This window comes from Chelmon rostratus, chromosome 9, assembly GCF_017976325.1.
Source record: "Chelmon rostratus isolate fCheRos1 chromosome 9, fCheRos1.pri, whole genome shotgun sequence".
Taxonomy (NCBI): Eukaryota; Metazoa; Chordata; class Actinopteri; order Chaetodontiformes; family Chaetodontidae; genus Chelmon; species Chelmon rostratus.
The window spans coordinates 4,619,599-4,691,307 of record NC_055666.1 but is presented as its reverse complement, the minus strand read 5'-3'; the positions used below and the strand labels follow the sequence as shown (position 1 = coordinate 4,691,307).

The 71,709-nt window shown below is 42.2% G+C and overlaps 19 non-coding genes across 19 annotated transcripts; all 19 read left to right on the top strand.

Annotated features, from left to right (window-relative positions):
- The first annotated feature begins 25,940 nt into the window (after nucleotides 1–25,940).
- trnal-aag lies at nucleotides 25,941–26,022 on the top strand. Its single transcript has one exon. It is a non-coding gene; the product is annotated as a tRNA-Leu (tRNA).
- A 1,573-nt stretch (nucleotides 26,023–27,595) lies between these two features.
- trnal-aag lies at nucleotides 27,596–27,677 on the top strand. The gene has a single exon. It is a non-coding gene; the product is annotated as a tRNA-Leu (tRNA).
- A 1,569-nt stretch (nucleotides 27,678–29,246) lies between these two features.
- Nucleotides 29,247–29,328, top strand: trnal-aag. The gene has a single exon. It is a non-coding gene; the product is annotated as a tRNA-Leu (tRNA).
- A 480-nt stretch (nucleotides 29,329–29,808) lies between these two features.
- On the top strand, nucleotides 29,809–29,880 carry trnam-cau. Its single transcript has one exon. It is a non-coding gene; the product is annotated as a tRNA-Met (tRNA).
- A 655-nt stretch (nucleotides 29,881–30,535) lies between these two features.
- Nucleotides 30,536–30,607, top strand: trnam-cau. Its single transcript has one exon. It is a non-coding gene; the product is annotated as a tRNA-Met (tRNA).
- An 825-nt stretch (nucleotides 30,608–31,432) lies between these two features.
- On the top strand, nucleotides 31,433–31,514 carry trnal-aag. Its single transcript has one exon. It is a non-coding gene; the product is annotated as a tRNA-Leu (tRNA).
- Nucleotides 31,515–31,802: 288 nt separating this feature from the next.
- On the top strand, nucleotides 31,803–31,874 carry trnam-cau. The gene has a single exon. It is a non-coding gene; the product is annotated as a tRNA-Met (tRNA).
- Nucleotides 31,875–32,584: 710 nt separating this feature from the next.
- Nucleotides 32,585–32,666, top strand: trnal-aag. The gene has a single exon. It is a non-coding gene; the product is annotated as a tRNA-Leu (tRNA).
- A 486-nt stretch (nucleotides 32,667–33,152) lies between these two features.
- Nucleotides 33,153–33,224, top strand: trnam-cau. Its single transcript has one exon. It is a non-coding gene; the product is annotated as a tRNA-Met (tRNA).
- A 706-nt stretch (nucleotides 33,225–33,930) lies between these two features.
- Nucleotides 33,931–34,012, top strand: trnal-uag. The gene has a single exon. It is a non-coding gene; the product is annotated as a tRNA-Leu (tRNA).
- A 478-nt stretch (nucleotides 34,013–34,490) lies between these two features.
- Nucleotides 34,491–34,562, top strand: trnam-cau. The gene has a single exon. It is a non-coding gene; the product is annotated as a tRNA-Met (tRNA).
- Nucleotides 34,563–35,399: 837 nt separating this feature from the next.
- Nucleotides 35,400–35,481, top strand: trnal-aag. The gene has a single exon. It is a non-coding gene; the product is annotated as a tRNA-Leu (tRNA).
- Nucleotides 35,482–35,967: 486 nt separating this feature from the next.
- On the top strand, nucleotides 35,968–36,039 carry trnam-cau. The gene has a single exon. It is a non-coding gene; the product is annotated as a tRNA-Met (tRNA).
- A 951-nt stretch (nucleotides 36,040–36,990) lies between these two features.
- trnal-aag lies at nucleotides 36,991–37,072 on the top strand. Its single transcript has one exon. It is a non-coding gene; the product is annotated as a tRNA-Leu (tRNA).
- Nucleotides 37,073–38,598: 1,526 nt separating this feature from the next.
- Nucleotides 38,599–38,680, top strand: trnal-aag. The gene has a single exon. It is a non-coding gene; the product is annotated as a tRNA-Leu (tRNA).
- A 479-nt stretch (nucleotides 38,681–39,159) lies between these two features.
- On the top strand, nucleotides 39,160–39,231 carry trnam-cau. The gene has a single exon. It is a non-coding gene; the product is annotated as a tRNA-Met (tRNA).
- Nucleotides 39,232–39,941: 710 nt separating this feature from the next.
- Nucleotides 39,942–40,023, top strand: trnal-aag. The gene has a single exon. It is a non-coding gene; the product is annotated as a tRNA-Leu (tRNA).
- A 117-nt stretch (nucleotides 40,024–40,140) lies between these two features.
- On the top strand, nucleotides 40,141–40,222 carry trnal-uag. The gene has a single exon. It is a non-coding gene; the product is annotated as a tRNA-Leu (tRNA).
- A 1,387-nt stretch (nucleotides 40,223–41,609) lies between these two features.
- Nucleotides 41,610–41,691, top strand: trnal-uag. The gene has a single exon. It is a non-coding gene; the product is annotated as a tRNA-Leu (tRNA).
- Nucleotides 41,692–71,709: the final 30,018 nt, after the last annotated feature.

Sequence of the window (71,709 nt, the reverse complement as noted above, 5' to 3'; positions counted from 1 at the left end):
ACTGAACTTTAATCACAGAAGTTTAAAGCTGTTTGAGGTTGCAGGTTTAGTCAGTAAATGTGTCTGCCTGGTCGGTCAATCATAATGTAACCTGTACATCACTTCAGTGAGGTTATTAAATAACTCCCCCACGCTGTGCCCATTACAGGCTGTGGCTCTTCTCAGAGACGTTGCTTCAGGAGTGCATGACAGATGGTGGTACACCCAAAACTCATGAATTAGCCACGTCCTAGAAAATGTTAAAAGCTGATTAGCCTCTACGGTCATCATTTATCTTTCATTGAACCATTGCAGCTTTACTTAACAACTTAAGATATAATCTCAAAATAGTTGCCCAATTTGGTAGCTTTTTTTTTTTTTTTTGACTGTTGTAGCTGTTTTTTTTAAACAGTTTTTTTTAACAGTATTCATTCAACATAGTGGGCGAGCATTCATTTTGTGGGCACTTGTCTCTATGCTGGGTGGGTTTATTTCATGAGACATCCATGTTATAAACTGTTAAAAAAGGTGTATTAAAATCTTTAAACTATTAAAGGAACAGTCAGCAACATGGTTTGGTGTTCATTCAAACACCATCATCAGTTGGAAAGTGACAGGAAGTAACAGGAGAAGAAATACACACCAAGTAATCACATGATCATCACATGACCTGAGATGTAGAATTTGCATGGTTGCTGTAATGTCACTGAAGTGTGCTTGACAGAGGAGATGGTATTTCCAGCAGCTTATGTTAGTGCCCCTCCTGCCTCTTGTGAGGTGGGGCAAGCTGGTTCATTCATCTTTCAGCCTGAACTTGTCCTAGCTGTGTCAGCTCCATGTATCTTTTTAAACCAATCCCGTCGCTTTGACGTCCCTTGCCATCTGACGTATGGACTTCCCATTCTGTACCTGTCCAAATCTTTAAGCCCTGCCTGCCTTCCATTTATAGAAGAGTGGCATGATGTTTTATGATCTAAATTTCAAAGATGTCACTTCATTTCAAAAATGTGCGGTCAGATGGCTGATTTTGTACACGGTTCCCCAAAAACAAGTGGTAGCTCAGCTTCCCCACAGGCTCAAATCACCCTGCTCTGCCCTAATCCTTTCAATCAGTTTCCAAGCAGAACATGACAAATTTGCAAGTTTTAGACTGTTAGTCTATGAAAATAAAAATATTAAGACATTCCCTTGAACTCTGGGAAGTTGCAATGTACATTTTTTCACTCATTTTTGATAGACTAACGATTAATCTATTAATCAATCACTAAAAATGAAAATATTTGCTTGTTGCATCTCTAGTCTGCATAGATACTAAAGTTTTCTTTGTTCTTCGACACATACTAGTTTACCACAGAGAATTAAGAGGTTGTGTAAGGTCTTAATCCACACAATAATCTGCCAGACGGCAACAATATCAACATCACGTCAGCACCGAGAGAGCACACGCCTTGAGTCAGACTTTATCAATGAACATAAGATTTTACTCTGCAGCAACGAAATACCGTCCTCACTGTCAACGGTTGAACTGCAGCATGAATAGAAGCAGCAGCGCTGCCAGTTTATCCCTGACACTGAGATTAGCACAACGGTTTGCAGCCACAAATCCCCACTAAGTTTCTCTGTTACTGTCACTCCCGCAAACACAGAAAAACACACATCAGTGTTTTTACTTAGCCAACTTTGTGTTTGTCCATGATGCCTGCTTCAACTTTAAGACCATCACTTCTTCAGGTAACTCATACATACAAGTTAATGTCGAGCTGTAGATGTCCATCCTTCTGTTTCATACAAACCCACCAACAGACTTGTCAGCCCTCCCATATTTCCCAGGATTCTCCTGTATATTTAACGTTGACAGGAAGTCAGCACTCAAAACGACACCTGCCAATGGAAGAAGAAGAAGAAGAAAAGATAGATGAATGTGAGAGGGATGGAGTATCCTTCCTGCAAAAAACACTAAAAGTTTGTTCAAGTGTCTCACCAAGTGGGAGGAGGCTTACTTAATGACGAGCAACGGTCGGTCAAAGTCGTGCTGTTTGTAAAATATGAAACACTGGTTTTAGTTTATCACACAAAGCGAACAGTGATGCGAGCCAGCATGGCAAATCTGCCAAGCACCAGTGTTCATCATGCTCCACCAATGAGTGCAGGGGTGTTCACAGCATCTCGCTTTCAACCAGGAAAGTGATCCTGACCACCTGACTGCGGGCACTTATTGTAGGAACTAGTGATTCAAACATTCACTGTGTGTCTAAATGGAAGAGAAATTTCACTCATATCGAAATCCAAATGTTGACAAGTGTGTCTGCCAGTGACTCTGAAAGAAAGGAGAAGAACAAACTGCTGGTGATTCAGTCAGGCTGGGACTGTTTGTTCGTTATAGATTACATGAATGAATGAACTCACGCTTTTTCTCCTGATGTTTTCTTCTGCTCCGCCTCCACCCCGACAACAGCCCCTGCTGTAGTTACTTGTTTGCACAAAACAATATAACTTTGTGTTTTTACTCGATATAAAATGCTGACAGTTTTACTTTTGCAAATCTTCAGTGAACATGCTTCATTTTTCTCTCTTACTTCGACAGTGATGTTGATGGCTTCTTCGTGGAAATCTGGAAACAGATGCAGCTTGTTTGGTAGTTGTTGAGCTCTGTGGAAAATGGAAAGCGATACCAACAGTAAGACAACATGGAAACATCGTCTGTTTCTACGCTAACATGTCTGTCCAGTGCTTTTTGGTTTCTGCAGTTTTGTCCTCTGAGACTGTTGCACAGTGGAGCCAGCTGTCACTGACAGAGACTAAAAAACCCTGCCAGTGCTAATTCACAGAGGGAGACAGATCTACATCAAATATATTTATTTAGACCTGTATCAGGAACCAATACATACGCCTTGTTTTGAAAGTATTTAGCTAGCTGCTTCCCTGATATCTGCAGCAGTTTATTCCAGAGCTTTAGGCCTCAGTGCACAAAGACTGCATCCCCAATTTTCTTTCGACTGTTGCTAGAAACCTCCAGTATGTCACAATACGGTGAGGTCTGTCTCGTCATGGGGTTTTTTGTCTTGTCATTTCCTGTTTTATTTTGAAGGTCTAACTCTCCTCTCGTTTCAGAGCACTTCCCCTTCCTCATGTGCCCCGATCACCTGGTGTCTCCACCTGTTCCTGATTACCCTCCACGTGTTAAATAATCTGCGTCTCCCTTGTCTTGTGCCAGTGTGTCTTTGTCCGTCGGCAATTCACCCAAGCCTGTCTACTCCCTTGACCGTGTCACAGCCACAGTTATTGTCCGTAAGTTCTTGTTTCCTCTTCGTGAGTGTTTTTGTTTGTAATTTTGATAATATAGTTCTTTGTTTTATTTTCACTGTTTAGATCATAGCCGAATTGTTTTCCTCATTATAGAGTGATTTTCTGTTGTATTGGTTTTGTTACTTTGTTTCTAGTTCCTCCATTATTTAGGAGTGTATTTTGATTTTATAGTTTTCCTTACCTAGTCTTGTTTAGTCATTTCCGTTTTCATAGCCTTTGAGTTTTCCTCCTTCGGGAGCGCCTTTTGTTTCTGTTTTCATAGCCACAGAGATTCTTAGTTTTTCCTCCGAGTGAGCATTTTCTGTTCTTTGTTGTTTTTCTTATTATAGATATTATTATTGATATAGCCTTTTGCCTAGAATAATTTCTTAGCCTGTTTGTTTAACACTCTGCGAACTGGTTCTTGGGTGTTTTCAATAAACAACTGTGTGAACTGATCTCTGCGACACAGTAGACCAGCACCAGATCAGTTTTCCTGAAAGCAAATAACTAAAGAGGGAGTTCGAGATGAAGCTTGGTCCTGGTCCATTCAGGGCTTTGTATACAAGGAGGAGGACCTTGAAATCAGTTCTGAATGTTACAGGAAGCCAGTGGGCTAAAACTGGACTAACATGCTCTCTCCTCTTGGTTCTGGTTAATAGACGAGCTGCAGAGTTTTCAATGAGCTCAGAGGGTTTTTTTTTTTTTTTTTTTTTAGGAGGCCTGTAAATAATGCATTACAGTAATCAAGTCGGCTTGAAATAAAGGCATGAATTAGTTTTTCAGCTTTTTTTTTTTTTTTTAAAGAAGTGGGTCGTGCTTTAGCTGTCTCTCTGAGGTGGAAAAATGAAACGTTCATCACTTTTCCACATCGTCACTTCTTAAAGGGTTAAAAAATGCCTTGGACCCCTGTTGTTTTCTACCAACATGGCACCGGTCAGTCCACCATACGGTTTGTCAGGCAGGTTAAATCCATCGCCCCTGGAGGACCAAAAAGTATTTAACTAACAATATGACCCCGCTCTGTTGGCCATAAGGTTTTCAAAGCAGCTAGGGTTGTCGCCTGTCAGGGGACGGTGCACCCGCTACGCCAGCATCTGTCCCTCTGACACACACACACACGCTGCACACACTCTCTCCAACATGGCCATAGATTGCCATTGCTGCTTTGCAGAAATATATGTTTAATGTATAGTCCGGCTTTCCTCATTATGCTGCGGTTCCTAAAGGAGAATCTTGAATTGCAGAATGGAAGGATGATACTGCTGTCAGTTTAAGTTATGAGTTCAAGGCAGGGTGACACAAATCCCTGAAGGGCAGGAAAGAACTTCTTTCATGTGGGTTAATCCATGATGGAAAAACAACTCACACCTCTCTGAGAGGTGCTATATTCATTGTGTCAGTGTCTGTGTGTTTTTTGTTTCCAGGGGTCAATATACCAAGATGATGTTTGAGATAGAGCCATGAAAACTAAATAATGGCCAATGGATTCCAGAGCAAATGATATTCACAGTGTGTCTATGACCTTGATGAGCCTTGGGATTGTCTTTGATGACCTTTGTGCTTTGTCTTAGTACTTTTTAGTGCCTGAGATCCACCTTCATACATAATTCAATAGACTTTAAGGCCTAAAATGTAATGGAGTCTTTATGTGAAGCATTTTTTTGTAGAGCTTTATATGCTTCAGTCTCATTTTCATGCTTGGCTACCTTTCCATCATTATAATCGGTGAGCAATACAAGCAGTCACGTGATACAAAGGAAACAAAGTGAATATTGGACAAAAACACAACTCCAAATGAATGCTAATGCTGCTTCATTTGCAAGATGTGTCAATATGTGTTACAGTGTTAATAAGGTAGAACGGTGAGAGGTGATTCTACGTAAATAAAACTCGAACAATAAATGATGAAATTAAATAATTGTTCTTTGATAGCATTAAACAGGTCAGTGCAGTAATCGCCATCCCAGAATGAGTAGACACTGTCTGATATAACAAAGGCAGAGAGCGCGTTTATGTGATGTTACCAGTGGTTGATAATTCGTTTTATTCTCCATCAACTACTCTCCCTCTCTCTCTCTCTCACACACACACACTAACACACACTCACACACAAACACATTCACTCACACACACACTCACACAACCTCCCCAGCTGCCATTCAGCAGATGCCTGCTGCCTCCGTTTGATGTGAGAGACTGCAGCCGACTGTCTCTACATCCTCTTGAGTTGACACTGAAGTCATTGTCACATTATCATGCTTCTTATATGGAGCGTGTGTGCGTGCACGTGCATGAGCGTGCACTCGTGTGTGGGCCGCAGCACCTGCCGCACACGGCACTGTTTTTGCCCGTGCTTTTAACTGTCACTTAGCGTGGAGTGCTGTTGAAGCGAGCGCAGCCCGGCTCCCGGCTCTGATAAAGTGGCTGCGATCAGCCGCAGCTCATCTGCGCCCACAGAAGGAAAACGAAATGAAGAAAGCACACTGACTCGTTTACTGTCTGCTTGATTCTGACGTGCGGCAAGCTAATGTCTCAGTACTCAATATTATTGTCTAACCTTGCTCACTTAACTAATCTCTTTGATTATTTTCAAAGGCAAAGCACAACTTAAAATACCACTCCATTATATGATTAAGATGACCTTCGACAGCTCGATAAATAACTGAGGGGAAAAAGAAAGTCTGAAGCCTGAAACCAGAGCAGTGCGTTAAACTTTTGAAACAGCCTGCGGTGGAAAACAACAGGGTGCTACTCGATGATGTACGTTCATTGAATTGAATCAATATATCGGTTCAGGCTGCATTTGTTAAGTGAATCAATATCAGCCGTGCATGAACGCAACCTGCGCTGTAACCTCACTTGCCCATATGGGCTCTTTAAACCACAGCTTGCCCTTCGTGGGGTCAAAGGTCAGTTTAACCAGTAGAGAACGCCATTTGTTCATTCTTTAAAGTAAGGTTGTGCTGCAGGAGTCGGACTTCACGGCAAAGATGTGATATTACGGGATCATAGCGACGAGCCTTCGGTAAAGAAAGGATGAGTTCACATTTACTAACACAGCTTTGAAAGCTTTAGCTCATGTATGTATGAAGTACTTGGCTCTCCAGTTTCTCAGCCTGCACTTTGATTAATAAAGAAAATTCAGTTCTGAGCTAAGTTCAGCTTGTTTCCCACAAGTCCCGTATGCAGGATTCTTTCCTTTGAGTTTATTAAAGAGCTGTAGCTGTTACACAGCAGCAGGAAAGATATGATCCAAATATAAGCTGTACTGTGCCGGCATAATTAAAAAGTACAGAAAATACAAACATTTACAATTCTAGTTGTAGTTTTTGAGCCACTTTTCAGTGGCTCGTTTTAACAACACATTTCCAGGACACAGTAACATACAGCAAACCACAGCATACTACAAATACAAGGGCAGGTATAACAAGTAGCATTTTAATGAAATACAGATATTAACAGCGCATGATTTTTTGTTTTTATGTATGTGAAGACCTGACGTAGTTTAGCTTGAATGAGCGGCAGGTTGGCGTGCTCTCCGCGTGCCTCGGAGTGGCTGTGCAGGAAAATCACACTAACATAAATTCTTAAAATGACTGATGTTATTAATGGCAGAAAAATGCTAAATAGGCAAGCCGTGCTGTCCTCTTTATTCATGGAATGTGATTTGTAGGATTCTGCATGCATATGCAAGTGGAGCGTGCGCTGAGTGCATCGTTGTTTTTTTTAAATAATGGAAGACCTGCCAAGGAATTTAGGCACACGCGCGCGCACACACACACACATACTGTATATGCACAGTTTTATAAATACATGACATAACCACCCACTGCTATAAAAGTGAGAGAAAAGTCTCATCCCCTGCATTATGACTGCACTTTTCATAATTTTGACACTTCAGTGAGTTTTAGTGTTCACAGAAGCTACAAGAATAAGACAGCTGTCACATCCATACTCTATAGCCCTTTTGTCATGATAATGTAAGGAACAACACACAGTTTTATGACCCCAGAACTCTTTGAAGCCTAATGGAACCTCACTAAACGCTACACATGCACCGCTCTAAAGATAAGACATTTTTATTCTTCAGAAGTTTGGGAAATAAGAGGGGCTTTTTTTGTTTTTGTGAGACAGCACCTCTGCTATTCAAACACTTTCAGTTTTCATTTCTAACAGGTTTAGTCACGATGGATTGGACAGCCGTATATCAAATATAATCGTCTTAGTGCAGTTTTTTTCTTCTTGTGGAGTACAGAATAGTCAGACTTGATATGAAGAAAATACACCTGAAAGCGTCCCTTAAATAACTGAGTGAAGTGAATGAGGCATTTAAAGCCTTTTCAAAGCAGCTTATTGCTTTCATACAGTATGGCAACGACTCAGGCGGGATTTGCTCTTAAACTATAGAAATCTTTTACAGTGGACTGCTAAATGACTTTGGCGAGGCAGAAGTGAGGAGAAGCAGCGGCAGCAGGGTCTTCACGGGAGCCACGGTGAGCTGATGCGTCAGTCAGGAGTGTTAATGATTGTTAAAAGCTTCTTCATGTTTTGTGCAGTGAATTATAATTATTCTGTCAAAGATAGGTGTGACTTTTTTTTTTTTTTTTTATTCCTTCACAACTATTTTCACTTTTCAAACTTTGGGGGAAGTGTCAAGACTCCATTTAACAGCTTCATCCATGTGAGAAAAATCCACTAAAGCTTGTGGCTGCTCTCATGCATAGAAATATACATAAATATAAAAGTTGCATTTTTTTTGTGAATACCTTAATGTATTGCTAAATTTAACCTTTTTAGTCATCGGCCAAAATTGTTCAAAAAGTTGTTTAACCAGTTAACCAGTTAATCAGGCAGCAGACCCCCATCTATGTTTTCATTTGAAAACCTGGGATAACTTTCTAATTTTTTAGTTTTATCATTCAGTGGATGGAATAACTTCAATCCGGATGTGTTGAAGAGTCTTTGGATATTGTGGTAATATCTTCATAACAGTGGTAAGTGTGTTTAAATGACCTTCTGGATTTGGAAGTAGATGCCAATATATTGACAACTTTAGAAAGTGGAAACTTTGACCAGCTCGTGGCACTGAAGAAAAAACTTGTTTCAGTCTGGAAAAAACCGATGGACGGACTGACAGACACAGAGTTACTGCCATCCATAAAACCAAGAATTGGATAGACTGTGCAATTATTTTTACGACATTTTTTTTTCACAAACAGCAGTGGGGTCTGTGGGACCCCAGAAAATGAAGACGCAGACCGTGTGAACAAAACACAGTTAAACAGAGTGGCAGCAGACATGAAGTTAAATCTTTATAATGAGACTGAAGCTGACCAACCGACATGGGCATTCTTAGAGGCATGCTGGTAGCATGGTTAAAAATTACTGATTTTATTCAATTTTCCAGCCAATCCATGTCAATAAATGTCAAGTGTCAACACCTACAATATGAATCCTTTGCACCATGACCTATGAATAACATAGGCAACGTAATTCCACAAGCAACAGTAAACTTTGTGATTCTTCTCCCACTTAAAGTGAGTGGGACAAACCATAGTTGGCACATACATGTCACCTGGATCACCATAAAACACTGGCTAATTTTACTCATGAGGAACAGGACGACACTGATAAAGTGGGACACACACATGCCTTTCTTAAACGTGGTGGAATGCTGCCATTCCCGTGGGCCAATATAAGATGATCAACCTGAACGTGTATCTCACCCCAAGCGTTTCATTATTAGTGGCATCATATAAACTTAACCCTTTGCTCCTCTTACTGTAAAAAATCCAGCCCCTGCCCAAGATAACAAGCCCCTTCAGGAGCGGCGTTAATATTAAAGGTGCAGCAGGATAGCTGTCTTCATTTGCATCTATTTTCCATTTGTAGCTCAGCAGCCAGCACCAAGTGATGCCCAAATTAACCCCGAGGCCGACGAAGCACGCTTGCTATGATATGAGGAAATTGGCTGCTCCAAACATATTCATTGATTTGGAGCAATCACACAAACATATTCTGCAGCTGGGAGAGCTCTCCATCTCAACTGTCACACTAGAGTAATCAGTTTTCATTGCTTTCTGATTATGTTTGCTGAGAATGTGTAACCCAGCAAAGGTACATGAAGCTGTAAATCAGGAAAAAGAAAACATGAAAACATTTCCAGCCACTTTTAGCGCTGCACAGAGAGATTTGCACACCAGCTCCTGGCAAAGAAGACACTTTATTTCCAACGATGAACAGAGAAACATAAACAGCGGCAGCCACTCTTAAAATATGAAAATATTTTAAGAGTGTGCCCAACATTGCTTGTTACAATTCAAAGTTGTACACAGGACACATATATCCAAATCAAAATTATCTCGTTATTACCCAGATGTAGATCCCTGCTGCGACAAATGTAAGCGAGAGGAAGCTTCACTCATTCACATGTTTTGGAGTTGTCCTAGCTTGGAGAAATACTGGAGGGAAGTCTTCCAAACGTTATCTGTAATTATCAGCTTGGACTTGGAACCCAACCCTCTGATTGCTCTTTTTGGCACTACAAATGATATAGATGCACTCCTGACCCCAGCGAAACGCCAAATGCTGTCCTTTGCCTCTCTCTTGGCCAGACGTGCAATATTGCTGAGGTGGAAGGATGCTGCCCCGCCCACACACGCTCAGTGGTTGAGAGATGTTATGTCTTGCTTAAACCTTGAAAAAATACATTACTCACTTTGTAACTCCAAAGAAAAGTTTCAAAATGTGTGGGGACCTTTTCTGAAAAACTTTCATAACCGTCAAATTAGCTAGGGATCTGATCCCTCTCTAACACTCTGTTCCCTGTTTTTACATCAGCAATCCAAGTGTATAAATTGGTCCTCTCTTTGATGCCTCCTTTTGGTCAATGTGTGGGTTCATAATTTATACATATATCTATCTTTTTACTTTATTTTATTTATTTATTATTATCATTTTACTTGTTTCTTACCTTCCTAGATTGGAACCCGACATCCAGCGGTCACATGTGTCTCTCCAGGAATTAAATACAATTGATCTACTTGTTTTGTTGATTGTTTTATATATAATCTGGCTTGGAAATGATGGGTGGGTTGGGTGGGTTAGATAAGGTCTTTTGTTTTGTGTTTTTACTCTTTCCCTACTGTGCATGGACAGGATTATTTTCTTTTTGTTCTGCTTGACTGAGTATATTACAAGCTGCCTGTCACTACTTTATACCTGTACCATATATTTGTGAAAAAATTCAATAAAAACATCTTTGAGAAAAAAAAAAAAAATTGACAAATACCATGTTTCAGATATTTTATTTTAACATTACATTACTTAACTAAGTTGGGGGGAAGCTTGTGGTCGGAAGATTGCCGGTTCCCCCACCGGACCGGCAGAAAAATGTGGGTGTGGTGGAGTATTCCCTTCCCCTCCATTAGCCGGCTGATGTGCCCTTGAGCAAGGCACTTAACCCCCCCAATATGCTCCCTGTGCGCTTGATTGCAGCTTAAACTTAAAACTTAAACTTGCCTTGACAACAGTATCAGCTTCTTAAAGGACGTTAGTTTTCCCCCTCTGAGCAAAGCCTCTGGATTCATTTCAGAAGTTAGGAGGAGCAAACAGTGGGTGAAACTACATCTGATGTCAAGAAATTAACAACCACCTCACTAAGGGTTCAAACTATAAACCAGCACAGAAATCACAATAAAGCAGCTTGTTCAAAAAGTACCACTTGCATTTAGGAACATAACACAGCAAACTGTATTAGGCTTGATAACCTACATTCCAAACAGGTGCTGCTCTCTGCTCCACCTAAGTTGCAAAATATAGAGATATATATGTATTCACTTCCGCTTTTGGGGGTGCATCAACCTCGTGTTCACCTTCATATTGATGAAAATATAGACTTGAAGTGTAAATATTCAGCCTTCAGGTCGTGGTTACGCCCATGAGATGCAGCTGAGACACGAGCTGGCATGGAGCTGAGACAGCTGCACAGATCAAAATGAGAGCGTGCCTGTAACAGAAACATGTCTGATACGCTTGTGGTGTAGACACAGAATGGAATGAATGAAGCACCTTCGTACAGTGAGTGAAACAATATGAGAGCATTTCAGGGATACAGGGATTGCCATCATTTAAAAAGAATGTGGGACAGGGGCCTAAAGCGGGGGATGGGGGACCTCCTACTTCTGGTGCAGAAATGTGTGATCCGCTTGAAACCACTTGATATCAAACAGAATGAATACTTGTCCCTCCAATATGATTCAACTAATGAATGTTTTTGTGTTTGGACATTTACATGACTTATTCCCCATGGGATTATTAAACAGCATGCCAAAACTCTGATGCGTTTATCTACCAACATTTTACACCACAGTATGCTGGATTCATGCAAATGAAAACATATACAGGCAGCCTGCAGTACATATAAATAGTAAATATATAGCATAGCACACACAGCCTCACACAAACACATGTTAATATATGCATAAACAAAACAAAGGCAACACATAGGCACCAATTCATGTCAGTTAAACAATTAGAGACCTACTTCATTTCATAAACAAACAACATCTAGCTGATAATCCACAGTATAAGTATAATAAGTCTGCATCCCACAGCTTTATTTCACAAAACAGTCAAATCATGAAGTTTGAAATAACACACAGGCTTTTCTGTGGAAATCAGAGGTTTTTCCTATTAGTGGCATTGTGGATCCCACAGTGATCAGTGCAACAGTGCTCTACAGCTTTTGAATTCCTCTTCAGGAGGAAAAAGTAGAGCAAATGAAGTAATTTAGTAATAGTAGTCTATGTCAACTGGAATCCACTATTTAAAAATATAATTCCATGAACTGAACCTTCATACGTACGTCAGCGAAGATGATCGTGAAATAATTTTCTTTGATCTTCTTGAGGAGACAAACTGAAATGATGAAATGATACTGACTTCTCAAGCCAACACACTGGGGACGGACAGCAAGCTTTCAAGACATGCTGATCAGTTAGTAATCTTTATGATCATCTGCGAGTCTGTGAGGTTTCCTGAATAACAGCTGCACCACTGAGCCATGGAGTGTGGCACTGATGCACTGGGGAGCTCTTACTCTTCAGCACAGTACAGGCAGACAAAGAAAGTACCTGGCATTTGATAGAAATGTTCAGATTTCAGTTTAGACTTCATTTTTACTATATATCAGATACATGACACTAATATTGATCGGTGATCCATATGTAAAACAAATACAGTGATTTTCAAAATTAAATCAGCACTTTTCAATGAATTCTTCAACTTCAAATAGAAAATGCAGTAACAGAGAGTTAATTTGTCCACTGCGGTATTTAAAATATCGCGAGCTAAAATAAGCTATAAGTTCAATCTAAGTTCAGGTCATGGACAGCCAAAAGCCTAAAGCATGGGATACATAATTTTCAAAGTTTCCATGTCTGAAATGTATTTAATTTAATAAGAGCAGCAGAATGGAATTTATTCGGAGGGCATAGCTTATGCATGCAATTAAAATCAGTTCTAGTGGGAATTACACAGCACGCTGTACTTCCTATTTAAGTCTCATGTTTTACGTCAGATTTGGGAGAGAGAAAAGCAGATTAATAAAATGTGCGTGCGACTTCTGCTATTCATAACTCAGATGTGACTCAATATTTAAATCCTAAATTTCACAGAAATACTAAAATAAGACTTGGGGCCACATTAAAAAACAGGATTGCATGCAAACTTGTGTAGTCTGGCCTCTTGTGTAATCCTCACATGGCCTTTGGCAACTTGTGGCCAGCTCCCTCCCTCCACCGCAGACTATATATTACCTCTTTGAACAATCTCCCTGCAGAAACTAGCAACTAAACTGATCGCAGCAGAAAGTTAGTGAAAGTTTTTGACATGAAACTGTGAGGCTATAGACGCTACTGCAATGTAATTTATTCATACTAGCATACATGCCTGGGAAGAGCTTTCTGAGCTTTAAAGGTTATTTTCAGGCATGCATGCTAGTTTCACAGCTCTGCTTCTGGAATGAGACTGTGGCTCCAGTGCCTACAACAGTGACTGATTCCTTGCTGTGGTTGACATCTGGTTTGTTGCACTGTCTGAGCTCGATAATGTATTCTGCCAGACAACAATCCTACACCAGTATATGCTGAAGTCAAACTGTGGATGAGTATTAACCACCGACCATCAGAACACTCCCCAGGACATTTATGTGAAGCTCGGGACAAAGCAGACTCATAAAAGTCCACGCAGGATAAACTTTGTACATAATTAGAGAAATGAATACCCAGTGTTACCGTCAGATTTATAATACCCAGCATGCTCATTATTCCATGTTAGGGATCTTAGTCAGCATGAAATTGCGCGCTTGTGCACGAGCCAAATGCTCACTCACTCAATTAGCCGTAAATGGATGTCAGCACAGCTCTGTTTAATCTGCTTCCAACACAAATGTCAAACATCGGCAACAGGTTCGTGAAACCTGTTTCCTAACGGGCCCAATGCAACTGCTCACTAAAACAACACCCGGGACACAAAAACACGACTCGCAGGCTATTCACTGTGATGATGAGGCAAGCACAGGTTGGCAGCAGGCAAACGAGTCCAAAAGGGGGCAGAAAATAGGCAAAAAGTTGGCGCAACAGCCCATCTGGCAGGGAGCAAGTGGACATGAGCAGGTTTGAATAGAACGTATACACTGGGAAATAAGGAGCCGGTGCGTTGGTGGGTGTGGGGATATAGTGCAGGTATGTAACACACTGAGGGTGACTGGTGGTGAGACCGGGAATATCAAAGATCTGGAGGGACAGACAGGGTCGTGATTTTCAGGCAAAAATGGACAGAAAAAAATTACGTTAAGACCAAGCTGACGCCATGACAGCCAAGGCAGTGGAATCAATGTTATGCTCAGCCCAGTAGCAGCTAGAAATAGCAGAATGGCTGAGGTGTGCCCTAATTTCTCTTTTATTCAACCATGAAAAAACAAGTCTTTTAAGATTAGAAGTTTTACTAAATGCAAATATTTCATAGCAGTTATGCCCAGACTGATCTGACAGCACAAACTTCATATCTGTTGAGAACTTATTTTGTAACAATGCAGAAACTGGACAGAGTGCATAATACAACACAGCTTAGCAGGCCGCTTTAGGTCTGAACAAAGTGCTTCATTAACACAAACTCCAAAACTGCAAATGTCAAGCAGAGGCAGCTTTGTTAAGTCATGTAGCAGCTTGTTAAACAAATGAACGAACACAGTCAATGGCCAATGACCTACAGCGCAGAAAGGCCTTTGATTGCAAATGATCTTGCCTTATCAATCAGTGATTGCAAGGCAGAGTTTTGAGAGTCCTCCTCTTGTTCTCTCTCTTTGGACCATGGGAAGGTTGTGGACTGTTTTGTCTTTACACATGTTGGCTGGCTTCACCATCATTGGTTTTCTTCTTTAATTTGACGTCATTCTGTCACTGCCTGCTGGCTGCGAGCGTCCTCTGCTGGCGCCTACTGAGCTAATGCTTTAAATACGTTTGATTAATTTGCTTCTTTTGAATAGCTGCCACTCAGTCCCACATAGCCCCACCCGTCCCTAAACACATTTGCACCAACCGTGTGCTGTGAACCACCACAGCCTTTAAGATGACCACAACAGAAAGTTTAGTGTGAGATGTTTCATGTTGATATGAAAAGCCCTGCATACTTTTAAAGCGCTAGCACGTTTGGATCAAAATCAAGGTCTAGGAGCTGTGGACGGAACTATTTATGTCATGTAATCACTACAGAAATTCACAGCACATCGTTAATGATCTGACTGTCCCAAGCGTGAAAGCTGTGCTATACTCAGAGTCATTGACACTTTTACAGTGAACTCCTCCAGTCATCCTCTCTTCCACCGATTGATTCCTGCCTGTTTTGGAAAAGCAATAAAATGAATTGCAGTTACACAGAAACCTGTCCAAACACCTTTCCCCTCTCTCAAGCAGACTTTCGAGCATGGAACAAAGTCAGTTCTACTTTATCCCCTTACACACACACACACACACACACAGAAATCCATACCTCCTCTCCATCTCCCGAGCTCGCTGCTGTAATCTCTCCTAACATAAAATATGTCCTGTCTCCATGTGTGGCAGGCAATCACATGTATCTGGTCCTGCGGTAGCGTGACACTGTGTGTCCTTGTTTTGTCCGTCAGAGGCTGCCACACAGACAGTGTGTGAAGCACAAGAACTGTATGTAGCAAAGCTTTACAGAGCTCTCTTACTATCATCGCCACTGTTCAGGTATGATTAAACATGTCTAAAACAGATGATCATAAGTGAGTCTGACCCTTCCCGGCCTCCGATTCTCTGTAAGCCTCTGCTGTTGCAATCCATCACAACAGAAAATGAGTTCTGTCTCCATTTGTGAGAAGCAATCAGGTCTGGCCAGCCTTATCCACACATTGCATCATGTCTTTGTTGTGGTCTGACATGCCTGTAGCTGGCGGCCAGCAACGGCTAGACTGTATTAATTTACGATTATGAAGGGTGGGAGTAGAGTGTGTTTTGCAACCGCTCATGACTCTCTGGACCTTTGCTGTGCTAAACTTCCTTCAAATAAAGTCTGACATTCCCAACACGTTTTTAAAAGTTTAATGCTCTCTATATCAGTTTACTGTTAATCATGTTTGTGTCCAAATTCTTTATTTATAGACCCAATTAAGATATTCTAAATGCACTTTTCATATAATCAGAAAATCCCTGTTTTCATCACTGTGTAAAAGCATGGAGGGTATACTTCCCAGTATTTCCCTTGCACTGTGGAATTATATATAAGGGTTAGGTCCAGGTTAGGCCAGGATGGAAATATATTTACCCCAGCTACCACTGTATTACTAATATAGAATGGACACAACATAGTGGAGCCTCCACCATTAGGGCAGAAAGGACCCAAAACAAGGACATGCTGTCAACATGCTGCAGTGGGTAAACAACACAAATACAGCTAGTGTGTCTCAGCCATAGGCCATCAGAATACCCATACATAGTGATTTTACTGCTACAAACAATACAAGGCTCAAACTCATATGAAATAATTGTAAAACACCATAAAAGGCGAAAAAAGGCTAAAAACACAGGAATGTTTCTTAATGACAGTTAAAAGATAACTTTGGTTTTTTACAACCTTCACCTTATTTGTAGCATTAAATACGACCATTTACTCACCCAGACAACTTTGGTGGCATTTGGAGTCGTTTTGAAGAAATTAGCCCCAGAGAAGCGGCGCGTGTATAACGCATAATCTGCGGCGAAACTCGTTCATATTCCAATATTTTGTTATGATATGCTGGTGGATGTGGAATATAATCCCACCAGAACAGCTGAATCATTCAGAAAGAGAGAAAAAACTGATCGTGACCTGTTTGGGTCACAATTCACAATACATAATCAATTTGTATCAGACATGCACTGCATTTATTTATTTAAAATCTGGTAACCATGGTAACACGTATGCACCAAGGCATAGGTGCTGAGATTTTCTTTGATCACAAACATTTTGTTACTGTGACTCCATTGAAAAGTGTGTGCGTTACGACCCTGGAGTAATCCTCCTGTAATATCGTTGAACAAGATGTTCTTTTTCTTCCTCTTTCCACCTGTCAGTCATCAACATAAGAAGCATTAAAGTGCTGCATGATCAGCTGTCACTCACCAGATTTTGATGAACCAAACTACAGGAGTGAAAGCACCCTTAGGTTACCGCTGGTATTAATTAGCCTTAGCTTATTTTAGCTATCTAAGAAAAACTCCCTGCTGTTAAAGGTATCCTGTGGAGTTTTGGCAGTATGGAGCAAAAAACAAAATCATGCATATTCTCAAGGGTGACACAATACACGCTCCAGCCACTGGTTTCGTGCTGACAGTTGCCGCCACCACATGCATTACTTCATTCTACATGCATCACCGATGTAGTAATGCGAAGGATGAAAAAACACGAAAACTTTGATATAAATTACTAAGAAATTCAAATGTTTCCTGAGGAAGGTAATCTATTAAACATGTTTGTCATCAACCGTACACACTATCCTGGTAAGAAACATTAAATGTAAACATTGCGTTTGTTTACGAGAACTTTAAATTGAACATGTATGATTTCACAAATTGATGATTGCCACAACGATCGATGAGCAGGTATTTCACAGTAAAAAGATTAATATTGGATCCAAATCAAATCATATTAATAGTCAAGTCAAAAGTGTGCATATGTGTGTATATATACACATGCATATATATACAATTGCAAGGTGACAGTCTTTTTCATATAATCCTGTAGATACCCATCACATATTGAGTTCAAATGCATGCCACTCTGTCTATCTTTCCTGTCTCCCCCCCTCTTTGTTCCATCTAATAACGCAGAGAAACCATAAAAAAAATATGTTTGAGAGACCTGAGGCAGGCCGGCTTTATTTGTGCAGTGGTTTGGCGGTGGTGGTGGTGGTAAAAAAAAGCCACTCTAGAGTATGAGCCTGAATCCTTGGACCAAAGACCATCACAGAGATGAGAAATGACTTCAGGGAAATGGGCTATTGAGACGGTAACACGCAGACGTGCAGTCCCTCTCACAAACACTGAAACATACGCACACACACAGTACATGCGTACACAATCACGCTCCACAGAAGTCTGAGACACGCCCAATGTGCCTGGAAATAAATCCTGAACTGTCTCACACACACACACTGTTGCTGGAAAAGGCCTGCATGAATGCACAGACTTGGGCATTCTCACTGCGTGCACACACACACACACACACACACGCACACACACACACAATGATACACAATAAACTTTAAGGACATAAACGCGCACAGACACACTCACTCAATTTGAGGCTCTATCAGGGGTGAAAGAGAATTTAATGGCACTACTTGTGAAGTTGCCCTCGGTAGAAAATGACCAAAACTTTTGTCTGAGTTCAAATGAGGGACGGTGTCAGCTGAGAGTTTATGGAGGCAGGTTTTTGACTGGAAGGTCAGTCTTTTGAATACTTTGATTCAACAGTGATATTCCCTCGTGGTGAATTGTGTATTTAGTATTCACTGAACGTGTGGTTGATTGGGGCTGAGTCAGTGGATGGACAGCTTTTTGTTTAGATGTTTCAGACAGTCTGGAGGCTCAGAACAAATGACACAGTTGCACAGTACTGACCTTTTCCTCTTTCATATGGAAAGATGCTGCTGTGTTTCTTGCCAATTATGGACAACAGGCCATGTGTAAAAGCAAGACTATAGGCCTATTTGGATTGGATTTAGTTCTCTAAGGGAGGTGGGGTGAGTTTGATGTATCAGCTGTCTTCCAGTTTTTTTCTTCTACTGCATTTTATGAACTTAGTGTGAATATTTGACTTTTGTGTTAAAATGCAAGATGCTGGAAATGTTTGGTAACCTAAACGACGGCAGAAAAAGAAAGTGACATGAGGAGAGCAAGATCCCGTAAAAGCTTAACAAACATGGGCTGTTGTAATGTCAGGTACAGGTATGCACTGGTATGGAGGCTAGTCCTACAGAAATGTCCATGTCTATTACAGAAGAGGTCCTGTAATTCCACAGTGATTAAAATGCCATCACGAACAGAGAGTTAAATCACAGAGGAGCACAGTGAATGATTCCCACTTCCTCCTGTAATGATAATCTGTCCAAATGAGTGTGATGGCCACAACTGCTGCCACACAGCTTGCACAAATGTCGGTAACCCTCCTACATTCACCTCAGTTTTCTTTACGTTTAATTATTCATTTAGTTAACCTTTTTGACCTCACGACATCCACATTGCACATGCAGACAGCATCATAAAGGATGACACATACCTTTTGTTTTCATACAACACATATTTATTGAGCATAAGTTGACAGTACATTAGTTGTAGCACGCACATTTAGTTAGCTTCTGTACAGTCGCATTGCACTTGTTTTTTGAGTTTCCAGTGTTGAGGGTCTGGCTGCTGCCGGAGGGACATCGGGCCAGACCTCGGCAAAAGGTGCAACTGCTGGAGCAGAGCTGTTGAATGCAGGAAGTGGCCAACTGGACTGTACCAAGTGCCTGCAGCATCAGCATGCAAACATTTGCTAATGAGCTCCAAACACAAAGCACAACTGAGGCTGACTGAATGTTACAGCACTGATTCCAGAAAAAGTTGGGACACTGTTTAAAACAAAACAAAATGTGATCATTTGCAAATCTTTTTTGACATGTACTCAACTGAAAACAGTACAAAGTCAATATATTTAATTTTTGACCTCATCAGCTTCATCGATTTTTCTAAATATCTGCTTATTCTGAATTTGATGCAGCAACTCGTTTCAAACAAGTTGGGACAGGAGCAACAACAGACTGGGAAAGCTGTGGAACGCTCCAAAAACACCTGTTTGGATCATTCCACAGGTAAACAGGCTGATTGGTAACAGGTGATAGTATCATGATTGGGTATGAAAGGAGCATCCTGGAAAGGCTCAGTGGTTCACAAGCGAGGATGGAGTGAGGTTCAACACTTTGTGAACACATGATTGTATGAAGGATTTTACTACATGGGCTCAGGAACACTTTGTAAACCTGCTGTTGGTAAACACAGTTTGTTTGCAATGATTGTTTTCTCTTTTAATTATTTTTTACATAGTGTCCCAGCTTTTTTTTTTTTTTTGGAGTCAGGAAACTAATGCAGTAGTTTTGCAGATACTTGGTCATAAACAAAAGTATTGGACAAAGTGACTTTTTTTAACTGATGATGGTGCTATGTGAAAAGCCAGAGGATCAAAGTTATTACAATTAGTTATCTAGGACCCATGAATGTGTATATTAAATTTTTCACCCGAATAATTGGAATGCATCCCAAAGAGTCCTTGAATATCATTTCATGGCAAAAGTTTGGTTGTTCTTTTCTCAACTCTAGGTCAGCGGTTAACAAAGTGGTTAACAAAGCTCATGTTGAACACATCCCTTAAAACACCAGTTTCTGAAAATATTTTTCAAATTAACATGATAGCTTTTTCATGTTCTAGTAAAATTGTTCTTAGTAAAGTCTCTTTCTGGCCAAAAAAAAAAAACCTTCTGCATTTTGGCAACAGGTATTGGAGGTTATGCTTGAAACACTCTCCTTTATCCCAAAATCATGTGAGCTGACATCAACAAACTTAATGTATTCATCAGAGTGAGTGTGGGGGCTGTGGATGTGATGAACGAGTTCAGTAATTTTCGGTGAGTGCGGCTTGTTCAGACTGGAATGTTCACTTGCTGCTACTTAGAGGGAACGTGTTTGGTTCACTGGTCTTTCACTTCTTGTGTAGAGAAGATATACTGCTATTGACAATACATAAAATATGTGAAAGACTGATTGCAGGCTGACCTTGTTGGGCACTGATCTTAGTAAAGAAAAATAGTTGCCAAAACTGTATAAATACAAAAGTTCCTCTCACTGTCACTGACAACAATGTGCTGGCAGAGACAATACAATGTATATTGTGTTCAGCCATGGCAGCCCATGTGAAAGATGTGTGTTTACCAGTCTCTGTTATTTGGTGTGCAGTTGGTACGCATGGCATGTACGTTTTTTTACTATACAAGCTGTCAGTTCAGGTCAGCATGAGCAATACGAGTGGTGTGCTGGTTCTAAACTCTAAAACTGTCCATTTTGCATTAACTGGCTGTGTGTTGGTTATTGTGTGAAGCACACGTGAAGAAACTTGATCAAAGTCACATGGTAATCGTATAGCTATGGGTAGGTAAGAATGCAATGTGCAACCAAAAAAGTTACCAAAAAAAAAGTCAATCAAAAATCAAGTTGTGGGGGGCTTTTTTTGACAAAGGTCTAAACACCAAGATGCTGGTTGTGTTTTTCATTATACAGATGAAATTAACAAGCCACATACAAAATGCAAACAACCTAAAGATCAAACCTGTCAACCCTGTTGAATCCTGTTTTTGTGTATTTTTTTGTTTTTTTTTGGTCAGGATTCTCACACATTTCACCCTTCTCTCCAGCGAACCTCTGTTTATTTCCCTTATTTTTAGTCTTTCTGAACAAAAAACAACTCAAAATGTCGGCTGTAATGTTGACATCAAGCATAACCACGGGGCAGATTTGACGTGTTTGCTGCATTCCCTGCCGGTAACGCAGGTGGTGTCAGCATGTAGAACATTGGCAAGAAGTGATGAGAAGTCACTCACTCAAATGGCACCTTCCAGTTAAATGAGATGGATAACCGTGAGAGGGATGGAATAGCCTAGTTGCCTTATAGTCTTTTTGCAATTATCTCACCAAATGGGAGATGATGAAGAGCAACGTCGGTCAAAGTCATGCTTTTTGTAACATATGTCACACAGATTTTAGTGAATCACACAGAGAAAAAAAAAATCTGCCAAGCATCAGAGCACCCAAGAGGTGCAGAAACATGCTCCAGCAATGACTGTATTTGTACTATCTCTGCCATCCGGTTTCATAATCACCCTTTCCAAACAACTGTCTCTCTTGCCAGTAGCCCCTCTAAAAATTAGAATTGAGGAATAATGTCTAGGTATATTACATGTCCTTCAAGTTATACATAAATAAATTTCTCTGGCCTTTAATGTTTTCATGTATATAATGCAGGGATGTTCACAGCATCTCACTTTCAACCACATATCTGATTCTGACCACCAACTGCAGTCACTCATTGTAGGAATTAGTCAACTCAGTCCTTGCTCTGATATTTTAAACTAAGTGGTTGCCTTGTGGTGGATTCACTGTGTGTTCCCTTGTCTAAATGTATCGGTTATGTTGACAGTGGTAAGGGTGACAGGACGGCCCAGGGTGGGGCACTGGAGAATTTCCCTCACTTTTAAATCCCAGTGTTGTGTTCATGCACAGATTGTCCTTAGATTCTTCCATGGCCCTGTCGTCTTACTTTAGTGTATATTACAAATGTGTTTCAGTTTCTGTCCCCATCTAGTTGGAAAATGCTTAGTGCAGCTTTAAACTAGATCAGGTCAGCCTCTTCAGAATTACCAGCAGTTACTATGCTACTCTTTCTTTTCTTTTCTTTGTGATCACTGTCTCCGATCACTCGTACCATTCACCCATAATTTAAAGTGTGCACCATCCCTATGTCTAATGTTCTCTAATCTTTTGTTTTAGGCTTTGTGTACTTTTGCCATCAGTAATCTCATGACACGGGCACCACATTTTCCAAATACACCACATTTTCTCTGGTTAGCTAAACATGTACACAACCTGCCATTTGTCGCAAAGGTTTTTCAGTTCAAGACTCAGATGATGCAAAATGAACACCTCATACCTACTCAGGCATTGTGCTGTGTGAATTTCAGACACGTGACTTAAAGGTTTGATGATAATTTTGGTCCAGACATTTTTCTCATGATGGAGCCTCCTGTATTCCTCATTTGTTATCTCCCTCCTCTTCTTCTTCCTCCTCAAACTGCCCTGTAAGCCACTAAGACACAATTTGATGGTGAAAAATCCACCCAAACGGACGCATTTGTCTCCAAACCTCTCGAACACTTGTTGTAATGAACCTGTCAATCTAACATCAATGGTGACACGAGGGAAGAAAAGTATTCCGTCTGTGGAAACGTACCCCTGATGTGATGAAACATTTTGCAACTGTTCAGTTGTTGAGCCTAAGAAAAGAAAAAGAGAGAGAGAAAAAAGAGAAAAGAAATAAGGAACAGCAAGAAGCATGGAGCGGATTATATTTATATGATATTTTTTCTATGTAGTTGTTGGATCTAAATTTCCATGCCAAATGTCCTAGCTGTTCTGGTCTCACTCAGTGTCCCCTGCAGGTCACAGCTTAAAACAAATTACATGTTAAATCTAACCTAAAGGCCTGATCACAGCACAAAGTGACAGATTCTGCAGTGCTAGAAGCTTGTTAAAGTAGAATTAACTTGCTGATGACAGTGATAAGAACTCTCCAAGCTACCTAAGTATCTCAGAACTGTCAAGACATTGGTCAACTCTGCAAATCCATCTGTCTGAGTTCAACTTTGGTGAACGTTGTGCAAGATTTGTCCCTGCGAGCAGGTGACTGAAGTCATCCAATGAAATGAATGTATTTTGCTTTCAAATCTGGCTGTTTTCAATGCTGTTGGGACTGGGACTCATTGCTCCTTTTTGTATGTAGAGGGGAAAAAAGCATTTTTAGGATGACTTATATTACCATTTGCGACAGCAATTAAGTGGTGAGTCAACTTCCCCTAGTAAATAATAGATCACAATAAAGTTTTTGCATTGGTCTTCCACCTAGTCTTGACAAATTACTCAGCATGTAAACAGCTCTACCACTGGAACCATACTAAATCAATCTCGTTCTAAAATGCACAGACACAAGCACATCAAAATCCAGGAATATTTTATGCATTGCAGTCAAACTTTCAATTTGTTGCAAACATGCAGGCAAACATCCTCAGAAAGTATGATGAATGTCTTATCTGTCTTCTCCTATTTATCTGCCAACCTGTATATTTATGAGAGATTTATGCTTTCCAGTTCTTCCTCATACAGATGCAGGTGAACAAAGCAGGACAATCAGGTAGTTTGGGGTTTGGGGCTGCCTCAAGAGCTGCAAAATAGTGTGCTTTATTCATAAGATGCAGAGGCAAACACATGTATGTCTATGACTTTCTACATATGCATTTGTGGATCTTTGTCTGTTTGCTTATTTGCATCATCAGGTTCCCCGGAGCACCAAATGGAAAGAAATGAAGAATGGTAGCCTTCCTCTAAACCGAAAGACAAAAGCAGAGACAGGGAGTGAAAGAGAAGCAGCTCTCCTTCCACACCACTGGGAATGTCTGAGAGATGCTGACAGCTCATTTCCATGAACTGTCTGACTGTGGGCAATATATATACCGGAGTGAGTGAAAGGAAGTAGGAGGAAGAGAAATATGGAGGTCCATGTCGAGGTGAAGCCGAGTCGGAGATGAATAGAGGGAGTATGAAGGCGAAGCAACGACAGAAGGGAGTACATAAACAGATAGCTGAATCTTAAGGGGCATGAAAAGACAGAGAGAAGACAGAGAGAAAACATGAAAGGGGAGCAAGAGCAAAAATACCCAGATGTAAGCAAAAAGACTCTCTGTGACCAGCAAGAGGACAAACAACAAAAATATGTATGTGTGACACTCTCGCTCTGATACGAAAGAACTGCTATGCGCAGGAGATGCTGACTTACTGACGAGCTTCTGACATTTTATATAACAGAGAATAAATTGAAAAAAGTTGTATTTCAGCTCACGTGGCCTTTGTTTAACCATTGTTTTTAAGGTATAACCTGAATCCGTTGGTTAGAACTACACTGGATACGTGTAATATAAGAGATCAATTTCTAACTTCAAGTTCTGGTTGGCACTAAATGCATGAAAAATGCAAAAATATGGATTGAATCCATCAATTAACCTGACACAGATTTGCTAATTGTAGAAAACAATCCTGAAGAATCCCTATCAAAATCAACCTTGTGCACTGAATGCCAAACTGGCATGCATGGATGTCATTGCATTTTGTTCCACTGCCCTAGCCCACTGATACAAGACTTTGACCCTGTCCGTTATTGACAATTTGGTTCTCCTTTCAGAATGAGATCACTTACATTCTTATGACAAGGGAAGCTTTGAGAAACAGCAATTTTGACGTTGGCCCAGTGCTTCCCAGTATCTTTGCCGGAAGAAAAAAGTTGGTAAGATGATTCTCTTTTTGCAGCTCCACTTAATGTGATTTCTCAGACACTTTACATGGATTGGCTCGTAAACCATGGAGCAAATTTGGCGTACATCCCCATTTTTTGTTGTGGCCTACAAGCCAGTTGTGCCAATTGAAGTGTTCAAAAACCAAATTTTAAAAAGGCAAGAAGAGTGGGTCAGCGAAAGCCTGCTGTGCGCAAAACCCAAGGGGTGATGGGTTGAAACCATCCTCTGCAATGTGTGACTTCTCTTGCTCCCACTCACAACTGAAAGTTTTCACAACAAAAAGTGAAACGTGATCAGATTCTAAGAGCTAGCATGACCTGGATCTTCACACATAGTGTGGCCGAGTGGTCTAAGGCCGTGGATTAAGACTCCAGTCTCTCAGAAGGCGTGGGTTCAAATCCCACCACTGCCATTTGATGCACCTAGTAATGTAGAGTTGAATGGTCACTGCAGCAAGTTGACAAAACCAAACGGGCAGCTAAAAAAGTGCTTGGTTGTTTGTGAGGTAAAGCTCAGAGAGGCCTCACAGGCATTGCTTGACAGCATGTTACTGTTGCTTTCTCTGAGTAATGTATCGACATTGTTGAAAGGTCACTGCAGCAAGTCGACGAAACCAAACTGGCAGCTAAAAGCTAAAAAACTCAGACAATCCTCACAGGCATTGCTTGACAGCAATGTCTATTGGTTTCTGTTGCCGTGACTGTTGACAAGTTGCTTTCTTACTCGTGGTCTACAAAGACCCATAGACAACACTGGAAGTTGAGGTGGCCGATGAACAAGAATTCATTGCTACAAGAGTCGACAGATTTCTCTGCTCACTGATGCTGACTCTGTACTCCAGTTGCACGCAATTCACATGATTTAGTAAATGCTTCTAATGGTGAATCTTATTTGTCATAAAACCTCCCAAATCAGACTAGCGCTTCCTGACTGACTGCAGGACCGAGGCTGTTTTTCAGGTAGTGTGGCCGAGTGGTCTAAGGCGCTGGATTAAGGCTCCAGTCTCTCAGGAGGCGTGGGTTCAAATCCCACCACTGCCATTTGATGCACCTCTGAGTAATGTATCGACATTGTTCAGTGGTCACTGCAGCAAGTTGTCATAAAACCTCCCAAATCAGACTGGCGCTTGCTGACTGCAGGACGGAGGACGGAGACTGTTTTTCAGGTAGTGTGGTCAAAGGCGCTGGATTTAGGCTCCAGTCTCTCAGGAGGCGTGGGTTCAAATCCCACCACTGCCATTTGACGCACCTAGTAATGTAGAGTTGAGTGGTCACTGCAGCAAGTTGACAAAAGTTGACTGGCAGCTAAAAAAGTGCATGGTTGTTTGTGAGGTAAAGCTCAGAGAGTCCTCACAGGCATTGCTTGACAGCATGTTACTGTTGCTTTCTTGCTCATGGTTTACAAAGACCAAGAGAAAACACCGGAAATTGGGGTGACCATGCCTGAAACACTGACATCAAAACTCATTATTCAACAGGGGGGTAAAAAGTAGCAAATTTTGGAGCAGCAGTTTAAAAAGCCGAGACTCCCCCCCTGTCAGTCAGAAAGACTGACAAGTGCTTGATTCTCTGTGAAGTATAAGTCAGTGAGTCCTCACAGGCATTGCTTGACAGCATGTCTATTGGTTTCTGTTGCCGTGACTGTTGTCAAAACTCATTATTCAACAGGGGGGTAAAAAGTAGCAAATTTTGCCAACAACCTAACTGCAAAAATACAAGCAGAGTGGCGCAGCGGAAGCGTGCTTGGCCCATAACCCAGAGGTCGATGGATCGAAACCATCCTCTGCTATGTGTGGGTACTCTATAATGGCTGATGTCCTTGCTCCAAACTCCCCTTTGTAAAATGGTAAGGCATCCTTGCCCAAAGGTGTCTGAAGTTCAATGCCGTTTCACTTTACTGCTGAAGAAGGCACCACATAATCTTCCCAAGCCCCTAATTCCAGTCTCAACTCACAAGATGGAAGATGCACATATGTCCTCAGTGCCACTGCATTGCTCTTTACTTTTTTTAATTAAACGGTCCAGTTTTCCTGATCCAAACACTGCCATTTGAAATACCTCTTAGTAGTGTTTCAGCATGATTCAATGGTTGATGCAGCAATCGGTAGTGGCGAAAAGTTGACAGAAAAACACTGACAAGTGCGCATGTGACGGTCGGGTGGGCAAACCACCCACCCATTCACACCAAGACTCACCCGTTGACGCCCATTGACCCATTAGCAGCAGTATAAAAAGCCGAGACTCCCCCCCTGTCAGTCAGAAAGACTGACAAGTGCTTGATTCTCTGTGAAGTATAAGTCAGTGAGTCCTCACAGGCATTGCTTGACAGCATGTCTATTGGTTTCTGTTGCCGTGACTGTTGACAAGTTGCTTTCTTACTCGTGGTCTACAAAGACCCATAGACAACACTGGAAGTTGAGGTGGCCGATGAACAAGAATTCATTGCTACAAGAGTCGACAGATTTCTCTGCTCACTGATGCTGACTCTGTACTCCAGTTGCACGCAATTCACATGATTTAGTAAAAGCTTCTAATGGTGAATCTTATTTGTCATAAAACCTCCCAAATCAGACTAGCGCTTCGTGACTGACTGCAGGACAGAGGCTGTTTTTCAGGTAGTGTGGCCGAGTGGTCTAAGGCGCTGGATTAAGGCTCCAGTCTCTCAGGAGGCGTGGGTTCAAATCCCACCACTGCCATTTGATGCACCTCTGAGTAATGTATCGACATTGTTCAGTGGTCACTGCAGCAAGTTGTCATAAAACCTCCCAAATCAGACTGGCGCTTGCTGACTGCAGGACGGAGGACGGAGACTGTTTTTCAGGTAGTGTGGTCTCAGTCGCTGGATTTAGGCTCCAGTCTCTCAGGAGGCGTGGGTTCAAATCCCACCACTGCCATTTGACGCACCTAGTAATGTAGAGTTGAGTGGTCACTGCAGCAAGTTGACAAAAGTTGACTGGCAGCTAAAAAAGTGCATGGTTGTTTGTGAGGTAAAGCTCAGAGAGTCCTCACAGGCATTGCTTGACAGCATGTTACTGTTGCTTTCTTGCTCATGGTTTACAAAGACCAAGAGAAAACACCGGAAATTGGGGTGACCATGCCTGAAACACTGACATCAAAACTCATTATTCAACAGGGGGGTAAAAAGTAGCAAATTTTGGAGCAGCAGTTTAAAAAGCCGAGACTCCCCCCCTGTCAGTCAGAAAGACTGACAAGTGCTTGATTCTCTGTGAAGTATAAGTCAGTGAGTCCTCACAGGCATTGCTTGACAGCATGTCTATTGGTTTCTGTTGCCGTGACTGTTGTCAAAACTCATTATTCAACAGGGGGGTAAAAAGTAGCAAATTTTGCCAACAACCTAACTGCAAAAATACAAGCAGAGTAGCGCAGCGGAAGCGTGCTTGGCCCATAACCCAGAGGTCGATGGATCGAAACCATCCTCTGCTATGTGTGGGTACTCTATAATGGCTGATGTCCTTGCTCCAAACTCCCCTTTGTAAAATGGTAAGGCATCCTTGCCCAAAGGTGTCTGAAGTTCAATGCCGTTTCACTTTACTGCTGAAGAAGGCACCACATAATCTTCCCAAGCCCCTAATTCCAGTCTCAACTCACAAGATGGAAGATGCACATATGTCCTCAGTGCCACTGCATTGCTCTTTACTTTTTTTAATTAAACGGTCCAGTTTTCCTGATCCAAACACTGCCATTTGAAATACCTCTTAGTAGTGTTTCAGCATGATTCAATGGTTGATGCAGCAATCGGTAGTGGCGAAAAGTTGACAGAAAAACACTGACAAGTGCGCATGTGACGGTCGGGTGGGCAAACCACCCACCCATTCACACCAAGACTCACCCGTTGACGCCCATTGACCCATTAGCAGCAGTATAAAAAGCCGAGACTCCCCCCCTGTCAGTCAGAAAGACTGACAAGTGCTTGATTCTCTGTGAAGTATAAGTCAGTGAGTCCACACAGGCATTGCTTGACAGCATGTCTATTGGTTTCTGTTGCCGTGACTGTTGACAAGTTGCTTTCTTACTCGTGGTCTACAAAGACCCATAGACAACACTGGAAGTTGAGGTGGCCGATGAACAAGAATTCATTGCTACAAGAGTCGACAGATTTCTCTGCTCACTGATGCTGACTCTGTACTCCAGTTGCACGCAATTCACATGATTTAGTAAAAGCTTCTAATGGTGAATCTTATTTGTCATAAAACCTCCCAAATCAGACTGGCCCTTGCTGACTGGAGGACGGAGACTGTTTTTCAGGTAGTGTGGCCGAGTGGTCTAAGGCGCTGGATTAAGGCTCCAGTCTCTCAGGAGGCGTGGGTTCAAATCCCACCACTGCCATTTGACGCACCTAGTAATGTAGAGTTGAGTGGTCACTCCAGCAAGTTGACAAAAGTTGACTGGCAGCTAAAAAAGTGCATGGTTGTTTGTGAGGTAAAGCTCAGAGAGTCCTCACAGGCATTGCTTGACAGCATGTTACTGCTTACTGTTTCTTGCTCATGGTTTACAAAGACCAAGAGAAAACACCGGAAATTGGGGTGACCATGCCTGAAACACTGACATCAAAACTCATTATTCAACAGGGGGGTAAAAAGTAGCAAATTTTGGAGCAGCAGTTTAAAAAGCCGAGACTCCCCCCCGTCAGTCAGAAAGACTGACAAGTGCTTGATTCTCTGTGAAGTATAAGTCAGTGAGTCCTCACAGGCATTGCTTGACAGCATGTCTATTGGTTTCTGTTGCCGTGACTGTTGTCAAAACTCATTATTCAACAGGGGGGTAAAAAGTAGCAAATTTTGCCAACAACCTAACTGCAAAAATACAAGCAGAGTGGCGCAGCGGAAGCGTGCTGGGCCCATAACCCAGAGGTCGATGGATCGAAACCATCCTCTGCTATGTGTGGGTACTCTATTATGGCTGATGTCCTTGCTCCAAACTCCCCTTTGTAAAATGGTAAGGCATCCTTACCCAAAGGTGTCTGAAGTTCAATGCCGTTTCACTTTACTGCTGAAGAAGGCACCACATAATCTTCCCAAGCCCCTAATTCCAGTCTCAAGATGGAAGATGCCGACAACTTTGTCCACAGCATATATTTCCTCAGTGCCACTGCATTGCTCTTTACTTTTTTTAATTAAACGGTCCAGTTTTCCTCATCCAAACACTGCCATTTGAAATACCTCTTAGTAGTGTTTCAGCATGATTCAATGGTTGATGCAGCAATCGGTAGTGGCGAAAAGTTGACAGAAAAACACTGACAAGTGCGCATGTGACGGTCGGGTGGGCAAACCACCCACCCATTCGCACCAAGACTCACCCGTTGACGCCCATTGACCCATTAGCAGCAGTATAAAAAGCCGAGACTCCCCCCCTGTCAGTCAGAAAGACTGACAAGTGCTTGATTCTCTGTGAAGTATAAGTCAGTGAGTCCTCACAGGCATTGCTTGACAGCATGTCTATTGGTTTCTGTTGCCGTGACTGTTGTCAAAACTCATTATTCAACAGGGGGGTAAAAAGTAGCAAATTTTGCCAACAACCTAACTGCAAAAATGCAAGCAGAGTGGCGCAGCGGAAGCGTGCTGGGCCCATAACCCAGAGGTCGATGGATCGAAACCATCCTCTGCTATGTGTGGGTACTCTATAATGGCTGATGTCCTTGCTCCAAACTCCCCTTTGTAAAATGGTAAGGCATCCTTGCCCAAAGGTGTCTGAAGTTCAATGCCGTTTCACTTTACTGCTGAAGAAGGCACCACATAATCTTCCCAAGCCCCTAATTCCAGTCTCAACTCACAAGATGGAAGATGCACATATGTCCTCAGTGCCACTGCATTGCTCTTTACTTTTTTTAATTAAACGGTCCAGTTTTCCTGATCCAAACACTGCCATTTGAAATACCTCTTAGTAGTGTTTCAGCATGATTCAATGGTTGATGCAGCAATCGGTAGTGGCGAAAAGTTGACAGAAAAACACTGACAAGTGCGCATGTGACGGTCGGGTGGGCAAACCACCCACCCATTCACACCAAGACTCACCCGTTGACGCCCATTGACCCATTAGCAGCAGTATAAAAAGCCGAGACTCCCCCCCTGTCAGTCAGAAAGACTGACAAGTGCTTGATTCTCTGTGAAGTATAAGTCAGTGAGTCCACACAGGCATTGCTTGACAGCATGTCTATTGGTTTCTGTTGCCGTGACTGTTGACAAGTTGCTTTCTTACTCGTGGTCTACAAAGACCCATAGACAACACAGGAAGTTGAGGTGGCCGATGAACAAGAATTCATTGCTACAAGAGTCGACAGATTTCTCTGCTCACTGATGCTGACTCTGTACTCCAGTTGCACGCAATTCACATGATTTAGTAAAAGCTTCTAATGGTGAATCTTATTTGTCATAAAACCTCCCAAATCAGACTAGCGCTTCGTGACTGACTGCAGGACAGAGGCTGTTTTTCAGGTAGTGTGGCCGAGTGGTCTAAGGCGCTGGATTAAGGCTCCAGTCTCTCAGGAGGCGTGGGTTCAAATCCCACCACTGCCATTTGACGCACCTAGTAATGAAGAGTTGAGTGGTCACTGCAGCAAGTTGACAAAAGTTGACTGGCAGCTAAAAAAGTGCATGGTTGTTTGTGAGGTAAAGCTCAGAGAGTCCTCACAGGCATTGCTTGACAGCATGTTTCTGTTGCTTTCTTGCTCATGGTTTACGAAGACCAAGAGAAAACACCGGAAATTGGGGTGACCATGCCTGAAACGCTGACATCAAAACTCATTATTCAACAGGGGGGTAAAAAGTAGCAAATTTTGCCAACAACCTAGCTGCGAAAATACAAGCAGAGTGGCGCAGCGGAAGCGTGCTGGGCCCATAACCCAGAGGTCGATGGATCGAAACCATCCTCTGCTATGTGTGGGTGCTCTATAATGGCTGATGTCCTTGCTCCAAACTCCCCTTTGTAAAATGGTAAGGCATCCTTGCCCAAAGGTGTCTGAAGTTCAATGCCGTTTCACTTTACTGCTGAAGAAGGCACCACATAATCTTCCCAAGCCCCTAATTCCAGTTTCAACTCACAAGATGGAAGATGCCGACAACTTTGTCCACAGCACATATGTCCTCAGTGCCACTGCATTGCTCTTTACTTTTTTTAATTAAACGGTCCAGTTTTCCTCATCCAAACACTGCCATTTGAAATACCTCTTAGTAGTGTTTCAGCATGATTCAATGGTTGATGCAGCAATCGGTAGTGGGGAAAAGTTGACAGAAAAACACTGACAAGTGCACATGTGATGGTCGGGTGAGCAAACCACCCACCCATTCACACCAAGACTCACCCGTTGACGCCCATTGACCCATTAGCAGCAGTATAAAGTTGCTTTCTTACTCGTGGTCTACAAAGACCCATAGACAACACTGGAAGTTGAGGTGGCCGATGAACAAGAATTCATTGCTACAAGAGTCGACAGATTTCTCTGCTCACTGATGCTGACTCTGTACTCCAGTTGCACGCAATTCACATGATTTAGTAAAAGCTTCTAATGGTGAATCTTATTTGTCATAAAACCTCCCAAATCAGACTAGCGCTTCGTGACTGACTGCAGGACAGAGGCTGTTTTTCAGGTAGTGTGGCCGAGTGGTCTAAGGCGCTGGATTAAGGCTCCAGTCTCTCAGGAGGCGTGGGTTCAAATCCCACCACTGCCATTTGATGCACCTCTGAGTAATGTATCGACATTGTTCAGTGGTCACTGCAGCAAGTTGTCATAAAACCTCCCAAATCAGACTAGCGCTTGCTGACTGCAGGACGGAGGACGGAGACTGTTTTTCAGGTAGTGTGGTCAAAGGCGCTGGATTTAGGCTCCAGTCTCTCAGGAGGCGTGGGTTTAAATCCCACCACTGCCATTTGACGCACCTAGTAATGTAGAGTTGAGTGGTCACTGCAGCAAGTTGACAAAAGTTGACTGGCAGCTAAAAAAGTGCATGGTTGTTTGTGAGGTAAAGCTCAGAGAGTCCTCACAGGCATTGCTTGACAGCATGTTTCTGTTGCTTTCTTGCTCATGGTTTACGAAGACCAAGAGAAAACACCGGAAATTGGGGTGACCATGCCTGAAACGCTGACATCAAAACTCATTATTCAACAGGGGGGTAAAAAGTAGCAAATTTTGCCAACAACCTAGCTGCGAAAATACAAGCAGAGTGGCGCAGCGGAAGCGTGCTGGGCCCATAACCCAGAGGTCGATGGATCGAAACCATCCTCTGCTATGTGTGGGTGCTCTATAATGGCTGATGTCCTTGCTCCAAACTCCCCTTTGTAAAATGGTAAGGCATCCTTGCCCAAAGGTGTCTGAAGTTCAATGCCGTTTCACTTTACTGCTGAAGAAGGCACCACATAATCTTCCCAAGCCCCTAATTCCAGTTTCAACTCACAAGATGGAAGATGCCGACAACTTTGTCCACAGCACATATGTCCTCAGTGCCACTGCATTGCTCTTTACTTTTTTTAATTAAACGGTCCAGTTTTCCTCATCCAAACACTGCCATTTGAAATACCTATTAGTAGTGTTTCAGCATGATTCAATGGTTGATGCAGCAATCGGTAGTGGGGAAAAGTTGACAGAAAAACACTGACAAGTGCACATGTGATGGTCGGGTGAGCAAACCACCCACCCATTCACACCAAGACTCACCCGTTGACGCCCATTGACCCATTAGCAGCAGTATAAAGTTGCTTTCTTACTCGTGGTCTACAAAGACCCATAGACAACACTGGAAGTTGAGGTGGCCGATGAACAAGAATTCATTGCTACAAGAGTCGACAGATTTCTCTGCTCACTGATGCTGACTCTGTACTCCAGTTGCACGCAATTCACATGATTTAGTAAAAGCTTCTAATGGTGAATCTTATTTGTCATAAAACCTCCCAAATCAGACTAGCGCTTTCTGACTGCAGGACGGAGACTGTTTTTCAGGTAGTGTGGCCGAGTGGTCAAAGGCGCTGGATTTAGGCTCCAGTCTCTCAGGAGGCGTGGGTTCAAATCCCACCACTGCCATTTGACGCACCTAGTAATGTAGAGTTGAGTGGTCACTGCAGCAAGTTGACAAAACCAAACTGGCAGCTAAAAAAGTGCATGGTTGTTTGTGAGGTAAAGCTCAGAGAGTCCTCACAGGCATTGCTTGACAGCATGTTACTGTTGCTTTCTTGCTCATGGTTTACAAAGACCAAGAGAAAACACCGGAAATTGGGGTGACCATGCCTGAAACACTGACATCAAAACTCATTATTCAACAGGGGGGTAAAAAGTAGCAAATTTTGGAGCAGCAGTTTAAAAAGCCGAGACTCCCCCCCTGTCAGTCAGAAAGACTGACAAGTGCTTGATTCTCTGTGAAGTATAAGTCAGTGAGTCCTCACAGGCATTGCTTGACAGCATGTCTATTGGTTTCTGTTGCCGTGACTGTTGTCAAAACTCATTATTCAACAGGGGGGTAAAAAGTAGCAAATTTTGCCAACAACCTAACTGCAAAAATACAAGCAGAGTGGCGCAGCGGAAGCGTGCTGGGCCCATAACCCAGAGGTCGATGGATCGAAACCATCCTCTGCTATGTGTGGGTACTCTATTATGGCTGATGTCCTTGCTCCAAACTCCCCTTTGTAAAATGGTAAGGCATCCTTACCCAAAGGTGTCTGAAGTTCAATGCCGTTTCACTTTACTGCTGAAGAAGGCACCACATAATCTTCCCAAGCCCCTAATTCCAGTCTCAAGATGGAAGATGCCGACAACTTTGTCCACAGCATATATTTCCTCAGTGCCACTGCATTGCTCTTTACTTTTTTTAATTAAACGGTCCAGTTTTCCTCATCCAAACACTGCCATTTGAAATACCTCTTAGTAGTGTTTCAGCATGATTCAATGGTTGATGCAGCAATCGGTAGTGGCGAAAAGTTGACAGAAAAACACTGACAAGTGCGCATGTGACGGTCGGGTGGGCAAACCAACCACCCATTCACACCAAGACTCACCCGTTGACGCCCATTGACCCATTAGCAGCAGTATAAAAAGCCGAGACTCCCCCCCTGTCAGTCAGAAAGACTGACAAGTGCTTGATTCTCTGTGAAGTATAAGTCAGTGAGTCCTCACAGGCATTGCTTGACAGCATGTCTATTGGTTTCTGTTGCCGTGACTGTTGACAAGTTGCTTTCTTACTCGTGGTCTACAAAGACCCATAGACAACACTGGAAGTTGAGGTGGCCGATGAACAAGAATTCATTGCTACAAGAGTCGACAGATTTCTCTGCTCACTGATGCTGACTCTGTACTCCAGTTGCACGCGATTCACATGATTTAGTAAAAGCTTCTAATGGTGAATCTTATTTGTCATAAAACCTCCCACATCAGACTAGCGCTTCGTGACTGACTGCAGGACAGAGGCTGTTTTTCAGGTAGTGTGGCCGAGTGGTCTAAGGCGCTGGATTAAGGCTCCAGTCTCTCAGGAGGCGTGGGTTCAAATCCCACCACTGCCATTTGATGCACCTCTGAGTAATGTATCGACATTGTTCAGTGGTCACTGCAGCAAGTTGTCATAAAACCTCCCAAATCAGACTAGCGCTTGCTGACTGCAGGACGGAGGACGGAGACTGTTTTTCAGGTAGTGTGGTCAAAGGCGCTGGATTTAGGCTCCAGTCTCTCAGGAGGCGTGGGTTTAAATCCCACCACTGCCATTTGACGCACCTAGTAATGTAGAGTTGAGTGGTCACTGCAGCAAGTTGACAAAAGTTGACTGGCAGCTAAAAAAGTGCATGGTTGTTTGTGAGGTAAAGCTCAGAGAGTCCTCACAGGCATTGCTTGACAGCATGTTTCTGTTGCTTTCTTGCTCATGGTTTACGAAGACCAAGAGAAAACACCAGAAATTGGGGTGACCATGCCTGAAACGCTGACATCAAAACTCATTATTCAACAGGGGGGTAAAAAGTAGCAAATTTTGCCAACAACCTAGCTGCGAAAATACAAGCAGAGTGGCGCAGCGGAAGCGTGCTGGGCCCATAACCCAGAGGTCGATGGATCGAAACCATCCTCTGCTATGTGTGGGTGCTCTATAATGGCTGATGTCCTTGCTCCAAACTCCCCTTTGTAAAATGGTAAGGCATCCTTGCCCAAAGGTGTCTGAAGTTCAATGCCGTTTCACTTTACTGCTGAAGAGGGCACCACATAATCTTCCCAAGCCCCTAATTCCAGTTTCCATTCCAAGATGGAAGATGCCGACAACTTTGTCCACAGCATATATTTCCTCAGTGCCACTGCATTGCTCTTTACTTTTTTTAATTAAACGGTCCAGTTTTCCTGATCCAAACACTGCCATTTGAAATACCTCTTAGTACTGTTTCAGCATGATTCAATGGTTGATGCAGCAATCGGTAGTGGGGAAAAGTTGACAGAAAAACACTGACAAGTGCGCATGTGACGGTCGGGTGGGCAAACCACCCACCCATTCACACCAAGACTCACCCGTTGACGCCCATTGACCCATTAGCAGCAGTATAAATACCCGGGACTCCCCCCCTGTCAGTTAGAAGTGAAGAAGCCTCTTGGATGAGAGGCGAAACGTCTCCTGGAACCACAGGCAAGTCCAGTTGCCTTGGGAATCACTTAGATGTAACATGACCAGGATCTTCACATCTTCTCAGAAAGACTGACAAGTGCTTGATTCTCTGTGAAGTCAGTGAGTCCTCACAGGCATTGCTTGACAGCATGTCTATTGGTTTCTGTTGCCGTGACTGTTGACAAGTTGCTTTCTTACTCGTGGTCTACAAAGACCCATAGACAACACTGGAAGTTGAGGTGGCCGATGAACAAGAATTCATTGCTACAAGAGTCGACAGATTTCTCTGCTCACTGATGCGGACTCTGTACTCCAGTTGCACGCAATTCACATGATTTAGTAAAAGCTTCTAATGGTGAATCTTATTTGTCATAAAACCTCCCAAATCAGACTAGCGCTTCGTGACTGACTGCAGGACAGAGGCTGTTTTTCAGGTAGTGTGGCCGAGTGGTCTAAGGCGCTGGATTAAGGCTCCAGTCTCTCAGGAGGCGTGGGTTCAAATCCCACCACTGCCATTTGATGCACCTCTGAGTAATGTATCGACATTGTTCAGTGGTCACTGCAGCAAGTTGTCATAAAACCTCCCAAATCAGACTAGCGCTTGCTGACTGCAGGACGGAGGACGGAGACTGTTTTTCAGGTAGTGTGGTCAAAGGCGCTGGATTTAGGCTCCAGTCTCTCAGGAGGCGTGGGTTTAAATCCCACCACTGCCATTTGACGCACCTAGTAATGTAGAGTTGAGTGGTCACTGCAGCAAGTTGACAAAAGTTGACTGGCAGCTAAAAAAGTGCATGGTTGTTTGTGAGGTAAAGCTCAGAGAGTCCTCACAGGCATTGCTTGACAGCATGTTTCTGTTGCCATAACTGTTGCTTTCTTGCTCATGGTTTACGAAGACCAAGAGAAAACACCGGAAATTGGGGTGACCATGCCTGAAACGCTGACATCAAAACTCATTATTCAACAGGGGGGTAAAAAGTAGCAAATTTTGCCAACAACCTAGCTGCGAAAATACAAGCAGAGTGCACAGCGGAAGCGTGCTGGGCCCATAACCCAGAGGTCGATGGATCGAAACCATCCTCTGCTATGTGTGGGTGCTCTATAATGGCTGATGTCCTTGCTCCAAACTCCCCTTTGTAAAATGGTAAGGCATCCTTGCCCAAAGGTGTCTGAAGTTCAATGCCGTTTCACTTTACTGCTGAAGAGGGCACCACATAATCTTCCCAAGCCCCTAATTCCAGTTTCCATTCCAAGATGGAAGATGCCGACAACTTTGTCCACAGCATATATTTCCTCAGTGCCACTGCATTGCTCTTTACTTTTTTTAATTAAACGGTCCAGTTTTCCTGATCCAAACACTGCCATTTGAAATACCTCTTAGTACTGTTTCAGCATGATTCAATGGTTGATGCAGCAATCGGTAGTGGGGAAAAGTTGACAGAAAAACACTGACAAGTGCGCATGTGACGGTCGGGTGGGCAAACCACCCACCCATTCACACCAAGACTCACCCGTTGACGCCCATTGACCCATTAGCAGCAGTATAAATACCCGAGACTCCCCCCCTGTCAGTTAGAAGTGAAGAAGCCTCTTGGATGAGAGGCGAAACGTCTTCTGGAACCACAGGCAAGTCCAGTTGCCTTGGGAATCACTTAGATGTAACATGACCAGGATCTTCACATCTTCTCAGAAAGACTGACAAGTGCTTGATTCTCTGTGAAGTATAAGTCAGTGAGTCCTCACAGGCATTGCTTGACAGCATGTCTATTGGTTTCTGTTGCCGTGACTGTTGACAAGTTGCTTTCTTACTCGTGGTCTACAAAGACCCATAGACAACACTGGAAGTTGAGGTGGCCGATGAACAAGAATTCATTGCTACAAGAGTCGACAGATTTCTCTGCTCACTGATGCTGACTCTGTACTCCAGTTGCACGCAATTCACATGATTTAGTAAAAGCTTCTAATGGTGAATCTTATTTGTCATAAAACCTCCCAAATCAGACTAGCGCTTCATGACTGACTGCAGGACAGAGGCTGTTTTTCAGGTAGTGTGGCCGAGTGGTCTAAGGCGCTGGATTAAGGCTCCAGTCTCTCAGGAGGCGTGGGTTCAAATCCCACCACTGCCATTTGATGCACCTCTGAGTAATGTATCGACATTGTTCAGTGGTCACTGCAGCAAGTTGTCATAAAACCTCCCAAATCAGACTAGCGCTTGCTGACTGCAGGACGGAGACTGTTTTTCAGGTAGTGTGGTCAAAGGCGCTGGATTTAGGCTCCAGTCTCTCAGGAGGCGTGGGTTCAAATCCCACCACTGCCATTTGACGCACCTAGTAATGTAGAGTTGAGTGGTCACTGCAGCAAGTTGACAAAAGTTGACTGGCAGCTAAAAAAGTGCATGGTTGTTTGTGAGGTAAAGCTCAGAGAGTCCTCACAGGCATTGCTTGACAGCATGTTTCTGTTGCTTTCTTGCTCATGGTTTACGAAGACCAAGAGAAAACACCGGAAATTGGGGTGACCATGCCTGAAACGCTGACATCAAAACTCATTATTCAACAGGGGGGTAAAAAGTAGCAAATTTTGCCAACAACCTAGCTGCAAAAATACAAGCAGAGTGGCGCAGCGGAAGCGTGCTGGGCCCATAACCCAGAGGTCGATGGATCGAAACCATCCTCTGCTATGTGTGGGTGCTCTATAATGGCTGATGTCCTTGCTCCAAACTCCCCTTTGTAAAATGGTAAGGCATCCTTGCCCAAAGGTGTCTGAAGTTCAATGCCGTTTCACTTTACTGCTGAAGAAGGCACCACATAATCTTCCCAAGCCCCTAATTCCAGTTTCAACTCACAAGATGGAAGATGCCGACAACTTTGTCCACAGCACATATGTCCTCAGTGCCACTGCATTGCTCTTTACTTTTTTTAATTAAACGGTCCAGTTTTCCTCATCCAAACACTGCCATTTGAAATACCTCTTAGTACTGTTTCAGCATGATTCAATGGTTGATGCAGCAATCGGTAGTGGGGAAAAGTTGACAGAAAAACACTGACAAGTGCACATGTGATGGTCGGGTGAGCAAACCACCCACCCATTCACACCAAGACTCACCCGTTGACGCCCATTGACCCATTAGCAGCAGTATAAAGTTGCTTTCTTACTCGTGGTCTACAAAGACCCATAGACAACACTGGAAGTTGAGGTGGCCGATGAACAAGAATTCATTGCTACAAGAGTCGACAGATTTCTCTGCTCACTGATGCTGACTCTGTACTCCAGTTGCACGCAATTCACATGATTTAGTAAAAGCTTCTAATGGTGAATCTTATTTGTCATAAAACCTCCCAAATCAGACTAGCGCTTCGTGACTGACTGCAGGACAGAGGCTGTTTTTCAGGTAGTGTGGCCGAGTGGTCTAAGGCGCTGGATTAAGGCTCCAGTCTCTCAGGAGGCGTGGGTTCAAATCCCACCACTGCCATTTGATGCACCTCTGAGTAATGTATCGACATTGTTCAGTGGTCACTGCAGCAAGTTGTCATAAAACCTCCCAAATCAGACTAGCGCTTTCTGACTGCAGGACGGAGACTGTTTTTCTGGTAGTGTGGCCGAGTGGTCAAAGGCGCTGGATTTAGGCTCCAGTCTCTCAGGAGGCGTGGGTTCAAATCCCACCACTGCCATTTGACGCACCTAGTAATGTAGAGTTGAGTGGTCACTGCAGCAAGTTGACAAAACCAAACTGGCAGCTAAAAAAGTGCATGGTTGTTTGTGAGGTAAAGCTCAGAGAGTCCTCACAGGCATTGCTTGACAGCATGTTACTGTTGCTTTCTTGCTCATGGTTTACAAAGACCAAGAGAAAACACCGGAAATTGGGGTGACCATGCCTGAAACACTGACATCAAAACTCATTATTCAACAGGGGGGTAAAAAGTAGCAAATTTTGGAGCAGCAGTTTAAAAAGCCGAGACTCCCCCCCTGTCAGTCAGAAAGACTGACAAGTGCTTGATTCTCTGTGAAGTATAAGTCAGTGAGTCCTCACAGGCATTGCTTGACAGCATGTCTATTGGTTTCTGTTGCCGTGACTGTTGTCAAAACTCATTATTCAACAGGGGGGTAAAAAGTAGCAAATTTTGCCAACAACCTAACTGCAAAAATACAAGCAGAGCGGCGCAGCGGAAGCGTGCTGGGCCCATAACCCAGAGGTCGATGGATCGAAACCATCCTCTGCTATGTGTGGGTACTCTATTATGGCTGATGTCCTTGCTCCAAACTCCCCTTTGTAAAATGGTAAGGCATCCTTACCCAAAGGTGTCTGAAGTTCAATGCCGTTTCACTTTACTGCTGAAGAAGGCACCACATAATCTTCCCAAGCCCCTAATTCCAGTCTCAAGATGGAAGATGCCGACAACTTTGTCCACAGCATATATTTCCTCAGTGCCACTGCATTGCTCTTTACTTTTTTTAATTAAACGGTCCAGTTTTCCTCATCCAAACACTGCCATTTGAAATACCTCTTAGTAGTGTTTCAGCATGATTCAATGGTTGATGCAGCAATCGGTAGTGGCGAAAAGTTGACAGAAAAACACTGACAAGTGCGCATGTGACGGTCGGGTGGGCAAACCACCCACCCATTCACACCAAGACTCACCCGTTGACGCCCATTGACCCATTAGCAGCAGTATAAAAAGCCGAGACTCCCCCCCTGTCAGTCAGAAAGACTGACAAGTGCTTGATTCTCTGTGAAGTATAAGTCAGCGAGTCCTCACAGGCATTGCTTGACAGCATGTCTATTGGTTTCTGTTGCCGTGACTGTTGACAAGTTGCTTTCTTACTCGTGGTCTACAAAGACCCATAGACAACACAGGAAGTTGAGGTGGCCGATGAACAAGAATTCATTGCTACAAGAGTCGACAGATTTCTCTGCTCACTGATGCTGACTCTGTACTCCAGTTGCACGCAATTCACATGATTTAGTAAAAGCTTCTAATGGTGAATCTTATTTGTCATAAAACCTCCCAAATCAGACTAGCGCTTCGTGACTGACTGCAGGACAGAGGCTGTTTTTCTGGTCGTGTGGCCGAGTGGTCAAAGGCGCTGGATTTAGGCTCCAGTCTCTCAGGAGGCGTGGGTTCAAATCCCACCACTGCCATTTGACGCACCTAGTAATGTAGAGTTGAGTGGTCACTGCAGCAAGTTGACAAAACCAAACTGGCAGCTAAAAGCAAGTGCATGGTTGTTTGTGAGGTAAAGCTCAGAGAGTCCTCACAGGCATTGCTTGACAGCATGTTTCTGTTGCCATAACTGTTGCTTTCTTGCTCATGGTTTACAAAGACCAAGAGAAAACACCGGAAATTGGGGTGACCATGCCTAACACGCTGACATCAAGACTCATTATTCAACAGGGGGGTAAAAAGTAGCAAATTTTGCCAACAACCTAGCTGCAAAAATACAAGCAGAGTGGCGCAGCAGAAGCGTGCTGGGCCCATAACCCAGAGGTCGATGGATCGAAACCATCCTCTGCTATGTGTGGGTGCTCTATAATGGCTGATGTCCTTGCTCCAAACTCCCCTTTGTAAAATGGTAAGGCATCCTTACCCAAAGGTGTCTGAAGTTCAATGCCGTTTCACTTTACTGCTGAAGAAGGCACCACATAATCTTCCCAAGCCCCTAATTCCAGTTTCAACTCACAAGATGGAAGATGCCGACAACTTTGTCCACAGCATATATGTCCTCAGTGCCACTGCATTGCTCTTTACTTTTTTTAATTAAACGGTCCAGTTTTCCTGATCCCAACACTGCCATTTGACTGACTGCAGGACCTCAGTTGTATTGTTTCATATGATTGACATCTTATGGAATTGTTTCTGAAAGAGGTTTTGTTCTTCTTTGAACAAATGTTTAATTTAGTAAAAACACATTTTTTTTATTATTTTCGGCCATATATTACTTTTTTAATACAAAAATTTAAACATTAATGGATAATTGTTGGTTAATTTTTCCAGATGATAGACTCTTTTGCTCATGTGCCACAACCTAGAACACCCCCACATTTTAAATGGCTTTGACACCCCAGGCTACATCAATTGTTTTACACTCGTCCTCGTCAATAAGAGAGAAGAACAGTTTCAATTTGATGGAACGGTGGATTTTGGATTTTCCCCCAATACATTATTTATTTATTATTATTGTATATCATCGCATAAAACTGTATTTACCAAGATCCTTTCTACATTATATCAACATTATGTAAGGTGATTTATCTTTCTATTTCAACATTTTAGATCTTTTAGATCTAAAGAGCTACCAGTAGTAGCACAAGAACTCACTGTAAAGACTCAGTAACAGAAGGAAAGGGCTTTAGGAGAGTCAACCCCTCCCTGACCCGAACCCACTGGCATGTTCCATCCAAATATATGCTTCCTGTTATTCAGAGTGCAATGAGAGACAGGTGTGGACCTTCAAGAAGTTCATTTTATTCTGCTGTTCTTGAAAGACTTATGAGCCAGTGAGAAACTTGCTGGAAGCAAAGTCGCTAAATCAAAGCGCTTGATTTCATCCAGTTCTGATATTTAGCTGAGTGGAAAGTTTAACACTGAATTTCTTTTTTCATCTTTATCTAAATATGATGGAATATAGATCTGTGAAATAATGACTGTGAACCTGCTTTTGTCATTCATTCTAATGAGTTTGTCTGATGGAAATAATCCGGTAACAAACCCGCTTCAGCAGAAACACACTGAAGGATTTGGATGTTGCGCCACAATCATGCCGCTACTGCAAATACTGTGAGACTTAATGTTCGGTGATCAAAACTTCAAACCGTCTGTGACAGTGAACGAGACAACACAGAAAATATTAGTCTTTATATATTTAACTGTGATTCGGACTTTGACACCATAGAAACACGACAGCTGTGATGAGGCTGGACGCGTCCTGAGGACGGTTTCTGTGTTCCGGATGTTTTACTGGATAAACCTGGAATCTGTGAGAACAGCAAAGACCCGGAAGGTCAGTCATTGTCAGATGCTGACTGATCTTGTCGCCACATAGCGCGATTGAAATGATTCATGTCCTTAATGCGGCCGTGCCACGTGCGTCAAATGGTGTCACAGATGTGGATGCTGCAGCTGTGTGATGATAACAAGTGTTTCATCAAGTGACAGGACAGAAAACTTCATATAAACAAGTGTGAGCAACAAACAGAACATCAGCACTGTAGTGCATATTTTCATTTGTAATGAATCCCAAATTGTAACGTAAAGAAAACGAGAGCACGTTCAACATCAGTGTTGGGGAAGTTACTCAAAAAAGTAATTAGTTACTTATTACTAGTTGCTTCTGTAAATTGTAATGGAATTACTTTACTCGTTACTGCATTTGAAAAGTAACTTCACTACTTATTACTTTACTTTCCCATTTCTTAATTTACCAAGTAGATACAGGACAAACATCACAGCTCGATCAACACTTAGTATTTCTTGTATGAAGCTGGTAACGTACAAAGTCACAAACTCTTGTACCTATTAATGAAACATTGGGTGTTGCAATCATCGCAATGCAGGAAACAAAGTGCAACAGAGAGAAGAGAACAAGAAGTGCAACTTTATCCCACTCAATTAATTTTTCTCTCTATTCTTCAAAATAACGATTATATCGCATAAGTAAAAGTCTTTCAAATCTTTTATCTGACAGCCTGTTCCTTCTTGGGGTCACAACAATACTGCCCATGCTGAAAAGCCTTTTGACCAGTGCACTTGACGGTATTGGAGTGTTGTACTGCTTTGCAATTTCCTTAATCCTGGGAAACCTGGAGAGAACCTCCCAGCCAGATCCAGGTGTTTTGAAGTACTCCATAACTTCAGTCTCTGCTGTGTAGGAAATGTCATCTTTAAAATCAAAAAGCCATTGTGACTGGAGGTAGCAGGGCTCTGATCTGCAGGTTTCATCGGTGGCTCTTCAGGAAGATTCCAGGCACGACATTCAGAAATCAGCATGGTTTGGACAGCATCTCTTCTCTTCTCATCTTCGAGCCAGCGGAGCTTGAATTTGGGTGATGTGGCAGCAGCCATCAGAGCACCCTTGCTGTCCAAGACAGATGCAAATCTGTCTTTGATTGCCTGTGATATAAAATAGTAGGCTACATTAGACAAACATATTCAGTTAAATTAACAGCTTTTACAGCCTCACAAATCTGGGCTAAATCAGCTATATTACATTCTAGGCCTATAGCCTACACTGCAAGATATTATGTAAGGGGTTAGGGTAGGGTCTATTCATGTTATTATTCAATATGTGTTTACCTGTACAATAGCACCAGCCAGCTGTCATCTGGGAAAAGCCATCCTTCAAGGCAAGCAACTTTGACATGAAAATTTCCAAGGTTGGCAGGAGGGTGCTGTAGTAGCAATCATCTTCTCCTTATAGTATATCTAATGCAGCAGCAAGAGGTCTTGTCACTGTACAATATTCCTTCAGGAACTGATACCCTTAAGACCCAGTCTAGAAAAAATGGTGTTTAAATCTCTGATTGGGATTTCTGTTATGAGAGACAAGGTGTCATGAGTCGAGTTCCAGCGTGTAGCCGTGGGTTTGAGGAGCTTTCTTTTCAGCACATCCTCAATCTGGTCTGAGGCCACAGTAGAGCGACTAGCTTTTGACCAGAGAGCTGTACACTTGGCAAGAGCACTTCTGTAAACTGACTTACAGTCATTGTTACTGGTCAGCCATTTCTCCAGGTCATTTTTTGAGATCAGATTGAGTGCATGTGATGCACAGCGCAGATGAGGTGGCAGTGAAAATGCCTCGTCTGATCCAGTGGAGAGTGCTTCAGCAACATCAATAAAAGTGACGTCCTCCTCTTCATCATCAGGTGGCTCGTCAGAGTCAGAACCATCAGGGTGGGATTCAAACATTTTAAAGGCGTTTGAAAAATTGCTGCCATTATCAGTGACACATGCTGTTACTTTATGTGATAGCCCAAACGCTGAATGAAACCCCTCTATCTCGCAAGCTATGACATCGCACGTGTGTCTTCCTCTCACTCTCTTGCAGCAAAGAGCAGCCTTTTCACGTTTAAAACTAATGTCGTCTATCCAATGTGCCGTCATTTCTAATGTTGATGTTTCTAATGGTAAAATCCAGTATTATTCTCCTCTTAGGGTGGAAATAATTCCCCTAGTTAATTGAGTGTTAGTACATGTGTTCTTTGTTGTTTTCCTTTTGGTGTAATTTCTTTAAATCTGAGTAGAAACAGATTGTAAGTGCACTGTCACAGGCTCACTTGTTATTGCCAACTTTGGCCACAAGGCGGCAGTAGGTGGTAATATTACTGTTACCCTGCATGTGCGCCAGAGTTGTGCTTCCTGTTTTACGCGTGGACAACCCGGGACTGTGCAGAGTGGACGGTCCCGTCGTGTAAAGTAGTAGGTAAATAGACAAATATCCTGTAAAATATCCATGTACAAACATGTGAAAAGACAATATATGTTGATATTTTAACAAGATGGTTTGATTTAGGCACTACTGGAGTTTGTGTCCTGGCATTTTGAAGGCTGGTCGTCGACCACGACCAAGCCATACTGTGTGATTTCACTTTGTGACTAGAGAAATGTACAGGGTTTGCATTATTGTTTTAACTCTGTTTTAAGGTAATTAACCGTGTGTGGAGTAGTGCAGTCTCCGGGAAATCCCCCGTGCGTTTAGTGAAGCTTGTTGGAATGTAAGTGTCCTATACAAAATATGTTGTACATTTCTTGGCTGTTTTGTACAGATACAGTTGTGGTTAAGGGTGTAAAATATGTATTTAACAAATGTCATTTCATATGTTCTGTAATTAGTCAGTCCACTGTCATATTTTATTTTATTTTATTTTTATTTCATTCTTTCTATTCATTTTATTTTCAGTCAGCCACAAAAGAGCTGTTTGCTCCCCTGGACTGACAAATTGAAACACTCTGTTAAAGAATGACCTGTTGTGGTCAGAAATAAATGTGGCGCTCAAAGAACCCTTGAAGTAAATGTGTCCTGTGTGGCATCTAATTCCACGGGCTACACTAAACAACTTTTATTATTGGTGGACCAGATATCTGCGGTGGTGGACACATGATCCAGGGACTCAAAGCTTCTTTTGAGGTTTGATTCCATGTCGGAATAAACTGTCCAAGTAACTGGAAAATGTTTTCCTGTCGGACATTGGCTTTATCTAGTATTTTTTTAAACCTGGGCGACTCAATCGTCGACAGGGTCACACGTCTTCTACAATGAACCCTGCAGCCAGCCCGTTAATGTCTTTCTGTGTTACCTGCCTCTGTGCTCCAACACTTGAAAAAAGCTTGGCCTGTTTAGGCGGGGTCTGCTGCTCATCGACTCCTGCAGATGACCGGCGAGGATTTTTTGCCACAAGTTTTGAGTTGCCATACTGGGATGACAAATGCTTGGACAGGTTGCTAATTGACTTTGAAGCAGTTGAAAGGAGCCTGTCGCCTGGGCATAGAGTGCATTTCACTCCAATATTTTTGTCCTTGCGAGCTATGAGCTGAAAGTAGTTGGAATGTTGCCACTGGCCGAAAACCCCGGTCTCTGTCTCCGTCTCAGACTCCGTCTTCATTTCCCTCTCTCCTGTTCGTACCGGCAGCAACGTCACTCGCCCCCCTCCCGATCTCTATGCAGCAGGTGACAGCAATTCCTGCGCCACTTAAAGAGACAGACACAGCACAGGCAAACACGGCTAGGTAACGCAGGAAAGCGCGTTCCTGTAGTCTAGTAAAGTAGTGTAGTTACCGATATTTTTAGAGTAATGCGTTACTTTACTTCGTTACCCAAAAAAGTAATATTGTTGCAGTAATTTGTTACTTTGTAACTCGTTACCCCGAACACTGTTCAACATGAACGGGTTTTGTGGCTGTGTGGTGGTCTGTGTATGTGGGCGCGCGCCCATTAAAGCCACACAAGCTGCTGCTCGCGCTCTCTGTGATGTTTATGTCCCGAAAAGTCTGAAAAGATCCAAACTGAGGGAAAATACAAAATCCTCAGTCAACAGTTTGGAATAAATGTGCTTGGATTGTAGTTTCAATAACAAAATGGTGGAAAAGCCTGCAGACATGCTCACAAAATGGACGTGGAGGATTCCATGGTTGCTATGTTTTGTCTCCAGGGGCAACATTTCTGGATGATCATCATTTAAAATCTGACGAAAGCTCAGTCGCTCAAGAAAAGAGGTGCAGTCAATAACATGGATTAATGAGGTGTGGAAGTGTGTGTTCAGGTCAAAGCACGAGTGTTTACAGACACATTCAAGTGTCATATATTCAGAAAAGCAAAGAAATTATTGAAATGCACATAAAATCATTCAAATGACTGATAATAATTTCATCTTTAAAACCGCTCAATAAAATAATCACTCATTTCTATCATCTCCCAGCTCAAACTGATCCCACACTGTGAATTTGAACCATGAGTACTGTGAAGTCCTTGAACGCAGCAGTAACTTCATACATTGTATGGTGACACACTGGTTTGCAGAAATCTAGCTGGAAATGGTTTTGTGAACATGCAACACTCAAACACAATAAACTGACATGATGAGGGCCTTTGATTATATATTTTGGCATATGTTTGACATGTGTGAATTTGATTCTGTCAAATGGGAGATATTGTTGTGTGTACAGTCAGTGATAGTATAACCTTTTGGAGGCTGTGTAATTGCATTTTCCTCTGTCGTATATCATGATCATATATTTTATCACATATTTTATCCCTCTGTCTTTGTTGAAATATACCTTTAACATTATTTAGAAGTATTTATTAATAAAAGCAACAGATTTCTTTTCATTTGTAGAACCTAATAACTTGTAATGTAAAAAAAAAAAAAAAGCTTTTTCAAGTGCAGTAACAGCAGAGCAACATCCTGAGCAGAAGGACAAGCAGAACTGAAAAACCACACAGTCCATGATGCACTCAAGGGGACTGGGACTTCTGCTACAATAAAGCAGTGACACATTTAAGCGCCACCTGGTGGCGGACGACCTAAAGTTTAAAAACTGAACTACTTTCGACGAAGAAATTTGTTTGTTTTTTGTATGAAGGGTGTAAAATTTCTATCAAAGTATAATCTAGAAATGTAGTAAATGGTGTCCACAATATAACCCTGAAACAGGCAACGTGCACCAGAAGATGCACAAAAATGTCATCGTTAGAATTAAAATTAAATTTTTACCAACAATCCAAACAAATGTCTTTGAAATGTGCCCATATTTGAGGTTTGACTGACACAAAATCAATGTTTTTGTTTCTCACATGTTTGGCCTCACAGACCGCATGATGCTTCAATGCTAAATATGACTGAGTCGTAAAACTGCTGAGAAAATATTGACAGCTCTTCAGACAGGAAGACAAGTTCATGAAACTGTATATTTAATAAACAACCAGTGCAATGAAAGCATGACCAAGAGCAATGGCATGAATAAAGATTAGAAAAAAAAAAGATGTTGATGCTGCACCATGAGTCAAAGTGGAAAACAGTTGAAAAGCTTTGGATGAATACACTCCTGCAGGAACCGGGTGGGATGGGGGCACATGTCCCCTCCAATATTGGAGACAGGGGCATTTGTCCCACCCACAAATTATATCGCCAAGGAGGAAAATATTTGATTTTGAAATCTTTAACTCAGGTGCTTTTATTTTGAAACTGACAACTGACAAGGTCCAGTTGTTAACAATTGAATGCCCTGAAGCTTACAATGACCTGGATGAATGAGAATATTCACAGGCATGTGTCACTACCTGGTTGCAACGTGCCAGAACTATAGCAACAGCCTGATGTATCGAACACCTGAGCGGTCATAATGTTTTGGCTCATTGGTGTTCATCACATAGCTGATCAAATGTTTGCCCAGCCTCTATCTGTTGTTCATTAGCTTAGGGTGAATTTCTTCTGAGTCGTGTGTATGAATGAACTCAAGTATTTCTAACTGAACTGCTACAATATGAAGTTAAAGAAGCTGCTTTTGAACGAGGCCCAGAACAGGATGAAAGAAAGGCACGAGACTGTTTGTTTGTTCCTCGTTCTGAAATAATTCATGTTTCATCGGTGGTTCCCAAACTGAGGGCAGGAGACGAGACGATCACAGATGAACACTGAATAATAAAGAATAGATAAATGAAATGATCTCATGTCTGATCAAAGCTACATCGTCATTGTACAAACACACCATCGAGATAATGGATCAGATGAAATCCTTCAAAAGTGTCATTTGATAAAGTTTTGAACATTTCCACCCATAAAAACTACATTTGCGTGTATAAATGGCCTCCCCCCAGATACAAACTGTTGACTGAAAATATGTCCACCCCTGTGTCAATATAGGTTTCAGGATTGAAGATTGAAAAACTTTATTGGCCATTAATGCAGACGACAATGGAAATGAATGTGTGGGGGGTTCATGGCTGACGCAGGTTCATTTGGGTTGTTTTGGTTTTTGCATTATTTGAATTGTTCACACTAAAGTAAAGTTAATGGTGTCCAAACAGGACCTCAGTGTTGTTTCAGTCAACACTAACTCAAAAAACAGTATTTGATGACAGATAGCAGCACTTCCTCTTCATCACCACCATAATGTCGTACACTTGTTCTTATATTGTTTGTCTTTGTTGACGACACAGACACATGCCTTTTATTTTATCTGATTTATTTTTATTTGATTTTTATTGATTGACTTTTTGAAAATTTTTAATGATTGATTTGATTTGATCGTGCTGTCCTGAAATTTACAGGACAGAGGGATGGGGGGAGGAGGTAGGGGGTTGAGGGGGTAGGGAGAGGGGGCTATGGTGGAGTTTAGGATGGTGAAGTGGGGGGCGGAGAGGGGAGGAAGGGAAAGGGGTGTCGGTGCTTCTTATGTCAAAATATAAGTGAGGTCCAAATAGGGGGTTGGGATGAAGGTAGGGGGGAGGAGAGGGAGTTGGGGTTGAGCAACCAGCAGCTTTCTTCACCTTCTCCTCTTTTTCTTTCTTCTTCTTTTCCTCCTTCTCCTCTTTGTCTTTCTTTTTCCTTTCTTCCTTCTCCTCTTTTTCTTTCTTCTTTTCCTTCCTCTCCTCTTTTTCTTTCTTTTCCCTTTCCTTCATCTGCTTCTTCTCTTCCTTTTCCTGTCCAGTCTTAGAACTCTCCGTCTTTGTCTCTGCCTCCTTCCTTTTCTGACAGAGCTCTTCCAGTTCCTGCAGCTGTCTGAGTCTGGTCTCCCAGCTCTGTTCCTTCTCGGCCAGCTCCTGCGAGCAGTTGAGAGAGATGGCCTTTCTCCTCTCTGAGGACCACGATTTGGGCGTCCCTTTGTTGCACCTGCTGCTCCAGTTGGTTCACCTGCATCTGCAGCCTCTTCTGAGTCTCTGCCATCTCGCTGTTCTCCAGGTGCTGTTGTTTTGATGTTTTCCGACTGTTCCACCTGTTGGTTGCTGTTTTTGTTTTCCAGAAGCTGCTCCAGTCTACGTATATTTCTTCTTTTAAGTTGGAAATACTGTAGACGTGTCTGCGCTTTGCATTCAGGGATTGATTTCTTTCATACAAGGCGTGGTTCAACTGTACTTTCAGATAGTTGTTCTGGTGGCGACTGTGCTCAAGAGCACTTTGCAGACGAAGACATTCTGCAGGATGGATTGGATTGTTTGGGTGGTTTCTAGGGTTGCTTCTGTAAGCCATTGCACTGTCTGTAGTAGAAAGTAGTTGTTGGTAGTAGACTGTGTTGGTCTGTAGCGGACTGTACTTGTCTCTAGTAGAATGTATTTGTCTGTAGCAGACTGTAATATTCTACGGAAAATCTGGATCGTACGTGTCTCAGGAGTACTTACTTGTGTGTAGCTCATACAAGTTAGTACAATTCTGTTGTTGTCTGTTGTTGTTGGGCTTCCAGTTGCTTGGCAACAAAGCCACTTCCATTCTATTGGTTGAAACACACATCAAGCACTGTTGGTGGGCGGGGCTATCCCTTCTATTGGTTGAAACACACATCAAAGCACTGTTGGTGGGTGGGGCTATTCCAGTATCCCATGGTTACAGTATTTTTTTTCATACTTTATTTATTTTAAGTTTTGATTTATTTTTTACACTAACCTTCATATTGTCCAACCAGGTCAAAATGACCTATTCTGTTTTGACTGTTCGCTCCTTCCTCCCTTCTTTCTTTCTTCCCTCTTACTCCTTCCCCTCCTTCCTCTTTTTTTCTCCCTCTCTCCTTCCTTCTGTCCTCCACTCCTTTCCTCTTCCCTTCCTCCCTCCCTCCTTTTCTTCCTTCTTCCCCCCTTAACTTCCTTCTTCAATCACACAATTTACATTGAAATGTTGAATTTTTGTGTTTTCACCCTTGAGTGTGATCTTGAGAGCTGTGATCGTCATGCTCCAGGTGTTTTAAATACACATACACAGTCTGTGTGAATGCAGTGTGCACCTTGTCCGTGATGCGTGATGAAGGTGTACCAGTTTCACACCGTAATATGACTGGCCAGCCCCGCCCCCTCCCTCACGGGCTCTGACAGTGTTTGGGATGTGGGAGACAGCAGCGACAGACGGACCGGTGACAGGAACTAGTTTGAACGAGGTGAAACGGTCTGTAGGGAACGTCTCCAAGAATATGGCTCGTTTATAACGTCTTGTGGTTGGTCTACATTTATATTTAGAAACCATGTCTTTTGAGTTAAGTCATCTTAATCCTGGGATGGTCACTCAACAATATTTAGCTGCTCACTTTGTCAGTGTTCCCAAGTAACATCGTCATATAATCTTACAACAGAGCATTTTTGTGTTGTCAATTCATATTAAAAAGTGAATAATTTGTTTTTCACATTATTTATGTTTTTTTTTTTTTCATGTCAGAAAGATGATTCAGATGGTGTTTCTGTTAGTTTGTCCACCTCTACCAAAAAAACAAAACCAGCCCAAAAACCAGAAAAAAAACATCTGGGCACCTCTTTGTTAAAAAACGCATGTATTTCAACTCATTTTTCCCTTCTTTTAAGTTTCAACAAACAATCAATAACCATTAGATCTCAATGGTCAACGGTCTGACAGGGAAAGGGAGACAGAGAGAAATTCATGAAGCTATCAGTGCAGTGCACGCGGCAGCCTCCAGGGGGCTGATCTGGGGGGCTATCCAGAGTGCTCTCTTTGTGCCCTGTCCACAGTAGTGTGGAGGGCTTCCACCAGTGGGAACTTTGAGCCAATATCCTCCTGGTCCAAACATTGTCTTCACTTGTTTAGTCTATATTTACACCCACTGTTTGGTGTGTTTCTGTCTGTTGAACCTTGAATCTTATTTTACGTGCGAGTCCTCACTGCATTCCTACAGAAATGCACAAACATTGAGCCTTGTGACATCTATGTCAGTTGAAAGTGTTACCAGTAGCATAGAGCCTTCTGGCCAAAGACTGAACTGAAGCTATTTTTACCAGTCGACCTCAATAATGAGTAACTTATCTCTGTCTATCCTCATAATATCCATTTAACCTCTTTGCATACTTAACTGTTTGTCAGTGCTAACAGGCTTGATACACTTCATGATTCCTTTGTATTCACTTCATTTTAAGATCACCTGTAACATGTTTTATCAAGTTTGCTCTCCCAGTATATGACATTTGAGATTTGGTGTTGTTCATTAGATTGCATTTATGTAGTGGTATTACAGGTGCCCATTGAAATTATAGTCTTGTGTACTTTAACATATATACTGCAAAAACAACTCATTAAGCCAGCAAATTCACCCCCAAACCCCAACCCCCACCCCCCAACATTTCCCTTCCCCTTCAAAAATAACAATAAAAAAATTAAATTACATTTTCATGAATAGATGAACTTTATTGATCCCATGCAGGGATCATGTCACAGCAGCAGAACTACAAGATCAGACGCAGACAGAAGTCATTTCAAAGACCTTGTCTAAAAAACTAAGCCACTATATATTTTATAAACATCTATATGAAGCTGAAGGATGAAAAACACTCCAGTTACATTTCAAAGTGACTTTAACAAGCAGTCACTTAAAGTGACGAATCAAAGAAGGTGGAATTCTGAAAATTCCATGATGATGATGTTTCAAAAATACCACAGCCAGATGGAAGTGAAAGACAAGAGCAGAGTGAGCAAGACATTGTATCAGAAGAAGGAGCAAAGGACGCAAAGATGAGAGTCTACTCCAGTACCAATACAAGCCAGCTAGCCGATGGATGAGCAGGGCCACCCATGCAGAGTGACCCGAGGCAGAGCTTTCTACTCTGCCTGGATCTGGGAATAGCTGTCTCTAGTGCTGAACGGTGCTCAGGGGAGAGGCTGGGCTGGGCAAGAGGAGACTGGATATTGGTGCTTTAGCACAACAGACAGACCCGCCGTTCCAGAGAGAGAATGGAACAGAGAACCAGAGACCCCGGCTAAGGTGGTTGCCCTCAAACTAATAAACATGTGAAAACTGTAGTCAGAACTGTTTCTGATGTGACCAAGTAAACCAAAGCCTCGTTAATGAAAAAAATGTGCCAACTGAGCAGCCATCTGTCTTACAGAAAATCCATAGAATGAATCCGAATGTATCACATGCTGATAAATAAATATAAAAGCAGGGGGGAATGGTTGTCCCATGAACATTAAATCTAATTCATCACAAAGCCAAAATGAGAGTCAGTGCTGTCTGGGGTTACACAAAGCTATAGAGCACTTTCTGATAAAAGTAGTTTCCTCTGTAAAGGCTGCAGGGAACACCTGAAAACACACAATTTTGCACCCACATACGCAGATGACACACTAATGAACAAAATCAAATACACACACATCCAATAAATCAGAGAAATTAAGTAAACACTGAAGTGTTTGCGTTTAATATCCCATCTGCAAATGTAACCAAGGTTTAATGCTAAGCTCACACATGGATACACACGAATGCACACAAATCTTGACACACTAATTTACATACAGACGTAAATGAATGCGCAGTCACACAGCTACAAATGGACAAAACATGACTAATTCATATCAATGACCTCAGATGCTCTACCTTGCTCCCTAAACCACACACAACCACAACAACACAGTGACTAACCTTACCTTTATTAATGTCACGTCTACCCTCCCCTAAGTCCTCCTGGGTTGACTCTGATTGGTTGATATCACTGCTATGCTCCAATAGGTTCAACCTTTTATTGATAACCAGCCTGTTTCTGGAGACACAGAGAGAGAGGTAAGGAGGTGGAGGACAGGACGGAGATGAGGCGATTGACTGATACATGGATGGTTTGATGATGGTGAAAAAGGGTGACTGTTTGGCAGTGTCAAAACCCACACAGGTGTGCACACAGACACACACACACCCTCAAGGTGTTTGTGGACATTATGCACATAAACAAACTCTCTGTGCATGCCACAGTGATTGATTTGTGTGTGTGTGTGTGTGTGTGTGTGTGTGTGTGTGTCTGTGTGTGTAAATATATGAGCAGCTATTGTGCAAAAACATCCCAGCAGCGTCCCCTGTATGGTGCTAATCTCACCAATCCATCTCTCTCTCTCATCTTCTGACATGCGCGCACACACACACACACACACACACACACATTATGTGTCGCTGTCTGTCTTTCCTCTCTACCTTCCTCACCATCCGTCACTGGAAACATTATTGAGCAAAGCAGATGTTGGCCAATTATCTTATTGTAAATGAGTAAAAACATAACTTAAAGATCTGCTAAAAGAAACAACCAGTGTTGTTGCACAGAGCCATGATCATGAAAAAGTTTTGTTTGTTTGTTTTTATACCGCTGTTGGATGGCTATTTTGTCCCTTTTATTTCTTTCCTTTAATTTACCGTTGAATATTTTTCCATGCAGTTGAAATCTGTCCGTGACAGAGTCAGATAAAATAAACTATAAGGGGTCAAATTTGCTGCAGAAAAGTCACTCAGACCTGTTTGATGTTATATCTGTTTGAAGAAGTTTTTCTCCAATGTTGCCATTCATTGCCATCACTCGTCTCTACTACTGCACTGTAAGAAAAGTCCGTAAAAATACAGCACAATGTACCGTGTTACTGTGAAGAAATTTTCCGTAATCATTTTTTACAGGCATTTCTTCAGTATTTTGAAGCGCGCATTGCATTATAGGAACAAGGTCCTCCGCTTGGCGCGGAAACTGAAAAGAGTGGCGACCATTACCCACTTCAGTCGGACTAAGCTTCGTCAGAGAATTTCGGGATTGGAGTAACCTTTGTCACACATCTGTGGTAAAAACACAAACAAAAAACTAAACGAATCTAATTTTAGGGTATAGTTCCCGGTGAAGCAGATAGTGGTCTCGTCATGTTGCTAAATGGCAGCTAGCGTTAGCCAATTTTAATAAATAAATAATAAATAATAAGCAATAAGCTATTGCTATTTAGCGACATGGCGGGCTACTACTAGTTAAATTAAGAGAAGTATGAGCTGAATGTGGACTTGTTAGGGGACTCTGGTGCTATTTTTAGAGTGTAGTGGACGCCAGGCAGAGGTAGGCTATCATGCTAATCAGTTTTAGCCTTGGTGATGTGGTGTTATTGACTGAGTAGCTGTGGTTGCCGATACTAAATGCATTGATGGTGTGCATAGATCCGTTTAATGCCCTCAACAACGGCTGTGGTGCTGACACGATAGTATCCGTGTGTTGAATTTGAAGTTGAAACGGCTTAGCCAGGTGAGGCTGATATTGACAGCTACTGGTCTAGCTGAGTTTTTAGCTCAGTTGTTAGCCCAGTCAGCTCAGGTGTGTGTGTGAGTCGGAACACAAATCATGCTAATCCATTAGCACTCCAGTCTTCCAGGGTGGGCACGCTATCTTCACCTCTCATGTTATTTTTTTCCGTACATGTGCTGCTTATATTAACTGTATTTGACTCGGTGCTGCAGCTCAGCACAGCAGAATTTGCACCTGCTTAACGGTGTGTGTTTACCTGAAGTGCCCATCTGTAGTCAAGTATCTGAACAGCGGATAAACAGTTTACTTCCTTTCAAATCTTCACAATAAAAGCCCCCCGTTATTTTGACATCAAAAGCCTTTATTATGAAGCAGTAAAATCAGGAACTGTTGTGTTTTTATTAGCAATACCTTAACACGACTCTTCTGCAGCTGAAAGCTAAAATGAGACAGTAAATAAGCAGACATGTAAACCTCATCACACAGGGAAGGCTGGGGGTGGGGTGGGGTGGGGGTGGGTGTACCGACAGTGGGAAAACGGTCACTCACCCATTTTTGGAGGTTTGCCTGCATTTTAGAAAACGTTCATACATGCACTAATTTTGATCCAAAAACGGTATAAGGCCGTCTTACCACTATGTTGACTTGTAATGTTTGTGAATTTAAACGCATCTCAGTGACTGAATACCTTAAGCACTGTAGATTATACAGACATGTTAACATTGGATTTTTTGTTTGTGGACATAAAGATTGTGGAAGGCGATTTTCCTCATTCAGCTGTCTAGCTGTTCATATGTCACGAACACACCCAGACAAAAGGACCAGACAATCGAAGTGTCTCTGTGCAGCTGAAGTGTTCATCAAACTTCTGCAGCAGAGAATATGCAGATATTAAAGGGCTTGTGTCTCATTTGAGTGACCACATACCAGAGGGTCTGACTATAACTTGTCCCTTTGATAGATGTGTTAAGACATTTAATATAAAAACATTCTTTTCATTTCATATTTCCAGATATCACAGAGGGTGGAATGTCACACAGATAGCACCTGTTCATCTATGTGAAGTGGAAGAACAGTCTTTGGCAGATGAGGAAGCACATGTTACAGAGAATGTACCTCAAGGAAATGATGTCATTGTTGCAGGCCAGAATGAGGATGTACCTGAAGTAAATTATAGGGTTGTTGCAGACCAAGGTAAGGATGTTGAGTGGAATTTACCTTTGTTTTACTTGGGTTTGCAGGCAAAGTATTTAGTCCCAGCCTCTACAATTACAGAAATAGCAAATGAAATGAAAACCCTTCAGGATATTCAACAGGAGTATACAATTGATGTGCTATCTCGAGAACTTGCACAGTATGGCGTTCCAACAGAAACATTAACACGCGTTGGAAAGAGTGCATATGAGCAGAGTCCTATGCACAGTGCCTTACATGCAAATGGTTTTTTAACTACCCATCATCGAAGGCTGCAATATTACAAAAATAACTTTAACTACATTCAGCCTGTTGAAATAACACTTGGGTACAATGAGAGATGGCAGAAAAGGCATTCTCATTACATTCCAGTGCTGGAAAGCCTCAAATCTGTTTAGCTCATGACATCTTTGAGGGTGTTGTTGACTATGACTTAGCGATGTGTTTGTAATTAAAAAGTGGTTCAGTTATGAGTTCCTGAATGACAGACTCACATCATTTCCTGGTGAAGGCACCAACAAGCCAAATGCTATTCCCAGCAAGGGAACAAAGTTTGGAGGCCATGCAGCCCAGAACAGGTGGCTGTTGAGGTTCTTGCCTATTTTAGTGCATGACAGAATTGAAGATGCTGACAATGCTGTATGGCGGCTGGTACTTCTTCTGAGAGAGTTAGTTGAATTTGTCTGTGCACCTAGCCTTTTAGAGTCACAGATTGCTTACATGAAGGTACTGATTGAAGAGTATGTGGAAATTAGGAAAGAGTTATTCTCACATGTAAATCTCAGACCAAAACACCACTATCTGCTTCACTATGCTGACTTGAGTTTGCAGTTTGGTCTACTCATACATACTCGGACCATGCGCTTTGAGAGTAAGCATAGCTATTTCAAAAGATGCATCAGGTCGAGTAAAAACTTCAGAAATGTTACGAAGTCGCTTGCTGAGAGACATCAGTTGTTCCAGGCCTATCAGAGTCACGGCAGTTTATTTAGCCCACAGGTTCAGGTGTCAGACTCCACCAGCTTTTATCCAGAGCTCTATGATATGATTATATGATGGTGGCATAAGGGCAGCAGTTGTGGACTTTGGCCTTAATTCTCATAACTCAGTTGTCACAGACAAAGTGCGAGTCAGAGGCACATCATACGCAAATGATATGCTTGTCTCACTGAGCTATACCAAAAGACAGATACAGTTAGGGCAAATAGCAAGCATTATGATCAAAAGTTAAACCACTGTCCTACTATTGCTGCAGGAAAAAACTGCCAGCTGGGTGCCTGAGCTTGGAGTCTATGAAATCGAAAAAAAAGTTCTGATGAGCTCATTTGCAAAAATCTTAATGAGCTTAATGATTATTTTCCACTTTCTTTTTACCACCGAAGTGCAAGTTTACTCATCCCACTTAAGCATATGCCACGATGGAGCTTGTGAAAGAGTTAGTGCAGAAAGCTATGCCATCGCTCAGTAATGATCTGATGGACTCACTCATGGATAGACTGGAGGTGACTGGAGTAAACAGTGTAGATGACCTCAACTTTGTCAAGACAGAGGACGTCCATAGAATTCTGCCACCCGTCCAGTGCAGAAGATTAATTCAAGCTTTCAGTGCTGGTAAGTTTTTAGATTTATAAACCAAATGATTTAGCACTGTACTCTGTATCTTATAATAATGGATTACCATGGTTATATGTGTCTAATAGTTATTAGCCTGCTCAACATTTGACACAGACAGTACTTTGTTACAGTGTATTTTATTTTAATTTTTTTTAAGTAATAATTTTTTTTTAATTATAAGAAAACAAATCTGGCTCAAGTCTTGGTATATGTAAATTCTATCATCGCAAGCTGTTTTGTGCATTTACACATATCATGGCTTGGATTGTTATAATTTAAAAGGGACAGTTCAGATTAATTGAAGTATGATTGGACAGTTTGGAGAAGCAGCAGGAGTCCCAGTGTAGGAAGCTAACCATTACTATGCTATCACACAGACTTTTCCGACAGGAACTCCCCATTCATATACATCAAATATCACCCTCTCCAGAATCCTTTGACAAAATCACAAATTTTACCTCACAGAGCAATAGAGTCGCTGGTCGACCACTGCCTCGATCTGTTAATTTGTTTTTGTTATTGTGTGACTGGTTTTAAAGGGTTATTTCAGATTCACTTAAGTCACACAATGACACAAACAAACTAACAGATTGAGGCAGTGGTAAACCAGCAACTCCTGTGTTCTGTGGCATAAAATTACTGGTTTTGTCAAAGGATTCTGGTTGTTTTGGAGAAAGCAATATTTGACTTATATGATGACAGGGTAAAACAGGGAAAATACTCTAAATATAGCGCACAATTAAGTGATATTGATGTGTTATGGTGGCTATAATTTGTTAGTTTCCTACACCGGTACACCTGCTGCTTCTCCAAACTGGAGGCCATCAACCACCATCTACTGTAGGTAATACTCTGACTATGTAGAGGTACCATACAACCCCACTTAAAAACTGGATTATGCCTTTTAAAAGTAAGATTGGTTACATTGTTAAATTTTGGTTGTGTATGTCATCTACAGAGTCACAAGGTGTGCATGGCCCTGCTCCGACACCTCTGCCACAGAACATCCATCTACCCCAAACACAATCTCCGACACCTGTTCCCATGGAGTATTCCCCGTCCCGTGAGGCATATGCTGTACCGTGGCACAAAATGCCCCCAATCTCATGCTTGCCTTGAGTGAAAAGAACAACCAAAGCCAAAAGAAAGAAGAGAGCTGATTTGCGTAGTTATCGATGATTTGCTCAGTAAAGAGCATGTACGGCCTGGAAGAGCAAAGCTGCGGGAGATTGCCAAGCAGATTGTAGAGCAATATCCCTGCTCTTTTCAAGACAGAGAGCTCAATGGAACTAAAGTCATTGGAACAACATATGATGCTCTCCTTATACAGCTAGAAAACAGAGTTGAAAATGTTCGGAGGCCATTAACCATCAGCTCAAAGATGCAAGCAGAAGAGGAAGATACAACCAGGAAAAAGTCCACACATTCAGATCATTATGGGTGTGTTGAGTGGCAGCCTCCTGTTGAGGGTGAAGCAGAACTGGAATCTAAACAAGATGAACTGAAAAGTGCCTTCAACACCAATCATCTTCAGGAGTCACGCATTCGAAAATTGATGGCTGAAACGTGCTGCATTCAACGTACAAAGATCAGCATAGGAAGCACTGTAAACACAGTGCTAGAAGAGTGGTCATTCCTTTTTGAAGCTGTTTGATCACACTTGTACCCTCCTTGGCTTTCCGGTACACACAAAGATGTCAGACGAATTGTCAAGAAAAGGAAAGAGCATCAAAGATTTCCTGGACACCAAAGGAATAATGTTACAACCAGGTGATGATCCAGTGCAGCTGATCTCTGGCATCTCGAAATTTTTCAAGGAAAATCCTGGTCACCTTTTCTACCAAAATGAGGTAATTTTCACTAAAATATTTTTTAATTTTTTGTAATTTTCACTAAAATATTTTTTAATGCTCTTTATATGCGGGCTGTTGGCTAGTTTTTGGATTTTCCATATAGCACGACAGGATAAGTTTTTAAAGGTTTTTTTTTTTTTTTTTTTTTTTACCCATTTTGCTCTGGTGGTGCCCTCTGTCTCTCTCGCCTTGAAACATTGTTCATGACATTCACAGTGTTTATTTGATGTTTTATTTTCCAATGACAGGACTCAGCTGCTGCTGGACTGAGCATCCCAAGCACCCCCTGCATCCTTATCATGGGTTTGTAGTTTTTTTAGTATCACATTAACATGCATTCTGGCCCCAGCCAACTTGTGATAGTTGTTCACTTGTTTTTTTTTTATGCAGCAAAGACAACAATAATGTGGGAGCCAAATTTTAGTGCATTGCTGAAAATGTCTAGTTTGATTTGAAATGATACTCTGTGTCGTTTGGTGAAGACAAAATATTTCAATATATGTCAATTTTTGAGTCAGAGAAAACAAAATATCAAGGGAAAAAACAGTTTGTTGCAGAATACCTGTTCACTGCATTTTACACTCTGCTGACCATATGCAGGTTTTATTACCAAAAACTGTGTATGACCAGTGGGTAACCAAATTGTTTGAGTTTGTGTATGGAAGAACAACTATATTTGGATTGGTCTCCTGAAGTTGACATGCTAAATTTTTCTTTTTGTAATATCTTATATGTTTAAGGTGATAGGCGATTCAAGATTGCTGTCAACTCTCCTGTTGTGGCCCTGAGCTACACTTTCTCCTTGTTTTATGTCTTAAACATTAAATACCCAAAGGAGATTCATACAAAGGTAAGCAGCACATAATGTTTGAAATGCTGTTGTGTTGCTGTTTATTAAATTGGACACTGCTGAATCTTGCTTTCCTCAGGATGAAATATATTGTAAGTCACAGCATCTCTTATCAGCGAGAGGAAAAAATATTTGTTATGTTTTTGATTTGGGGGTGCTTGTGTTTCACACTTCCTACCTCATGTCTGGAACACTTACCAGAGTAAAGCTGCAGTCACAATTGAAGGCACAAAATGATTTGGCTTTGTGTTGTGAATAGCTTTAATCGTGTAGTACATCCAATTGAATTTTGGCCAAAATCATGTGACTGACCAAATAAGTGGTATATTTAGAATATTTTCACCGTTTTACCTCTACCATTTTGTTGAATAATGATACACGCTCTTTTTGTAGCAGTTTCAGGCTAGAGTTGTTTATGTATTATACATTGATATGGATAGGCATATCCAATTGTTTACGTAATTGTGAATTTGAACAACTTACTTTGGCAAGAAGCTTCCAGTTCCTGCCTATTTTGCAATACACACAATTAAAATTCCTTGCTGGTTGTCAAGTTCAATCAATCAATCAATCAAAATTTATTTATACAGCACTTTACAACACTCAAGGTGACCAAAGTGCTTTCCAGTTAAAAGCAAACAGTGAAGTTAGAAATGAAAAACAGATTAAGAGATAGCAACAATAGAACACATATCAGGGAAATAAAAAAAGAGATTAAATGCAAATAAAATAAGATAGAATGAAATAAGATATGATAAAATAAAATAAAATAAAATGTCACCACATTACTGTGTATTAAAAGCCAGTCTAAAAAGATATGTTTTGAGCCGAGTTTTGAAGAGGCCAAAGTCTGTGATGGTGCGCATGTCAGGGGGTAGTTTGTTCCAGAGTCTGGGCCCAGCGACGGAAAAGGCTCGATCCCCCCAGTGTTTATACCTGGCCCTTGGGACTTCCAGTAATAACTGATTTGTGGACCTTAGCGCCCTGTTTGGGTTTCGGACAGAAAGAAGTTCTGTCAAATAAGTAGGAGCTAGGCCATTGAGGGCTTTAAAAACAAAAAGTAAAATTTTAAAATCTATCCTAAACGATACTGGAAGGCAGTGGAGGGAAAAGAGGACTGGGGTGATGTGCTGACGCCTTGAAGTGTTCATCAGGAAACGAGCTGCTGCATTTTGCACCAGCTGGAGGCGGCTCAGGGCAGACTGGGAAACACCAACATAGAGAGCATTACAGTAGTCTATTCGTGAGCTGATAAAAGCGTGAATAGTCCTTTCAAGGTCGGTGCGATTTAAAAAAGGCTTTACTTTAGATAAAGTACGCAATTGATAAAAACTCGCTCTAACCACGTTATCAATCTGTTTGACGAATGAGAAACTACTGTCAAAAATAACCCCAAGATTCTTTACAAATGGTTTTAGCTTCAAAAACATAGAGTCCGAATCTGCAAAAACATTGTCACCAAATAGAATGAACTCGGTCTTGTCCTCGTTCAAATGAAGGAAATTGCTCTCCAGCCATGACTTGATGTCTCTGATGCAGTCTGTGAGGGACTGAAGAGCAACACTTTTGGTTGGGAACACTGGTAAATACAGCTGGAGGTCATCAGCGTAGCAGTGAAATGCTAAATTATGTCTCGCTATAATTGACCCCAGCGGCAACATATACAGTGAAAAAAGTGAAGGTCCCAAAATAGAGCCCTGGGGAACTCCACAAAACAAAGAGGCAACAGAGGAGGACAGGTCACCAATCATTACAGAAAAGGTCCTGTTGTTTAGGTAGGACTCAAACCACTTGAGTGCAGTACCACGGATACCAACATAATTATTTAAGCGGGACAAGAGAATGGAATGGTCTACTGTATCAAATGCTGCCGTTAAGTCAAGCAGCACAAGGACAACAGGACGTTTAGCATCAACAGACACAGCTATGTCATTGTGAACTTTAAGCAGCGCAGACTCTGTGCTATGCCGTGATCTGAACCCAGACTGGAATTTTTCCAGGATAAAATTATTTTCTAAAAATGCCTGTAACTGGATAAAAACAATTTTCTCAAGGACTTTTGAGATAAAAGGCAAGTTAGAAACAGGTCTAAAATGAGATAAAACATTAGCATCAAGATGTGGTTTTTTAAGAAGTAGCCTCACAACAGCATGTTTTAAAGAAGCCGGAACACATCCTGAGCTAAGGCAAGTGTTCATTAAATCCAAGAGGACAGGCCCAACAGTAGAGAACACCTCTTTAAGCAGTTTTGTTGGGAAAACATCCAAAGGGCAATTTGTTGTTTTCACATGTTTCACTACATCAGCAAGGGATGAGAGGGAGATGGGCTCAAAGTGGTCAAATACTGAAGAGTGTGGGGTTGTAGCAGACTGGTCTGGTCTGATGCTGCCGCTGCTTAGTGCTCTCACAGACATCACTTTGTCAACGAAAAAGTGTAGGAAGTCCTCACATGTAGAAACAGTGGCGTCAGGCAGAGGACTAGAGTGGGGGCTCACAACAGAATTAATGGTACTAAACAACACACGGGGGCAGTGTCTATTAGACGAGATAATGTCAGACAGATATTGTGATTTAGCCTCCTTCACAGTCCTCTGATACTGAGCGAGACTGTCCCTCAGTATCTCCAGCGATACATGTAGCCTGTCTTTCTTCCAGCGTCTCTCCGCCTGTCTGCAGCGCTGTCTGAGAGTCCGGGTTGAATCATTCAACCAGGGATCGGGCCTGGGCTTGGTGGACCTGGACCTAAGAGGGGCGATACTGTCCAGGATCTCAGAACAAGCGGAGTAGAAAGATGACAGGATGCTGTCTGGGCATCCAGTCAGATTAATTCCATCACAGGCGAAGTACTCGGAGTTCATAAAAGCAGCCTCAAACTCTGCAGCTGTTAAGGGAGTAATAGTCCGACGACGAGATGCTGGGACAGGAGGCTTTCCAACAGGCGGAGGAGCAAGAACTTCAAAAATCACTGGGAAATGATCTGAGATGGGAGTCTCAGATATTTCAACAAGTGATACCATAAGTCCATGAGAAATAATTAAGTCCAATGTATGCCCAGCACTATGTGTAGGACCATCCACAGTTTGTATAAGGTCAAAAGATGACAATAGATGTTTAAAATCAGTGGCCAGGTGATCGGACGGACAACAAATGTGAATGTTAAAATCCCCACAGATTAAAAGATGCTCATATGTAGAAGCCACCTCTGCTAAGAACTCAGAGAACTCCTGAATAAAGTTCTTATTGTATTTAGGTGGACGGTAGACCACAGCACACAAGATTGGACAAGCCAATTCCACTGTGAACAGCTGTACCTCAAAACAGGAATAATTATTTACATGCAACTGTCTGCAAGTGAAATTATCCTTAAAAACTGTGGCGACTCCGCCCCCTCGACCTGACGTTCGCGGTGTACTGAGGAAAGAGCATCGAGGGGGGAGGAGCTCAGTGAACGCGCTGTCGTCACCGGGTTTAATCCACGTTTCCGTCAACAAGAGGAAATCCAGCACGTGTGTTGAGAAGAAATCGTTCAGGATAAAAGTTTTATTTGTCAAAGACCTCGTATTAATGAGGGCGACGCGCAGTGGTATGTGGTCGGTTCGCTTGGAGCCACGAGCAACAGGACGGAGATTTTCCTGCACGGAGCCTCGTCTGTAGATGCTGACCCGCCTCGGGCGGCTGGGATGTGTGTAGCCGGCATCTGGAACAGCTGATCGGAGCCAGCTGACCTCCGAGGAACACCGCACAATGAAGCCGTCATACTGCCGGGGTAACCGCAGCAGGTGACGATGATCGTACTCCGAGGACTGTGACAGGTAGACTCTCAGTCGAACAAAGACTCCGCTTCGTTTCCCCCGCTTTCTGTGGCGACGTTTGCGGGGCGGAGGAACAGGTAGACGCCACAGGTAGTGCGGCACAGACGCCAGGAACGGTGGGAGCGTCTTTGACTGTCCACTACAGTCATAGATAGTAGACTTTATCAATGAATCACGAATATCCAGGAGGGTCTGGCGATCATACACCAGCAACGGTGACACATTTTTTACAAAAAGTGAAATATAGAGCAGTAGCAGCAAAAAACAGAGCAGAGGTAGACGGCTTGCCATACACAACGGCGCCATCTTGAAAGTTGGTGGAAAGACTGTTCAAATCTTGAGTAAATTCAATACTGTAATGGAAAAATACTAAAATATACTCTAAAAGTCTTGGAGTATATGAGTAAAACATAACATAACATAACAATTTCATCAGACAAAGGTTTTGTTTTTTTTTTTACCTTGATATAAAGGCTAATGGTGGCCATCTTATTTCAATAAAAATTATATACAACTAGGACCCTTATTTCACTCCCCTCCGGCTTTTGCCAGATTGTTGTTCTCATTAGCCATGGTTTCTGGTTATTTAATAAAGCTGTGACTCACATTAGAATTGTCTCTATTAACATGTTGACTCAACTTGTGTGCATTTAGGGATTTTGAGTTCCAGCAACTACAATTTTTGTAAACACTTTCAAAAAAGATTTGAAGTACCTTGACATCCATGTTTTTAAGTCTGTATGTATTCATGGAGCTTAAAAAGGTTACAAAACCATAAAATTAAGATTTTTTTCATTTTATTTTAATGGTAATGAAATGTCCGAATGAGGAAGTCCACTTAGGTGCCATATTGGATGTGAACTGCTGTTGCGTCTCCTTCTTTTCTGATCTCAAAAGAAAGATTTTAAAACAGAAATGTAATTTACAATTTATTTATTGTTTCTTATTTTGATTTCATTTTCATTTTTGTTTTCGTTTATTATTTTATTTCATGCCGAACTGAGTTTTTTTTTATAATTGATTATTTTTTTTGAATTTGTACTCTTCACAGCAGATTCTTCTTCAAGGCATGGCACTTGAAGACCCCATGTATTCGATTTGAACTGCTGTTGCGTCTCCTCCTTTTCCTATTTCCAACCAAGGAAATTGGCAACTATGTCCCAGAAAGAAGGCTCCTCCTCTGCTTCGACATCCATCTCCTCACTGACTTCAGCGTCTTCCACAACTTCCTGGTCCTGAAACACATCAGGGGACTCGTCCTCGTGCTGGCACACCTGGTCCTTGAGCTCTTCTGTCTCTTGGACACTTTCTTTGTTGAGGACATGGCGGGCCTCTTCCTCTGCCTTGAGCTTAGCGGCGAGCTCAATGTTTTTGGAGGTAGGTCCGTGGAGTTGGGCTTTCAGGTCTTCCAACTCCCTGCGGAGAGATTTCTCCCTCTCAGAGGCCTCTTGTGACAAGAGTTTGGTCTCCTCCTCCATTTTCTGACGGAGGGCTTCCTGCTCCCTCCTCATATTGTCAACAAGCACCTCGTGCTCTGACATCTTGTCAATATGAAGCCATACCTGTGTATCAAGTTCCTGTTCAAGGTTGGTATTCATCTGTTTTTCTGCCCTCAAGTCACTGGAATACTTGGACTGGCTCTCTTTGTGCGCATCCTCCATATCATTGTATTCAGAGAGGAGCTTATTGTACGAGATAGCGAGCACTTGGAACTTAAGCTGTTGTGCCCTCTCCTTAGTCGCCTGCAGTCCTTCCTGGAGCCTCATTTCAGCCTGCATTCTTTCTATTTTCTTTTCTTGTTGGTTCACCTTGAGGCCCATTAAGTACACATCACGATCCCTGGCTTCTGCTTTTGCTTTCAACCGATTCATGCAGTACCTCCCTCTGTTGAGCTGATCAGTCAAACACTGAACCTGGTCCCAGAGTATCTTGTTTTCATCGGCCTCTGATTCCAAGTTGTTGGTCAGTTCAGTGATCGACTGCTTTTGGGAGGAAATGTGTTCCTCTGCTACTTGGAGCTCAGTTTTCAGCTCCCCGACCAGCTTGACATCCATTTTTATCATGCCCAAAAGGTTATAAATCCGACCTCTGGCCCAGTGGTAGGGGCGCAGAGCTGCATCCATCCAAGTCTGTCTCAAACCCATTTGTCTGTCTTTCTCACACCAAAGTATAAATTGTTGAAAATCCTCAAATGAAATGACTTTGTCTAAACACCTCTTGTATACATAGACCTGCTCATGAGATCACACACAGAATGACACTATGCTTGCTTTGATGTATGACATCATCAAGGCAAGATCAAAGACATCAAAGCAATAGTTTCCTGTCGTCCTTGGTTACTGTTGCCGTGACGACAAAGTGACATTTCAGCACAGAGCATGTGCAGTAGAACAACAATGGTGGATTTTTCAATCATGATTCTTAGTTTTCATTCAAACAATGTTTTGTCAATTTCACACAGTAGTAGACAACAGCAAAAACTTTTTTTTTCCAAAAAACAATGTCTTGGTTTGAAAACACCATTCGAGAGCATTTAATTTGAAATTAAGAACTAAACACATTTATTTCTTTTTAAATGTTTTTTTTTTTTAAATCAAGTAGGTTACAGATAAAAATACTGAAGTCATGCAAATTATTTTTGAGAAAAATAAGGACTTGTTCTGTAGAATTCTCAGCTCAGCTGTTCATAATACTTCACAAAGTATCTTAAGAGTGAAGTTTTGCCCAAAAGACTTGGCCAATACCTTTGACATCACCCACAAAGTCTCGATGGGGCGTGAGGGGGCGCAGCGTGAGCCTCCAGTTAAACCCCCCAAAAAAGAATTCCTTGCTAATATACAGCATGCCGACATTTATGCGCTCATGTTTCTTTCTCCCTTGACCCTTCTGCCCTCCAAGTTCATGTTAGGACCCGCCTTCTTGTTGCTGGGCAACCAACCAATAGGACATATGTGTACATCATGTACCATATTTTCCGCACTATAAGGTGCACCTAAAAGCCTTTAATTTTCTCAAAAACCGACATTGCGCCTTATAATCCGATGCGCCTTTTATATGGATCAATATTGGTTAATTATGGCTATCGTAGTCAGGGGGCGTGGCCGAAGTAACAGCGGTAAAGGTGTAAAGGGTGTTCCACTCTCTGCGTGCCGTCATGCTTTTACTGGCACGTGCAGTCAGCTGTCAACCTGAATAATAAAATGACTATTTCACTGAACAATGAAAAAATATGAATATATGCTAAATAATAGGCCATTAAAATATGCTCAATATCAGATGGATGAAAGAGCCACATGCGGCTCCACAGCTGCGGGTTGCCAACCCCTGATCTAGTGGATGCATAACGCAACCCCAGACACCACAGTATGGTAGTTTCTTTCTATGCGCCTTATAATGCGATGCGCCCTATATATGAAAAAAGTTTTAAAATAGGCCATTCATTGAAGGTGCGCCTTATAGTGCGGAAAATAAATAAAATAAGATTAACAGAGTGTAAATACTGTGACCAGTTCACTAATCAAACTCAATGCCAAACAGCACCGACCAATTTGCCTCGACAGTGATATCAGCACATAAATCCAATAATAACCTGCTGAATTCAAAAGCTAATTTGAAGCATTAAACTCCCAACATTACACAAAGACTTCACCTGTGAACTACACATTCACCTGTGCATCATAGGCTTTAAAACTGTCAGCCAAAGCATCTGCAGTCTTTCCAGTTTTGGAAGCTTTCTGTCTAAATAAGGCCATCAAACGAGGAATGTGGTGAGCCAGCTCAGCATAGAAGGTGTTCGGACAGTTCTGGTTTGTTTCAGGCTGTACAAAATGCGTGCTGAGGTGCCCACTGGGAGCCAAAACGCGCATTAAAGTGCCCTCTTGGGGCCAAAATGCGCATTAAAGTGCCCTCTTGGTGCCAAAACGTGTGCTAAAGTGCCCTCTTGGACGCCAAAACGCGTGCTCAAGTGAAGTCCTTTTCGCCCCTGCCCTTCAAAAAGTCTGTGCACGCCACTGCATGTTACAGATTTGATTTTTAAAATTTTCAGTGGTGAAGAAATGCTCAACAAATGCTTTAATTTGACAGAATTTTTTTGTTTTATTAATAACAGAAGTGTCAGTGAATGTCCCAGAGAACATACTGTAAATCGACGGAATTTTCCATTATAAGGTTGAAGGAAGTGTCCGTAAATTTAACGGAAAATGTCCTGGTAATTTTCTGCCAGGACGTTATCCGTTGTTTTACAGATTTTTTTCTTACAATGTGCCCTGGTGTCTGTTTGGAGTTTGGTCCATGTAATTTGGTATTTCTGACATAGCTTAAACAAGACAAAGTGTAAGAAGGGTATCATCAGTTTGTTTCATGTCTGTTGTGTACCTCTAATTTGTCTGTAATGACAAATACACTGTATGTCCTGTGCATGAATCGCTTTGAAACCCACCCTGAGTTTCCCCTTCATTAAACCTTTTCTGGCCAAGTGTCGGGTCCTGTCGATCTACACCTGGGGTTTAAAAAGTCAGGCCTCTACATTCCATGCTAACATATCATTTTTATGCAACGACTTTCCCCACGTTGATGCGTTTCCTTGGAATGACATTGCCCCTCCAAATGAAAAGGCCCATTGGAGACTGAAATAAAATCTTGCTGTTGTTCCTGGTTTGGACCAATACAGTGACAGGCATTAGGTCTTTTTCTATCTGTAGTTCTCATCAGTTCCTGCCACAAGAATAATGGAGCAATGTCTCTTTGGAACAATGTTAATGTGACAATGTTCCCCAATCCTCAGGTTTTACATTAGTGGTGCTGAGGCAACTCACGTTCTAAAGCCTCCCAAAGTCACCCACAATGCCATTATGGGGTCTCAGTTGGGAAACGCGACACACCAACCTTTCAAAGCTAGCCAAAACATAAGATGCACGTTGCTGTGAGCCCTTGAGTGTGATCATACTCAGAGTCAAAGACAACATCATCCAAATACAGGCATGGGGCATATGAATACATTTTCCTTCTGTAGACGTAAAGTGTAATATGACAAACTTCCTGTCTCCCTGGCACCGCTGGCGCAGTGCAGCTGTCCTGGTGGTGCTCGGTTGTCCACAGTTGCTGCTGGAATTCACATTGATTGAGCCTGAGCTCAGGGTGATATCACGTCTCGTTCTACTGGGCTGATACATGTGATATTTTTCCATTCTTCTGTGAGTTTTAAATAGAGACACTTTGTGTGCTTTGATTGCTGAGACTTACTGTGCTTTTGATTACTTATATTTGGAGCTTTCTGATGAAATATGATTTTTAAAGTTGTTGCACCATTTAAAGTGAGTTTTTGAGCAGTTTGATCCGATCTGTTGTCCTCTTTGTTGTTTGGTGATATTCAAACTTTGCCTAAAATATCAACAGCTGTCCCACACACTTTTCGCCTTGGGTTCTGGACTCATGGTGCAGACTGTCTGATAGCACACACCCAGGAGCACACATCCCTTACTGCTCCTTTGGGTCATTTACATTCCATTTCTGACACTGAGTGACTGGTCGTTCTGCAGGTATCACAGCAAATTCACACTTGATTTGAACATTTCTGCAATTGTTGCTTCCCCTGGAGTTTACTAGGGGCCTTGTGTGACACAATACAGGTTTTGCAACTTTTCCTCCTCAGCATAAAGGGACTTTGAAACTAAATGTAGTTTTGCCACAGTTTCAGCAATATTATCTACCTTAAGACTCAGTTTAAGGCGTTAACTTGTTGGTATTGAGTCTCTTCTAGAACAAGGTGTTCTGACACCTGCCTCTGGCCTGCAATGCATTTATATACCTGGAAAATTCTGATTTGGACTGATGTTAATTCTAACTGGCCTCACTACCTCATGATTCTACATTTTACACATTTTAAAATGGTGCATTTGAGTTACTATTATTCTTATACAGTATAGGCCTTGCGGGAGATGAGAGACCTTGCTGACCTTGTTGAGCTGATGGAATGTTGCGTTTGGGAAAGCATGGAAACAGACACCATCCATTAGCCGGCTGATGTGCCCTTGAGCAAGGCACTTAAACCCCCCATGTATTCGATTTGAACTGCTGTTGCGTCTCCTCCTTTTCCTATTTCCAACTAAGGAAATCCCAGAAAGAAGGCTCCTCCTCTGCTTCGACATCCATCTTCTCACTGA